This window comes from Scleropages formosus, chromosome 19 (genome assembly GCF_900964775.1).
Source record: "Scleropages formosus chromosome 19, fSclFor1.1, whole genome shotgun sequence".
Lineage (NCBI taxonomy): Eukaryota > Metazoa > Chordata > Actinopteri > Osteoglossiformes > Osteoglossidae > Scleropages > Scleropages formosus.
In genome coordinates this window covers 17,347,444-17,419,532 of record NC_041824.1, presented here as the reverse complement: position 1 = coordinate 17,419,532, position 72,089 = coordinate 17,347,444, and the positions used below count along the sequence as shown (strand labels likewise).

At 43.1% G+C, this 72,089-nt stretch overlaps 3 protein-coding genes across 8 annotated transcripts; all 3 read right to left on the bottom strand.

The window, feature by feature from the left end:
* Window positions 1-13,545: 13,545 nt before the first annotated feature.
* LOC108939430 (casein kinase II subunit alpha) lies at window positions 13,546-21,845 on the bottom strand. Of its 6 annotated transcripts, none has more exons than XM_018760775.1 (13): window positions 21,703-21,845; window positions 20,497-20,758; window positions 19,654-19,765; window positions 19,263-19,364; window positions 19,127-19,177; window positions 18,558-18,617; window positions 18,367-18,450; window positions 18,137-18,247; window positions 17,396-17,497; window positions 16,863-16,963; window positions 16,474-16,622; window positions 15,662-15,757; window positions 13,546-14,253 (listed from the first exon to the last, which is right to left on the bottom strand). In XM_018760775.1, exons 2-13 carry the CDS (start codon window positions 20,595-20,597, stop codon window positions 14,138-14,140), a joined length of 1,185 nt encoding a protein of 394 aa, XP_018616291.1. In that variant the 5' UTR covers window positions 20,598-20,758; window positions 21,703-21,845; the 3' UTR covers window positions 13,546-14,137. The 6 variants fall into 6 exon arrangements, with proteins under 6 accessions (XP_018616291.1, XP_018616289.1, XP_018616294.1 ...); XM_018760773.1 differs by having other exon boundaries at window positions 21,712-21,845; XM_018760778.1 differs by having other exon boundaries at window positions 15,671-15,757; window positions 21,712-21,845.
* A 17,786-nt stretch (window positions 21,846-39,631) lies between these two features.
* On the bottom strand, window positions 39,632-43,609 carry tcf15 (transcription factor 15). The gene is made up of 3 exons (XM_029246355.1): window positions 43,398-43,609; window positions 41,038-41,594; window positions 39,632-39,988 (listed from the first exon to the last, which is right to left on the bottom strand). The coding sequence occupies exons 2-3, from the start codon at window positions 41,563-41,565 to the stop codon at window positions 39,923-39,925; spliced, it is 594 nt and encodes a 197-aa protein (XP_029102188.1). The 5' UTR covers window positions 41,566-41,594; window positions 43,398-43,609; the 3' UTR covers window positions 39,632-39,922.
* Window positions 43,610-57,702: 14,093 nt separating this feature from the next.
* On the bottom strand, window positions 57,703-59,163 carry srxn1 (sulfiredoxin 1 homolog (S. cerevisiae)). Its single transcript, XM_018760374.2, has 2 exons — window positions 58,898-59,163; window positions 57,703-58,306 (listed from the first exon to the last, which is right to left on the bottom strand). Exons 1-2 carry the CDS (start codon window positions 59,108-59,110, stop codon window positions 58,097-58,099), a joined length of 423 nt encoding a protein of 140 aa, XP_018615890.2. The 5' UTR covers window positions 59,111-59,163; the 3' UTR covers window positions 57,703-58,096.
* Window positions 59,164-72,089: the final 12,926 nt, after the last annotated feature.

Below are 72,089 nucleotides of genomic sequence, written 5' to 3'. Positions count from 1 at the left end.
ACGAATTACTTGTTTTAAATTGGAGATGAAGACCTGTAAATATTATTAAGGTAAGAAATATGTCATAAACTGTGAATAAAAATCAAGGAAATACACAGACCGTGTTTCCTGCATGGCTCTTTTTCGTCTTTATTGGATGTTACCCGTTTCAAGCATTTTTGACCAACCTCTGCAACAATTATTTCTTCAACAAGTGGCAAATGTGCTCTTCACTAAAAGTCATAAATCGCTGCCACAGCGCCAGTACCTTGTACCAGACTGCGTATCGGTAGTCACTGGTATTTTCAGTCAGAGAACAGGGCAGAGTGATGGTGTCATTGCACCGGGCCTGGACCTTGTGGAGATCCGTTGAGAAAGCCCAGCCAAGTGTCATGGTGAGACACACAGTCCTACCTGAAAAGCACACACACGTCACAGTACGCCACCGAACCACTACGGCCTTCCCAGTCTTTATTAAACACGAACATAGCCATGTACACAGCTGCCATTGTCATGTATAACTCCCCCGTTCTGTACAATGACAAATATAATAACACACAACGTAATGCGTCACACACACTGCGTTATCACATGCTGTATTTATATCTGTTAACTAATAAACGATGATATACATGATCTTGCCTGAAATACCTACATCTCAGTAAACCATTGAGCCACTGTGGCTTTCAAAGTCAACCACAACAGTCACGTACCAGTTGCATCTTCTTTAAAATGACAGCTGTAATAGGAACTCGTTAGAATGTAGCTCTCAATGCCACAAACATTGCATAACCATAGATTTATATCTGTTTCTAATGAGGTAGATACATGAGACAAGGAGTATCTGAAAGTGCACTGATTCATCCTGGAGATCTCCAAACACTTTCATACACAGCAGCACTGAGGCTAGTGCTCTTGCTCTGCTGTGTGTCTGATGCAGGGACCTAACGGTGTTATTTATGCCTGTACTTTCATTAGAATCTATTTTGTGTCACTTCTCCACACATGAATTTCACAACCTCAGAAACCTGGCACTGGGCAACTGAACAGAAGTGAAAGTTACTGGCTGCTTCTAATGAAAATCACAGCTTTCAAAGGTATTACTAAGCATTGCATGAATTCCATATACTTTTTGTGTAACTGGTACCCACAAACTAGAGTAAAAGCAGTGACATTATTGTAGTATTTATCTCAACAAGGTTGTAAGTTCTTATAAAAATGCAAACTTCTATAAAAATTGGTTGGAACAAAAAAAGAGAAGCTGGGTGGACTTACCCAAAAAACACAGTGATCCGGGGGAGTTCATACCGACGTGTGTGTGTGTGTGTGTGTGTGTGTGTGAGGGAGAGACTCCTTAGAGACAAGAAGAAATTGTGTTCATATCTGCGCTCTGGGAGACACGTTTTCACACCACACCCCTTGCTTTCAACTCAGCCTGGGCTGGAAAGTTTTCTTGTTCTAACCAAGACACAGCTCGCAACACGATGATCTGTCCACAGAAAAACACGCCCAAGTCCATCACATGAAAGAAATTAACCGTTCATCGGAAACGACTGAACTCGCATAGAGCCGTTTCACGTACAATGAACTGTATCTGTATTTGTGCGACGCAGAATAAGTCTTATAACTAAGATGCTCGATGACGATGTGTGGTATGAATTATTATGGCACTCATCTCCAGTGAGAGAGCAGCCATCGCACATCGGACACATTTCTACCTTTTTAAGTTGAATAAAACGCAGATAGATAGATAGATAGATAGATAGATAGATAGATAGATAGATAGATAGATAGATAGAATAAAAAATTAGTTGCCTATTTCAAAATAAATATTAATGCACCCATCTGAGTTTCAGCTGGACTGCGAACACTTCATGCCATGATGATGGTATGTGTAGAATTAGAGTTTTGAAATGCCATGGTATGCTGCTTTTTTAATCTTTTGTCGTCTTTACTGACAAACGTAAAGCAGAGGAACCGTATGAAATACATGTAATTAAATACTGAACTGGGATTAATGGAATAATTGAAATAAAATGTACCATTTCTTTTGACTGATCAACGCACTTCAACGCTGTCAGAAGAGCGGCGGATGTTTTCTGCCATCGTGTGGATGTGTTTCCCCTACAATACAGTATGTGGCAAATCTTTCCTACCTGACTGGCAATAACTGAAATTATTTACCCACCACGAGGTCAGTTTAAAAGGGTTTTAATACATTAACAATTTAAAATACAAAACACTGTCAAATGAACATTTGAACAAACTTCAGCAAACACATGCAAGTTGCTCAAAAGCGACTTACATTTACTCTTATTCATTATACGAGACACTTTTTTTCTCCAAAGCGACGTACATGTCAGAGAACAGCGCGAGGAGCGCATTTCGCCAACACACGGGTGACGGAGACATTTAGATGCAGACACTGATTCATCAGTCCACTGCATCTGACCAAATTATAAAGCTGTACACGTTACACGAGAAGCTGTATACAGGCTTTTCCATTAATAAATTAAAACTCATTTTAATAATTTCACATTTATTTTACCTTATTTTGAAAATCCACGCAAAGCAGTTATATTACAGAGAATAATAGTAATACATTATTATTATTATTATTATTATTATTATTATTATTATTATTATTATCATCATCATCTAATAAGATAACATCACAGAGAATAATAATGCATATTCCACGTTTTGTGCTGGTTCATTATGTAGTTTATAAAAGCACTGCCAGAATACACACATACACGTGGGCAACCGCTTGTTCGGAGCGAGGTCGCGGTGAACCGGAGTCTAACCCAGCGACATAGGGCGTAAGGCTGGAGGGGGAGAGGACACACGCTGGACGGGACGCCAGTCCGCCGCAAGGCACCCCAAGCGGGACTCGAACCCCAGACCCGCAAGAGAGCGGGACTCGGCCAAACCCGCTGCGCCCCCGCGTCCCCGCGTCCCCCTGCCAAAAAACTTTACAGAATTATGAGCACAACCACCGGCCCGGGGGAATCAATTCTACATTGAACAATAATTCGTTTCACAGGTGACGCGTATCACGGCATGGAAAGTCCACGAAAACGTTTCACGGTATAAACACCGTATTCGCGAAACAATAAATGTGCTGCCTGTTATTGTGAACCGATTACAAGAAACGAACTTGTTGTGACGTCACTGCCACTGCGATCTGACAGGCTGTCTGTCCTGGGTTTCGCTTTCGTTTCTCCACTCCATAGATTCTACTTTCCAAGGCAGTGTTTCGGTAGAATATACTAGTCTGTTTTTAAATAATTCATTCCTAACAACTTTTTTATTATTATTATTATTATTACTACTTGTTGATGTTGTAATCAAAAAAAGCAACTGACAAAGATAAAAAACTAGTACTCCAGGACTGATAGGAGATGCCCTCATTTGCTTCTCCAGCTGTAGATGAAAGCTGAAAGCACTGCAAGGAGCACAATCAAACCCACAGCTGCTACCACAGCCCCATTTGGTACAGAGGCCTTCCGGCTGGAAGACTGCTGCTTGCTCTGCACGACATCTGACTTCTGTATTTTTACAGGCTGCGGGCATCCTGGACACAGATCATACATAGAACAAGGCTCAATATGTGAGATGAGCAAGTCAACGCACAAGTTATTAATATGTGCTTCACCGTGAGTCACAAACTCACCCCTGGGATAGAAGTCGTAGTCTCCTTCTTTAATCTGGTGCCCAACGGGAGGCCAAAGCGTGCAGCGATACCTGCCGCAGTCACTCAGCGATGAGTTGGACAAAATGAGGGAATAATCTTCCCCCACTTGATAGCTGTGCTGGGCTGATTTGTAAAGAAGCGTCTCGTTTGTTTGTAGGTTCTTCAGGACCAACCCAGTGAAACCATCAGCCCCCTTCCTCTACCTACAAAAAACGAATTAGTAGGGGGCAATTACTCCCTGTTGCTATTACTCTGTTTTACACTGGGCATAAGCAAAACGTGGGTGCCACCACACAACATTTGCTATTTATTCATTTAGCTGATGCTTTCCCCAAAAGCTTATAGTGCTAGGTTTGTAAACTAAGCTTCTTACCATTGACCCCTTTGTACAATTACTATTTAAAATAAAACATAAACTATGTATAATTTTTACTGGAACAATTTGGGTTAAGTACCTTGCTTAAGGGTACTACAGTGGAAACAGGATTAAAACCTGACCATTTTGAGAGGCATGGAGTAGCTCTAACCACTACACCACCTGCTGGGGTTTCGAACTGCTGACAATGCTGCTTTTAGTCCCAGTTACAGCCACCGCAGAGTACCCAGGTTCATGTGTGTCCTACTTTTCCTAGCCCCGAGTACCGTATCACCGTGCGCAGGAAACAGAAGAAACAAAACAGCTTGCAGATTTTACTCTGAACATACCTTATACCATCTTACTCTCCTGTACTGCACCCCGCGCTCCACGTCAACGTTACAGGGGAACGACGTTAAGCGGGACAGCTCTCCTTGGGCCACCATTATGAGGACAATACATGTTCCTGTGTGGACAGTAGCTATCAGACACCACTAAAGCTCAAGAACAAAGAGACACAGAAACCAGCTTTTTTTTCTACATGCATATATATATATATATATATATATATAATTTATTATATATATATTATATAAAATATATTTTATATATATATAAAAATACATGTCAAACATACAATTGCACTTAGACAGTCCTCTTTTTTCTAATTCTGAATATTATCAACTTTTGTTTTCATAACATTTACGGTGTCAGATACTCAACATTGGAGCTGTTTACATACACACACAGCAGGGTACTCTTACTGTAAACAAGGTAAGTGTGTGTCTGTCTGTCTGACTATAAGTTATAACAGCACGACCTGCTCTGTTGGCGATACTTTATATACCTTTACACTCTACAACACGAACATGTATGTTATTTGTAGAAGGCAACATTACACACTATGGAAACTTGTATAAAATGTCAAAAAAAAAAAACTCCGATCATTTTAAATAGCTAACGCCGGTCAAATCTTACCGTGCAGAAACCACCAAATACTAATGTATATACGTATATATGTATATATATTTAAAAGCACGTGCTGTCTTTGAGAATAATCATGTGCAACTACTCACTGGCAACGTAGTTAACTGATTTCAAAGAAAGCGAAAGTTGACAAGAGAGGTGCGTCGATACAGCGAGACGCTCACAGTGAATGAACACGAGCACTTCGCAACGATTTTATCGGTTTTGGGATGGTACTACGGTTGAAAATATCTCGCAGGTCGCTCGAGCTTCCACCACAGCGGACACGCGTACAGAAGCGACAAAAACGCAAACGGATTTTGTCACCTAGGCAACGCGTGGCTCCGCGGGGGGTCGGGGCGGCACTGGCATTGGCTGAATGATGACGCGCGCGCATCATCATTACTGAATTACTGAATAGCATTGCCTTAGATCTGCGACATTACTGTCCTGTCCCTGTGTGAATTATTATCATCATCTTGCCCAATGCTACCAGTAGGGACGGGTCACGAGCCAAAACAAATAAAAGACATGTTGGTACTGGAGTCACTCCTATATCAGGATTACAGAGAATCGATGCAGAACAGCATATGAGTGACACTTGTAATACTGGGGAAGGGGGCAGACAATGGAGCTCAGTAGAGGACAGGTCAAGAGCCAGGATGAACCCACCTACACTGCTCCAGGACAGAAACACACGTGCACGGCCCTGTGTCGGTCAGCCAAGAGTGAGACCTGAAACAACATCTTCTCATCTTTAGAACACAAAGCATTGAGATTACATTAATGCATGCAATAAACACTTTTTTCAGAAATTATTACAATTATTTACTCAGTTATACAGCTGGGCAATTTCACCAGAGCAATTGAGGATAAGTACCTCACTTAAGGGTACTACAGTCAGAAGTGTGAACCAAACTTGCCACCTTTGGGTCCAAAGGTAGTAGCACTAATCACTATGCTACCAGCTGTCACCTACAAAATACAACTTACCTGCAGCTGACTCTCAGATAGACCGCAAATTATTCATTGGCTTTTTTATCCTTTTCTTGGCTGGAAAATATGCAAAAACTATTTTGGTGTGTCAGTAATGGTTCTGAACACAGGACGTGCCAATGGAGTTAGTGATGTTAGTAAGTTAGTATTGGATGAAGTATCGTGAAGTTGTTACTTATTAATACTAAACTAATAATAACTAATAAACTAATATTACATATCCAGTCTGAACCTGCAACCTTTGGGCCCAAAAGCTGCAGCTCTACTACACTACCAGCTATAGTATCCACCGAATAGTGTTGGTGAGCACTCACAAAATTACAAACACAGTTTGGACTGATTAGACTACATCTTTTCAGTTTCAATATTACTACAACAAAAAGCTAATAAAGAGATCTAGCATAATATCTTGAATTTACTATAGTGATATCCAAAATTTTTACAAAACCTCACCAATAAATTGAGGGTCATCTGTATTACTAATCATTCTGCAATTGTGTAAGTGGGTAAAAATGACTTTGGATATACAAACAAAACGAGTTACAAGCAGGCTCTCGGTCCCAATCGTTTTTGTAAACTGTGGAGCCCTTCGTCCAGCAAAATGGGGGTAACACACAAAATCCATAATTGTTTCTATCTTAGCCTCTTTATTAATGATTGCACATTTGTACAGATGTACATTACTGTTGAGAAAAAATGACAATTAACAAATGTAAATTGTTTTACATTTACCTACATAAGACTTAACTAATATTGTTTTTCAGTATGAGCAGTCATGTAATAAGCAGTTATCGTGATAACGGAATTCTGTAGGACCTGTGAAGAAGAAACAGCAAAACATGCCAAATTATGGAATTATGCCAAACTACAGGACTACTGGAAAAATGTTTGTTGTGTGAGAGGATGGGCATCAGCCTATCCACTCTAGGAGGAAAACAGCAGAACTGAACATGAGGAGAGATGTAACCTAACTTTGAACATTTATGGTCATCAGGAGAGGAGCTAGAGGACACCACTTCCTATATCGATGAGCTCCCACAGAATACAGACCAGCAGCTCATGGTAAAAGACTTACTGGGGCTGACATGTTACTCCTGGTATGACAATGAACCAGAACTAGTAGGATCTCCGGGCCACAGTGCAGGAGAGTATCCACTACCACAACCCACTACACAGGCCATCTGCTTACTGCTCCTTCCTCTGAGTTCACATAAAAAGACAGTAATGTAAATGCTCATAAGGAATGGGCAGTCTCTTACGGTACAGTCTGTAGAGGGTCCTCACCACTAGCACTTGCAATCACAGTAATGGAAAGCACAGCGCAGTGCTAAATGAATGAAAATTTTATAATACCTTCTGCTGTGATGATGATTACCAGCCTTTTCTAAGTGCAATCCTGCCCTTGTTCTGCAAAACCAGAGATGGGAGTTTCTGGGCCTGACAACTGTTCCTGGTATAAAAAGAAGCCTGAAGTAGAGTGGGGTGCCATGTCTAGGTGCAGGAAGTATATCCACTACAATTGCCTACACCAGAGAAACTCTGCTCTAAGGTAAATACATCAGTGCACTGTTACATAAACCACTCGTCTTCAGCCTCAGCCCTGGAGGACCCTTGTGTAAGATGATTTTTGTCCACGTCACTTACTTTGCTATGATTCAACTATTGATTGAATGAACAGTATGATTCAATCCACAGTGTTAGCTGGGATACTAAATATACTTTGTTCACATTAAATCAAATTGATGTTAGCGTAAAAAAAACTGATAATTGTGTATTTGCACAACTTCTTGGGAGAAAAACACAAGGAAAAGGTGGATGAGTACAGAACAAGTTAGTGAAATAATCAGCACAGACATTTCAGCGAGCTTCCTTCTTCAGCACATGGTGTTTGCTATGTAAAAAGTAACTATATAACTTCAGATGTTATCATTCATGGGCCAGTAACACGCAAAGGTAGCACAAATAAAATAAAAACACTTTTTGAGGAAATGATAATAGTCAAAACAATAAAAAGATATGGTTGAAAAAGTGTCGATATTTTTTTAACCATGTGTTTTCCCCCTTGCCTTTTCGGTTCTGTATTATACCTATTTTTCTTTCTGTTTTATATTTTTGATGCCTCTTTCACTCACTGCTCCTTTCTAGTATTTGAATGATGTCATTACAGTCTGTTACATTACAAACACATAATTCTTCAAGTAACATGCACAGCATGCTGAAGACAGGTCCTTGAAATATTTAAGCTCTATAAATTATTCCTCTCACTAAGCTGTTCTGTTCTGTTCTAAACTCTCCTATCTTTTGTCTCTAGTTTACTGTATAGCTTTGGGATTCCAGCACCTAAAATTGTTATTAGCCTTCTGACACCGAGTGTAGTATGCCTTTTCATAATTGTAAAATTGGAAAAATAAACAACTGATCAAACACTTCAGTTCATTCATGGAACATGTCAATGAAGAACAGAGATCTGCTGGGAGATAAATTAGTGTAGGCAGGGTTTCACCAAGGGTTGAAAACCTTCATTACAAACAACTAAGCGCAAGCTGCTTGACCTGAAGAGGAGTCAGAACAACTGTGGGACCCATGAGTGGATGTGTGTCCACCACAAACATCCCTTTCACAAAATATCTGTGTTCCGATGCTGGATTTGCCATGATGCCACTGACACAAAAACTAAAATGTGGTAGTATAGAAGGGCAGCTTGTGAATACACTTCACGCTGACTGCAGAAAGAGAGAATAAATTCAATGAAAGCTATGTCTCTTCACAGGAAAGCTCACAAACATGCATACATACAAACCAGAGACAGCTACACTGCATATTCTGCCAAACTTTCCTGCTAAAAGTGGAACTGAGGGGTGAGAATATCTTCAGGTAGAATCTTTTAGTCAAGAATCAAACTGAATTATTATTTAATAATTAATGTTTCAATGTAACTGTACTTATTGCTGTACTACCTTCAAGCCTAGATTTTTGAGATATTGGGCAATTTAGATCAGTTTAACGATACTCATTTACAACAAAAATAAGAGAAAAAACATTTACACATTCATAATGTTGCAAAAAATATTATCCATAATGTAAGTTTTGAAATTGTTTTAAATTTTTCTGACTTTTTTTGTTTATACAGTATTATGGTATTACACAGTGATGTCATGTGGGCATTCATTGGTACTCAGATCCTCTTCCTGATAAAGTCTGTAAGTATGTATGATTTCTAAATCAATTTGTTACTGTATGTATTTTACCATACACATGTTCCACTTATTATTGTTTCTTTGACAACGTTCATGCTCTGCAATATAACTGTGAAAAAAGAACACAATCACAAGCAAGGAAGCTGTGGAATTATCACATAATATTTATAAGTGAACTGATTTATAAGGGACCTCTTGTTTCAGTTTTGAGTTGTTAATGGTCACAGCAAGTACTACAAGTACTATGATCAACAGACTTCCAGGAGTTACCAAACCCACAACCACTGACACTGTGGAGTCCTTCTGGTTGGAAGACTGCTGCTTGCTCTGCACGACATCTGACTTCTGCATTTTTACAGGCTGCGGGCATCCTGGACACAGATCATACATAGAACAAGGCTCAATATGTGAGAGGAGCAAGTCAACGCACAAGTTATTAATATGTGCTTCACCGTGAGTCACAAACTCACCCCTGGGATAGAAGTCGTAGTCTCCTTCTTTAATCTGGTGCCCAACGGGAGGCCAAAGCGTGCAGCGATACCTGCCGCAGTCACTCAGCGATGAGTTGGACAAAATGAGGGAATAATCTTCCCCCACTTGATAGCTGTGCTGGGCTGATTTGTAAAGAAGCGTCTCGTTTGTTTGTAGGTTCTTCAGGACCAACCCAGTGAAACCATCATCTTCATCTACCTACATACAACAAATACAGTGGAACACCGTATGTATATCAACACGATAGTTACATTTGGTTGTCGCCATTACTAAATTGTTCCAAAAATGTTGTGTGCCAACAATCTACATCCTTCTTCAGTGTACGATTAACAAAAAAGAAAGTAAAAGACACACACCTTGTACCAGCTTACTTTCCTGTACTGCAGTCCTAGTTCCACATGAACTTTGCAAGGTAAAGATGTGACACTATTCCCCTCATTAACCGGCACCATCAAGAGAAGCCATGCTGTAAGTGAGAAGAACATAAGAAGTGCATTAACACAGTTTGTTCCTCTTCTGTCAACTGAAAATGGGAAAATGAATGCAACGTTAACGCTAGTATGTGTATGTTTCCTAGGCTAAGGTGCCCAAAACTGAACTGTACAGTGTATTGCAAGGATATACTTCTTATTTGTCGCGTTAGAGAAACCATGCAAGAAGATTCCCAACAAAACTGATTCTCGAGCCTGGTCAGCTGAGGAAAAATTATTATCACGGATGTGACTGAACTTTGACGGAAAAAAAAGCACGAAATAAACGAGAGGACAGCAATGCTAGTACGTGCCTTAGGTCGGGAAATGAGCGCAAACAGCATTTTCACTTAGACCAGAAACGCTTATTTAAAAAAAAAGAGAAAAGAACGAGTTTGTGTACGAAAACCTGGGTTGTTCTTTGTCCCTCCCTCCCTGTGTCACTAACTTCCCGTGTTGTTTTTGCTCGCGCTCTTTCACTTCGTCGTAACACACAGCATTAATTATATGAAGGAAGCTGTGCGTCTGACGAAACGCACGCAAGCAGGCGACACATATTCAGTCGATGCGAACTTACTGTACTGCAGACACGTTTTTAGCATCGCGCCACAAACAGAGGTTTTTCAAAATTTTTGCAGTTTTCGCTGCACGACCGATGAGTCACTCAGTTTCGTTCCGCTCCAGCGAGCACCACGACACAGGAAGTTGTGACGTCATCGCAGGGCCGACGCTGACCGCTAGCATTTGCGCAAAGACGCGGTGGGGAAAAACGTTGTGCGAGGAGCGCCTCCGCAGTTGTTTTGTCGATTTTATTTTCGAACGGGCTCGTGTGGCTACATGTACGTGTCCTTGGCTTTTCAGGTTGCTCTCCCCTCAAGGTGGATATGCGCAAATTGGCAGCCAGCGATCGTTCGTGGAAGCGCGAGAGAGGCGCTGTGCCGCGCCGCACGTGACAGGTTTACAGCCGCCTGGCAGAGAGAGTGACATTCCTGGAGGAAGGAGAGAAGACAAGAGGACGTTATTTGCTTTGCAGAGTAAAAACAAAAATAGCATTCAACTTCAGAAAATGCACCGTAGGCTTAGTTCCACACTCATGATTGGATCCCCTACGGTGGACTGGCGTCGCGAACCCCCCCAGATGGCAGATTAGCGCCCACTCATTCTGGGATATTAGGCTACCGTCGCGACCCTGAGGCTGAGCTGGAGAGGAGTCGAGATTCGAACCTGCGACCCGTCCCGAGTCCCTGGTGTGGCAGTAGCTCTACCCATTACACTACCAGAAGTTAAACAGAAAAGTACCGAATGTGTGTAGCCGCGTTGGAAATATAAAAACGGGGAAAAGCCATCTAAAATCTACGAGTTGAGACTGAGCGTAAAACGAGCAACAAGAAGAGAACGAGTCATCATCTTCAAAAAGTAAACCGAAACGCTTATTCATATGAAACCTGCATAATTATCTGTCCGCTGTCACGTAACTGGGTGCTGATTCGCATGGGAAAAAAAAAAGAAAAAAAAAAGGGGCAGCCGTAAAGTGAAAAACAACCACGTTATGATCATGTCTAAATCACACCAAAAAGTTTTGCAAGAAAACGAGGAGACGGATCACACCTAATACACTGCAAACCTCAAATCACCACACTACTGTGGTGATTTAGTAATAAAATACCTGGACACGTGCTGTGCGATGCAGTAAGCTGGAGCAGTCCGGACACCGTCTTCCTCCGTAAAAAGTCCAGGGTAAATGACATTCTCTCTCTCTCTCTCCCCTCCCCACTCAACTAGCTGTTCTTCACCTTTCCTCCTCTCTCTCTCTCTCTCTAGCAGAATATCAGTATTTACAACAGCCTTCCTACAAATGAATTGGCAAAGCAGTCATTAAATCATAAAAAATATCTTCTGACCAGGGCATCTTTGGATGACCTGCTTGAGAAAGCTACAGCAAGGACTTGAGGTTTTACTGACCCTGCCCCACACTATAGACCAATGATGCCAAACTTTTTCCCCAAGGGAACCCTTTTTGACAAGTGATCAATTTCATATCATGGCCCCTCATCCACATAAGGGCAAAATTGATACAAACATGCATACAAGAATACACGTTGAAAACAAATGACCAAAGACTATGCATTTGAGAATTTAATAAAATCTGAGAGGGAATCCTGAGCTATAAACCATTGACCCATGTCTCATCTTTTAGTCTTGTTTCTACACTGTTACTTTCATTAAGAGTCCTGCAACATAGATTTCTGAATAAAAAAACTTGTGTCCACTCCCTACTGACTCGGACCTGTTCGCTCACTGAACTGGGTGCATTCACTCTGCTGATTGATTGATTGTGCCCAGGCTTTCCTTCATACACAGACTTCAAGACTCGTTTATTCTGTAACGTATTTTCATAATGTGCAGTGTTTTAACTCAAATTATTCCTGAGAAAAATCCAAGTGGATTTTGATAGACATGAGTCTGCACTGAAATAAAAAACCAGTACTCAAAGTTATACATTACATACGTATACCTATTGTTTCTCTTTTTCTGAGGTTTCTTTAAAGTCTCGTGTTAGTCATGTGGAGAAAACACTGAGTTTCATCTGAAGTGAACTGCTGTTTTAAAACCATGCAATTAATTTCAGATAACTTTGCCTAAAACAATTGCTCCGCCTACCAAACACCACACATCTACATGTAATCCATCGCCTTCTGCACAACACATGACCAAACTCAGCGTGAATATGAATGTTAATTATGGTCCCCCTCCTAAACACAACGTGACATTCAAAAACCACATCATAAAGGTTGCTTACCTAGACGCTTATTAAATAAAACAAGTTTATTTACACAAATGCTCTCAAATACTGGTCAACATGATAGGACAATATACATATATACAGAGACTGATGGCAAGGCCTCAAACATACTCTGTAAAATGCAGTTTATAAAGCATCTTGCCTTGTGTGGGACTAAAAAGAAATGTACAGATCCTGGGTTCATAAGATTCTGTGCATGGTACAAAAAGGCATGGAAAACCCAACCTTTCACACCCAACATATCATTCAAGTGACAAACATAGCAAAAGGGGGAAAAATGTCTAAAAACTCAGTACAAAATAACAAATGTTTTGCCCTAGAGTACATCTCAACTTGGAAATTCTAATTAAGGAAGAAAATGTCATAAGCAATTTATTCCAGGGATTAAGACAAAATTACTTTTTTCTAGTTTAAAATACAAACAAAACTTATGCACAATGTGTCAAGTTACCCTCATTTTTTATGCCATCACTATATAATAATATCTCAGTAAATTAAGTATTATATATATAATATATATATAATCCATTTACAACAGGAAAATAAGTTTGGCCAGGATAGTTTGCAAATATAACAATTTATTAACTTTGGTTATGCTACTAAAGTGAATTTAAGGATTAAATTATTAAAAAACCAACATGCAGACTGTTTAAAGTAGCAAAACACTAAAAAAAAAATACAAGCCATCTTGGAACTAGTTGTCTTTGAGCACAGCAAAGAAATCTGCTTCTGCTGTGACACAAACGCAAAACAAGGTACTCAAGTTGCCGCATTTTCACATTCTCCTTAGAGGAAGTTTTACAGGGCTGAAAGCAGAATCCAGACGGATTAATTTCTTGTCCACTTTCTCAAGAGTGTCTTTTGCTCATCAACTGAAATTTGATTTTATTTCATTTTTGGACAACTGGAGAACAGTTTAACTGTTAAGTGAAGAAAAAGATACAGTACTTATTTGTGTGTCATGTATTAAACTTATGAAATAACTTCTGACATAAGGGTAGGGAGGAAAAATAAACAAGTTCAGTTAACTTCAAAAACCCACAAAGCAAGGCAGCTCAGTGTCTGAATTTCCTCGAACCTTTGGACAGCAGACCAGGCCAGCCAGAATAAGTGGCTGCGTGAGGCTGGTCGATTGTTCCTGGTGCTGCAGTTGCTTAGACAACAGCACATGTTGAAAGGACATTATTGGGATGCTCCAGCAGTGGCAGCCACTGGTGTCCCCAAAGTGCCAGTGGAGGAGATGGCAGGTGAGCCGGCCAGGGGGCCGAGGGGAGAGGAAGCTGGCATGGTGGAGATCCCTGCAAAAACGCCATGACTGTATGGTCAGGACATTCAGCCTTTCCACTATTCCACCACTTACATAAATACCACAAAGACACTTTGGTTACAAAAAATATTAAGCTATTGTTTTTTCATCAGTGATTAAAAATAAAAAAAAAAATAAACCAAGAAAACTGAGGATGGTCTGGTAAAGACCACAGCAGAGTTAATTTCTTAACCCTGCTGTGGTTAAGAAATATCTAATGCCATTATTAGTAGTTCTGCTAGTCAAGGGACAAATTGTCTACTATATTGCTCAAACCTACTCTTTACACACAAAAACAAATACAGATGCTCCTCTACTTAACATGGTTTGCCATACGATTTTTCGAAGTTACGAAGGTACGATAGTGATACACCTTCAGTAGAATCCGTACTTTAAATTTTGATCTGTTCCCATGCTTGAGATATGCGGTACAATACTCTCTCCTGATGCTGGGCGATGGCTGCGAGCCATAGCATCACACTGACAGTCTCAGTAGCGATCACGCGAACGAGTGTAAACAACCGATACTGTGCTAAAAGCATTTATTTTGTGTTGTCGCATCCCATTATGTCTACTAAACGCCCATAAATATCTCCTGCTTAAATTTGCCCAGCTTTAAACTATGGTAAGTGTTCTAAGCATGTTTAAGGTAGGCTAGGCTATGATGTTCAGTAGGTGTGGTACTGTATTCTTTTTCATGGGTTTATAGGAACATAACTTCATCGTTAGTCAAGGAGCATCTGTACTTCTTCAATAAGCACACCATAGGTCCTGTGCAATAAGCATGTAAACGGTATCACACTACACAACAGTTGCAGGTCATGCATTTCCCTTAAAGGTGGTATGGTCTCACTCTACAGAGTCAAACAGCAGCAAAGACCCACATCTGAGCAGCAGTTATGCCATGGTGTCTTAAGGTTTTCTGACTGCCATACAAACAAAACTGAAAACTCGTTCATTACATCTTTTAAAGAAAAGGGGGCAGCTGATACCTTGCGATTACAACTTTTGACTTCCGATTTGAAAGTTGCAGGTTCAAATCTCACCTACTGCTGTAGTAGTAGTATCCTGGAACAAGGTACTTACCCTGAATTTCCCCAGTAAAAATTACCCAGTGGGTAAATCATTGTAGGTACCCTAACTATGTCCCTTTGAAGAAAAGTTTATTAGGCAAATTAATAAATGTAAATATATTAAAAAAATTTCTTCTTATTCACTAAGGAGATGCCTTAAAATGACTGCATCTTGTGTACGGTTTCAATATACTTATCCGATTTCTTATGCAAAAATATCATGTTATTTGACCTGTATTAATACACAACATGCTGTTCATGATTAGACAAGTTGAGTAACACTGAACAGATCTTTGTAAACATTTACAGTTTAGCAGATAAGGGTACCTGGCCCACCTGACATACTGGATGAGCTCACAGGTGTGTTGCTGCCAGTCACGCTGGCCGTTCCGCCTGCTCTCGGCTGGTCCTTCACCACAGGATCTGAAGGAAAGAAGAGGTCCACACATGAAATCAGGACATGTTCTTTGGATAAGCAGAAACAGCGGGGCACTTTCACACTGGATACCACAGTCCTTGATATTTCCTTCTCGCTGTATTATATATTTTGGTAACCAATTAACTAGATGATGTAGTTTTAACACACATTTCAACTACTACCCCCCACAGACTACAGTAGAAAAAGAGTAAATGCATCCCTATTACATAGAGTGGTTTAGTGTTTGTCAGTGTATACTGGTGTTTTTGTATAGTTATTCAGCAAAAGTATGCATTTTGTCCAAGTTATAAAGGATGAAATTACTGCATAAACTAATAAGGTATAATCAGTTCATCTAGACCAGTGTGATTTCAAATAGTAGGAGAATTATTTTGCAATGAGGATGTACGAATGTGTGTATATACAGTGTGTGTGTATATAATAATATATTAAAAAGCCTGCTGTTTATCAAAGGCAAAAGTATGTTTGCAGAGGCCCAAGGAGGGAGACAAAGATCTATAAAATACAAGCAACACTAAGTGGAGCAGACCTGGTCCAAGAGGGCTTGAAAGGGTTATTTTTCAGCCAAACAATGCTTTTTTTCTTAAGAATAACAAACATTTCAAATAAGACTTAATTGTACTTTACCAATATCAGCACTGAGGGAATTAGTTTTTGACACAGCTGGAAAAACCATACATACACAATGCAGACCACTCACGGAAATAGGGGTGCTCCATGGCCTCTCGGGCTGTCAGCCGCGACTGGTGATCGTAGCGCAGCAGCTTGTCCAGGAAGTCCAGTGCCTCACTGCTGACCAGGTGCTGATTCTCGCTATGTACAAAGCGCTCCCATCTTTTGCGAGAATGCCTGTTAAGAAACCACCGCCAGAACAGTAAGAACATAGTTCTATATGAAATGGTCTATCTCCCTGTATGTACAGCAGGGGCTCGGACACTTTGAGAGACCGATAAAGGACAAGTTACCCGTTTACGTGCCCTTTCTAAATATGAAGTAATGGATGCTGGGATAAGAAATACTTAAGAAAGTACTACCTTGATTCCTAGACCCCTTAACCCATGTGTCAGGGGGTTGTAACCAAACATTCACCTTCCCAAAATGTCGTTGAACCGAGGTTCCAGTTCAATGTTGTACTTGTCAATGTAATCGTAAAGGTCATCAGTGCCCAGGACCTTCGCTATCCTCACCAGCTGGGGAGCAAAAGCAGAAAAACATTTGATAAATAACATTAATACTGCTGATTGAGATCAAATCGTTGTGAAAGTTTCAGAAAAAATCCCTTTTAACATCTACCATTAACATGAATTGTGATGAGTATGCTCCAGTATACCAGACACATGGAGAGTAATTACCAATACAAAGCAGGGTTGCCCACACTCAGTCGTGGAGGCCGTAAATCAGGCCTCTTAATACACGACCCAAAATCATGCTTTTTCTTGCTGAAAATTCATTTAGCAATACCTAAGACATTAATCTTTCATAAGTGCCTAAGTTTACTGATATCTGAAGTATCAACTTGAAAAAGAAAAAAGAAAAAAAAAAAATGGAGAGGTATAAAAATAGCTTCCTGATGTCTGGTTTCATCAAGAGTGATCTGAAAAAAGAACGTTTAAACTGCCCACCTGATCATAGTTATCATGGCCATGGAAGAAAGGCTCCTTCCTGAAAATCATGCTGGCCAACATGCATCCAAGACTCCACATATCCAAACTGTAGTCATACATCTTCAAAGAAAAACAAAAAACACTATTAATAAAACCATTTATTGAGCACTACTCATAAAAGCACCAAATGTAAGGCAGCATCAAATCTTTAAAAAACAGGAAATCCTAGACCGTTACTTTCAGAGAAATGTCAAAACAAGCAATGCCACTGAATTGATGTCTAGTTCATTCACACAGGTCAACAGGCTTTTGCTTGAGCTTTGAAAAGGGGGAGGGGGGAGAGACCCAGTGAGTAACCACTGAGATGGTATCAGCACAGAACTGGGCATGTAGTAGGAATACCATTTTAGTGATGTGTAAATACATTGATGAGCTTAAACATGTGCAACAGCCACTACCAGTAAAGTTATTCACCTTCCAATTTAACATTTAAAACTATACTGAGAATAGGAAAAATCTGTAGACACACCCACACTAACACTCTGGTTTTTTCTGCTATTAATCAATCACCCTGATGTAACATTAAAAAAATAAAAAGTTCATAAGAAGTTTTATTACTACAGTAGGACAAACAAGTGTCCTTACAGTGAGTCTCCCTCAGAAATGTTCTACTCCCAGTGTCTTGTACCCATGCTGAGATCAACCTTGTCAATGTAGTCTACCAACTTCTTGCGGCTATTAACGTTGAATACAACCTACCTGGTAGTCCACCAGCAGCTCTGGGCCTTTGAAATAGCGTGAAGCCACCCTGACGTTGTACTCCTGTCCTGGGTGGTAGAACTCAGCCAGACCCCAGTCGATAAGTCGCAGCTGCAAATGTGAAGGAGGCATTACTTGTGTCACAGAACAGCAGTGTAGACCCTCAACATGCAATCAGGAACAGCAGTGCAGGAACAGTAGAGAAGGTGCAGTTGTGAGAGAAAAATGACCTTTCTGTGTTCATGATCGATCATCACATTATGTGGTTTGACATCTCTGTGCATGATCCCCATGCTGTGGCAGTAATCCAAAGCCTACAGAAAGTACACGAAGGGCAAGGGGTAACATACAATAAGGCAAGGGAACAAAGAACAGAAAAGACCCTTGGGAGCAGATATGCAAAATTCAAATTGGCTCCTACCTTAAGGATCTCATACATGTAGAACCTTATATCAAAGTCTGTGAGGGTCTGGTAGAGTTGCTGTAAATTACATAAAAATTCAAATACATTTCATGTACTGATTTGGTGTCATTTAAAACCTTTCTAGTTTTCCACAACAAAATAATTTAATTTTCACTACTGTTACCCTGCATGGATGAACACAAAGCAACCTTATCTCAGAACAGGTATGACAGTTGGTTTATCCCAGTGGTGGTATATTTGAATTGGGACTTGAGACAGTTGCTCAAAAAAAGACAAAAACACAACTTGAGCTAAAAAGCACCAAATGGTTTAGGGAACTGATATGAAACCAAGCTTTCAGGGCAGGCAAGAATGTCATCTCATAAATTTCCACTAAAAACAAAATGTCTTGCATGATATCTTTATACTCCCATTCAATTTTAGACACTATAAAGAACACATGCAGTATCAAAGATTTGAGAGGATTGTAAAGGACATGAAATTGGGGGCACAAGCTGTACATAATTTCATAGGGGCTGCAGTAAATTTTGCGGCTAAGGCAGATCGAGTCCAGAGAAGTTTGTTACCTTGAAATCTGTGTTGTTGACATGCTCAAAAACCAAGGCCGGGGTCCGAGACTATAAAGAGAGGAAAGGAGAAATATAAAACTCGTCTATGTACACACTTTCAAATGAATACCTCTGCTTCTGTAAGGAAACTTACCACAGGGTCTTTAACAATGTCTATAAGTGTGATTAAATTGGGACCCCCACGAAGGTTCTCTAGGATCTTAATCTCACGCTTGATTTTCTTCTTCTTAACAGGCTGTGAAGTAAAATTAAACAAGTGCTGAACTGTTACAAGTTTGCCACAAAACATCTATGCCCACTTCAACATATTCCTCAATGTAAAGCATGCTGATCAATTTTGCCATTTGAGTAAAAATTTGCCACCTTAGAATTGCAGCCCTTAGAATTCCTTATAGCATTTTCCTCAAATGCATTAAACAGGAAAAATTTATCTTACAACTTTTGCTCAAAAAGTAAGTAACACAATAGCTGGAGCCATGTTACAGCAATTTAGTTTGAGTACAAACATTTCCACAAAACCTTACCTTAAGTATTTTTACCACTACTTTCTCATTATTGGTGATGTTTATTGCTTCAAAAACTTCACTGTATTTGCCACGTCCTAACTTCCGCACCAGTTGGTAGTCGTCTTGATTTCTGGAAAGGAAAACACTTAAGTGTTAATATAGCTGCATAAGTCATACATCACATATAACAAGTTAAACGGAGGAAAAATGCTGCTATTCTTGAACTGACATCCTTAAATACTCCCCTAAAAATCTAATCAAGACCTGATACAGTATGAAAAAGTTAACTTTGTAAAACACACACTGAGGAAATAGTGACAATGTACAACACAGTCATCCTCAAAATCGGAATGCCACAGTGGCTTGTGTCCAACCTGTTAACTGATGCGACCTCTATTTATTCACTTTCTTCACAGTAAAAGTGAAGAGGACTATAAGCTGAAATCAAAAGCTCTATGAAAAGTAATAAACTTTCTCCACAACTCTGCTGTCAGTTTCAACAAGACTTGCAGGTGAGTAGAAAAGGGGTAGGAGTTAAGCCCATGAAGGTTCACTTCATAAACAAAATGTCTCAGATGCTTACAGCAGGGAAACGACTGCCATAAAGAGCTACAAAATGCTCAGCAGTGAGGGATCAGCTTGCCACGTAAGAATTCTTATTTGCAAAGTGAGGTCAAGCTTTGAAAGATATTTTTCAAAGACAACTTTCATCGAGTTTATTTCTTCCTTCTTGTCGAAGAGGGTTGGGACAGGTCACGGGCCCAGTTTGCTGACCTAAAAACCGCACCACACTCAATAAGAGCATCGTTTTCTCCCGCTAAAAAGATCATAGTGGACCACAACGCAGCCCACAGCACTTACCCCCATTCGACCACATGGGACTCGTAGTCCCAGTACTCCCGGGGCCGATGCGTATTTACATCTGTGTAGACCCTGGCCCGACTCGGTACGGGTCCTGACATGTCCGAACAGCCTGGACGGGTGGTTGGGGCTCGGAACGGCGAAGTCTTCTCTTGTCAGGAAAGGGAGCAGAGCTCTAACACCGTCCGTCAGGCGAGGGAAGGCACGAGGAAGGGAGCTGCTCTGGGGACCAGGGGGGTGCAAGCGTGTGCCTCGTGTACAACTGCAAAGAAAGAACAAGTGGCAGCAAATGCAATAACAGGTGCAAAATATAGTTACCACACTAGTCCATCTAACTCAAGCGGACCGTATTGCCCCAAAAGAAAATTACATAATTACTCCTACGCATTTTATGAGTCAAGATATGCAGCATTTCTTAATCGACCACGTTGTGGTTCTTTCCTCAATAAGTTCTGTGAAGTCTCCTTAGGTCACAGGTCCGCCAGGCAGGGACGCGACCCGTCAATCGCTCCATCAGTAACTTTGCAGCCGGAAAGAAACGGAAGTCGCGTAATGCCGGTGACGTGTTGCGATCTGCGTCGTTTCATTAGCTAAAACGTCAGCGTGAGGGATCGAACATGCGCGCGGTGACGTTCCTGTACACTCGCGCGCCGAAACTGCACGACGTCCAGCGTGTTTTTACACATTCAGTACACATGATTATAGCGGCAGTACAGCTTTCAGAGACCTGCTGCTGTCCACATGTCCGTTTAAACAAGTCGCAAACATGTCACTCACTGCCTCACTAATTTAAATGCCACTGGCTCTCTAACGGAATACATTTAAACAGTTGCTCCTTTTAAATTTCACTCAAAATTAACCAAATTCCCTGCAGTGTCCGAAACACATTAACTGTTGTATTCAGAACTGTTTGGTTATTATCTACCTACGACGTCAAGTTGATTACTCGTCATCCCCAGCCAACTTTTAAATATATTTAAAAATAAATAAATACGCCGAAGGCGTCTGAAAAGGCGAAAAGACTAATGATACAGTTACTACTCACTATCATTTTGTGAGCGAGGCGGTTGACATGGACGCTGTGTGTCTGTACGCCGCCGGAGTCACTGCTCATCACATCATAATAAAAATCATTCATTACACAACTGCTTTTTATAAATATTTATAGTAAATTAAACCAATCGTAAACCTCTAGCAAAGACCCACCAGCCATACCTCCTGAATATAAGTTCTCCTCTCTTCCAGTTCACTATTTAGCACGGCCACTAGGTACTTCACTCCCTTTCGCCGGTATAAGCAACACCTCCTCTGTTACAGGCAATATGGCCGCGAAGGAGACCGACCACCACCGGAAGAAGAACACTAACCGGAAGCGGAAATTCTTGCATTTAAAAAAACGCTGTAAGTTTTTTTTTTATGCAGGAATACTTCGTTTTGTTTCTCTGTATGGCGAAGTCAACAACGATTGGTTCAAACACGGACTTATGACTTCCTCTAGCGAATTCAGACGTATCGTGTATAAATGAAATTTACAGGAAATACACAACCTGAAATCGCTGTCCGATACTGGGTCGCCGGAGCCTAACCTAGCAACACAGGGTGAAAGGACACACCCAGCACGGGATGCTAGTCTATCGCAAGGCACCCCAAGCGGGACTCGAACCCTAAACCCACCGGAGAATAAGACCCGGTCTAACCCACTGCGCCACCGCTCCCTAGAGGAACCCCTTTTACAATTTAAAAAAGAACTATAATTGTAAGCGCAAATGTCTACTCTAATTATTGTCTATTACAGATATACGTCACATGTGCTTTAAACACGTTCTAAATATTTTTTTCCAATTTAAAATAATTAGAATTCGTTGCTATATGATGGAAGGTGTAAGTGATAATCAACCTGTGTGTGGAAGGCGACACTAGATGGCGCTGCGCGATTACGTGTTGTTTGCATTAGCTGGCGTGAACTCAGAGAAAGCGAGAGGAGCAAGAAGTGTCACTCCTTATTAAAGTGAAAACTGAGTTCAGTCTAAAGAGTTTGACTATTTCCTAACATGTGGTTTTCTGGAGTTTCTGTTGTGATAACTGATTGCTCACGACAACATGAAGACGTAGTCAGTATACTGACCAACCACACACAATCACAATGTCTACAACCCCATGTCCCGAGCACGGCTCTGTGGCAAACTGGAGCCTAGCCTGGCAACACAGAGCATGGGGCTGGGGGGGGCACATCTTGGACAGAATGCCAGTCTGCTCAAACCCCAGACCCACCGCAGAGCATGCCGCAGCCAAACCCACTGCATCCCTGCTCCCCCTTTTCACTAACCAGCCAACTTCAATAGCCGCTTGTCCCAAGGCATGCTGGAGCCTATCCCGGAGACGAAGATGTAGTGAGGTCACACCCTGGACGGGACACCGGTCCATCACAGAGCCACAACTAGCTACCCAGACACACAGCCAGGCGAAGGTACTGGAGCAATTGCAGTGCAAACACCTTGCTCAAGGGCACTACAGCCAGAGGCAGAGATTGAAACGGCAACCTCCGGAGCCAAAGGCAGCCGCTCCAGCCACAACGCCACCAGCCGCCCTTGTCAGTGTACTAGGAAATGAAAATCTATACAAGTACATGATGTAACTCATTTACCTGACGCTTTTCTCCAAATCAACTTAAAATGTTGAATTATCTACATTTATTTACCCATTTCTACACTTGTGCAATTTAGGGCAAGAACCTTACATTAAGATAGTACAACTGCAGGTGGGATTCAAACCTGTGGCCTTTGGGGCCAAAGGCAGCAGCACTAATCCACTACACTGACATTCTCCTGAAATACCAACTCTTACAGTAGTTAACAAGGGCGGTCATACAGACCCATTGAAGAAGATCCCTAAATCTGTTTTCAGTGTATTCCTCCTCATGTGCTCTAACTGTGTTGCATAGTGTATAAGTACAGGCTTTTCCCTTACTGCAAGATGATTTAACTGCTGTGAAACACCAGTCCTGTAGACATTTCAATACCCACCCTTGCGCCTTCCACCACCCATCAGTCCATTCTAGCAGCCTGCCCCTTCTTAGTCTACCATCATCTCCTTGTCATGCCTTAATGAAGAAGCACTTTCACACATCCTCGAGTACAGCCTCCCTACATGCCATGAGTGTTCAAACCTGATACCCTCTGAGCTGTGAAGTCCTCATCGCCACCATTCACTACAGGTTGCTTCTCTTGTGACTTTGTGTGCTGATTTATTCTTTTAAGGACTTGTCAGTGTACAATGTAGAAAGCTTTTTCTGTATGACTCCAGTTCAAGCCCTGCTTCTTCCCTGGCTGCTTAGTAGAAAGAGCTGTGTCATCTTGTGTTAGTAACAGTAACTATTATATTATTATTATTATTATTATTATTATTATTATTATTATTATTATTATTATTATCATCTCTTTGGAATTGATTTGACAGAGCATCTTTAAATTAATTAAGTTCATCACCTAATTCACTTCATCTTTATCTTGAGGCTCCTATCTCGAATATACATGATGTTTATACATTTCAGTAAAGACTCAGGTGATGAAACTGATTAAAGACCATCTGCAAAATCAATTATGTGGAAGAACCTTCATAGAAACAGTGGTTTCTGCAAAATGAAGGTGTGCGAAGATCAAATATGTGTTGTCAGGGATTTGTCAAGCATTTTAAATCACTGAAAGTTTCTTTATTTTAACCAGTTAATCAAGCCAGTAAGTTGAATTAATGTTCTATATATAAATTCTTAAAATAAAATCCTCTTGACAGATCACATAAATTGCACATGAGGAGCTACACCCAGACTTGACTACCTGAGAAGACGGCACTTCCTGTTGTTTTTCATGCAGCAGCACCTCTTCATTGTCTCCTCCAAGTGTCACAGTGTGCATCGGTCAGCCTAGAAAACAAAAGGATTTGCTATACGGTTATTTATAGGGGGCTGAACACATTCAGAGGGGAAGAGTGAGGTGCTGGACCAGGCCAGCTGGGACTCACAATGCCTGCATCAGGGGAACCGAGGACTTTGCAGAGAATGAAGATAGAGCACAAGACGCGACCTCGACATCCTGGAGGTCCCTGAACCGGGACGTGAGATGCTTCTGAAAACACGGCAACAATGTAACCAACTGGATTCAATTTTCCAAACTGCACAGGAAGGGAAATATATTTACGGACTTATTTATGACACTGCTTTTTCTAAGTGCTGCGTAACCTCCTTAAAATGTACCGTTCCAATCACAACGGCAGTGCCACTAAGAGGCGGCTGATAATTTTCACAAAACTAATGATGTGTTTGTTTTTTTCCTTTTTACAGCAGGCTCACTGTAAGACCCTGAAAAGCTGTGGTTAATTCCAAAGTGCACCCAAACTCTGCAGGCACCCTGGAAAAGAAAATCATCACACTTTTGATTCATGCCCTGTTCAGCACACTCGTCTGCTTGTGTTCAATAGCCTCGCTTGGGACGGCATTTTCTACACAAAGCCAGAATTCATTTGCGCTGTTTTTCAAACGTGTAAGAGTTTGGTCACGGTGGCGTCCAGGTGTTTCTGGCATCTGGAGGTCAGACAAGCTTATTATGAGTAACACAGCATATGAAGTTAAGATGGTGCGCGACTCATGTGCCGCACATGGATGCGACGCCCCTGTTCTCTGATGAGCATAAGAAACAGACCGTGTCTCGGGGACAACATCATTTGTGGGTAAAAAAGAGAGGAGTCGATTCCTCCTTCAGGAGAAGCTGCTGCATGAGGTCTGTGAGAAGGCCTCGGCATAGAATGGCCGCCTAGCTGTGACCCCGCGGGGCGCCGTTCCGCACTGGAGGGCTGTTCCGAGCCGTGGCGGGTCCCTGAGGTTGTTAGCGTGCCCCGGCTCAGCGCTCGCTCCGTGTTTCTTTCAGCGAGGTTGTTCACCACGCACTGCACAGCCCTGATTGAGGATATCCTCTCCTCAATTGCTCCGGGTGCCGAAAGGCGAGAGGCCAGAGCACCTCCCCCCAGCAGGGCTTGGGACCTGCGCAGCTGGACGAGCGTCTCCCCGGAGGGGCGGGACGCAGCTGCGCTCAAAGTATGTTCGCTGCCTCCGTCTGGGTCCGATCCTTCCGAAACTGTCAAGCCGACTCGTTTCCATCAAAAATCATAACCCATATTTTGCCTGTTAGACCATCAGCATGATCCTCTTCCGTGTGCTGTCAGTGCTGCCAGACCAGAGAGCAAACAGTTAGCGTGTCGGTTTAGTTTAACGTGATTGCTTCCATGAGCGTCGCAGCTTCCGCAGTTTGATACGAGCGTGAAGACCGTGCACCCCGTAGGCTGACAAAATTTCCCACACATGTAGTGCTTCTCTCTCTCTCTTACTTACATAAAGTTTGCCTGTTTCATTGATGTAAGTTGCACTTTTTGGCTTTCTGGTTTTCTGACAATGATCAGTTGTGAACAGGGTAATCCAGGGACACTGTATTACACACACACACACAGAGAGACGCATAAAGTCTAAGACACTTTGAATGAAAGCCCAAAAGAAGCAGATCACCCTACCCCCTCGCCCCCCACCCCTTTAAAACTACACATTTTAAGTTCACGTAAGAGCAATGCTTCGGGGAACAGTCTGAGCTCACCGGTGTAAGTGGAAAAAACATCTCTGTCAGTGGATGTAATGTTGAAGGGAGAGGCCAGATGAGACCTTGTTAGTAATTCGCCCGTTCTCAGTCGGTGCAAACGAGCCGGTCCTGGAGCCTCCTGGAGTTTAATAAGTGGCCTTATTAGAAAGGGGGGGGGGTTCTGGTCTCCCCCACCCCTGCGCTGCGTGTGCACACCAGACCTGTATGTTATTGTTTTATTGTTTTTTCAGGGAAACATCACCTCCAAATTGCTGTAACCGGCTGTTCACCCTGGGCGCCGGTCCCCCACCCGGTTCCTGAGGCCCGGGGGCGGGAGAAGGGCCGGAGTTGGAGCGGGAGCCAGAGGGCTGTGCGGCAGTCGGCCTCGGCGAAGGATGGCTTGCATTGTCTGCGATTCCTTCTCGGGGAATTCCTTCGCTTCCCCTCTCTGCGGTGCACAAAAACAATGGTTCCTGTGTGCCTGGGAGTATGCAGGCCGTCGCTCTCGGACGCCCCTTGTCTGCTGGCCGGAGGGGAAGGATGGGGGTGGTGTTGTTTGGGGGGATTAGCCCCTCCCTTAAAAAAAGGCCATAAAAAGTCGGAAGCGGCGTATCCGAGCCCCTTTGGATCGAGGGGCTGGGATGCGTGTCTGACGCCCATTAATATTCTTGACATGCAGGTTGAACAAGGGCCATCTCCCGTGTCAGTGGCTGTCTGAAATATTGCACAACGGGGTTTATTTCCAGCAGAGGGCCATGGAGAGGATGTTATTAAAATACTACCCCTGCGCCCAGTTGTTCCAAGATCTCTTTAGCAAGCCATGCGGTGTTGCGAACGTCTGGAAGTCAGCAGACTGTGGGGAATTGAGGATACTCTCCTCAGCACTGAAAAAATATTCTGCACTTCCTATTCTGTTTTTCTGTCCCACCTTGTTTTTTTTTTGTGCTTCTCCTGTGGCAGAGCCAGCGACAGGAGGAAAAGTGTCTCATGTTCTAATACTGCCAAGTTGGTAGAAGGGTCTTTCTTGCTCTTAGTCACTGCAAACTCAGGATGGCGAGGCTGTTATGCACCAGAACAGAAACTAACCTGTGCACTATAACATTATTCAAGTTGATATTTATTTATCTCACAGATATTTATTTATCTCTAAAGCAACATACAGTGATTTACCTACGTATACAGCTGGTGTTTTTAAATGCACCAATTCAGGGTGAGTAACTTACTCATAGTTATGACAGTAGGAGGTGAGATTTGAGCCTTGATCCTTGTGACGGCAACTCTAACAACTAGGCTGGCTACTTTCTGGCCCAAGAACAATACAATTTATACAGTATGTCCTCCGATTCTTTAAGGTATTCAGATATTGTGTAGTTAATATCTGCATTTCAAAAATATAAATGAAAATTCTAGACTGCACTGTTCTTGGGTCAATTGACACCAGTTCGTGAGAGGTGATAACCTTGGTTGTCTGTTGATTAAATAGTTAAACATTGATCCCCTCATTGCTGGGAGAGTACAATCTGTACAGGATGTCAGTCCAGGTAGCTACAGACGCATACACAGTTACTCACCTATTCATACACTACAGTTTAGAGCCACCAATCCACCTGAACTTTCTTTGGATTGTGGAAGGAAACCAGAGCACCGGGAGGAAACCCACACAGACTGAGCTGGATCCAATTTGTGAGAGATGATCACCTTGGTTGCCTGTTGATTAAATAGTATTGGTGTTTAAATCATTTCCACGTGAAAAGCATCTGGTTCACGGAATGCACACGCTTTACAGACCCATCAAATGCCTCCTCAGGAATGCTGATTTGTATGGTCCAATTCCACAGTTTGAGCAGACCATACATGTGTCTAGAGCAGCTAGCGTGGGAAACTCCTGAGCTAAAAGAAGTGTCAAGCCTTGGCTGTGGCCAGCTCAGGAGAAAAGTGTGTTTTTCCATTTTAATTGAGACCAGAACACACTGCAACATCTTTTCAGGTACAGCAAAGGAGAAAAATGAGTTGCAGAAGAAAAAGCGCCCCTCTAGGAAGGAGAATAACAACTTGAAAGGTATAGGGGGCTCAAAAAGTATTTGCAAAAGTACTCAGAAGAGTCATCAGTAAATATTTGATGGGACAAACTGAGCTTGCTTAGACACCTGGGTTACACACTCCTCATTGTTATGCCTGTATTTTTAGTTTGCTTTCAAATATATGTATCTCTATAAAGTAGAAAATCATCCAAGTCTCTAAGCACTCCACTTCTCATTGCCCTACTTCATTCAAAACATTTTGATAAAAAATTAAAGACTCAGTAGTCTCAGAACACACTTTGACACATCAGCCTCATGTCACTTGACAGCAATGCTTCAACTGTCTATATCGCTCTATTTTCATTCACCACTTGTCCTGATCAGGGTCGCAGAGGTGTGGAACCTATCCCGGAATTACTGGGCTCAAGGCTGGGAGAGTATAAGCTGTGCTGGATGCCAGTCCATTGCAAGATAGCTACATGCACATGTGCAGTTACCTACCTATTCACACACTATGGACAATTCAGCATTCCACCTGAACTAACTTTGGAGCGTGGGAGGAAACCAGAGCATCGGGATAAAACCCACATAGACTGAGCTGGATTCAAACCTACACCCAAACAGCTCAGGAGCTGTGAGGCAGTAGTACTATTCACTGCGCTACGTTGCCACCCTCGGTATACTGTATCCTATGTCGTCCAACATGCACTCTGTGACAATACCTGAGATGTATGGACGTCTGACACGTTGAGTCCAAAGGGTGTGAACTGTTGATGAAGGAACCTTTATTGGCACAATGTTTGTGTCCGAAATGTACAACAAAGATGTCACCTGACATTCTCCTATGCTGAATGTCAAATGAGCAACAAACAGTTGATTCTCTGCATCATTTAATCATAATTTTGAAACCCACAGTCATGTCTACCCTCAGCAAAAGAAAGGCACTTATGAGAAAGTTTGTGAATCCTTTGGAGCTTCTGGGAAATTTCTCTTGATCTAGCCATATTGCACATCAACAGAATTCTGTTGTGAACAGCAGGTAACCAAAATTGTGTTTTTTTTTTTAAACAGCAAAGCACACCGAATGCAACATCTGAATTAACTAGAACACCTAACTTCCATTACCCTCATTTCAAGTAGTGTTGGCATGGTCAGTTTGTGTCCAGCCCCCATAATTGTAGCACAAGGGTTTTAACATCTTACCCTGTGTTTTATTGTATAATGGAGGTTTGCATATTTTTTCCATTAATGACCTTCATTGGATAAATGACACACACACATTTTCTGAACCGCTTGTCCCATACAGGGTCACGGGGAACCGGAGCCTACCCGGCAACACAGGGCGGAAGGGGAGGGGACACACCCAGGACAGGACACCAGTCTGTCACAAGGCACCCCAAGCGGGACTCAAACCCCAGACCCACTGGAAAGCAGGACCTGGTCCAACCCACTGCACCACCGCACCCCCTTGGATAAACCATTTGTTCAATAAAGATATGGCAAAGTAACATGTTGTTTGTTATATGTTAAATAAGACAGTATTTATTTATTTATTACTGTGACTTAGAGGATCAGATCACATTTTAGGAGCCCTTCTCGCCGAAATCCAGAAAATTCCAAAGGGTTCGCACATTGTTTTTTTATCACAATAGTAGAAGAATTGGGACAAAGTGAAAACTGTAATTCTTAAAGCATTTGTTGCAATAATTCTTGGATTAAGTCTTTAAGGCAACCAAATCCTTCCTTGTGCATCTGAGACCTTGGGGGGAGTGGGGGATCACCGCAAAAGATTTCGAGAACACTGGAAAGTGTGAAAACACACTTATAAAACACAACTTAGTTGAATTAAAAGTGACACCCAGATTTTAAGGGCTGCAGAAATTACAGCATATTAAATCAGTTCCTGTGGAACACAGTTAAAACGACTGCCAGATTTCTGAGGTTAAAGGAGGGAAAAGGGCAAAAGGTGAGAGGTAACAGCATTTTCTCAAAAAAAAAAAAAAAAAAAAAACCCTGACAAACACGGAGGCAAGGCAATGGCTGTTATAAATTGATCTCATTCGTATGTTGGACACCCCGTCCGAGTGCCTGTGAGAGCTGTGCGCTGGAGCTGCGCCTTTTGGGCCATCCTTAGTCCTCGAAAAACAAGGGAGCCCACATGCAGGCCATTTTTCACCTGAGGTGTCAAAGCGAGGGAAGGTGGAAACGCGGTCCAGCTCCACTGCACCCCTGCTGCAAGGCTTCCTGCAGGAAATCTCTTATGGAAGACGGGTGCTGCTGGCTTCCGAGGGAGAAAAAAAATGAAAAACAAAATAAAAGCCAGTGAAGTGATCCCTCAAGCAGGTACATCCTTGGCTGTCAGACAAATCACACCCACCTACAGCACTTTTAAGGGCTGCTTGTTCTACAGGCTTTGCTCATTTTTTTTTTTTTTTTTTTTTTTTTGCTGTCCCAGAGGGGGTGCCTGCGGCTTTTTCCCGTCTGCGTGCCTGGTGGACAGGGCTCCTCGGTTTGTTGTTAATCTTGACCCGTTTGGGTTTGCATTCTTTGCTCGCCGGAGACCCACACCGGGGGAGCCGTACATCTGGGTCCCAGTGCCGGATGATGTCAGGACTGGCGCTGACCCAAAACACAGGCCGCACAGAGAGTACCTCCGCGGGGTCGGCTGCGTGTGTTTTTCCTTCCTGTGCCTCTGTGACATCTTCCTGCCTGGGGGAGCCTCTGGGAGCCATTTGCGGGAGGCCTGGGTCCAGAGCTGGAGGGCTGATGGCAGCAAATTCTCCTTATGCAGGTCCTGATGGAGCAGATGGAAGGCAGGAGGAGACATGCTCAGACTCCCAGCCTGCACTTGGCTGATAATGCGCTTTCCATATATCCCAAGCGCCATGGTGCCTTCACCAACATTTTGAGCTCCATCACTTCTGAGACATCATCGCTGGCAGACTCACTGTGAATATACCCACTTCTGAGGCCAGACTGTGGGCTGAAGCTGGGGAGTAAGTGGCAAGGGCAAAGAGGCCAGTCCTGATGACAGCAAACAGCAGGAGATGTGCATTTTACTCAGTTAATGCACGCACATTATACACATAGAAGGGTGAGAAGAAGGACCGTGGCTGGACCCACTGGCTGGAAGGAGATGAACTCCACCTGGAGCTTTACCTTGGAGTTGAAGTTTGCAAACAAGTCTACAGCAGTCTACAAGTCTCCTCATATGTACACTTATCTCCCATTTTCTGTTCATAGAGGGGGGTACGGTGGCGCAGCGGGTTTGGCCGGGTCCTGCCCTCTGGTGTGTCTGGGGTTTGAGTCCTGCTTGGGGTGCCTTGAGACGGACTGGCATCCCGTCCCGGGTGTGCCCCCTCCCTCTCCAGCCCTGCGCCCTGTGTCACCGGGTTCAGCTCCGGCTCTCTGTGACCCCACTTGGGACAAGCAGTTTCAGCCAATGTGTGTGTGTGTGTGTGTGTGTATCTGCTCATAATTAATTCCTGAACACGTCTTTGTACCCAAAGGTTGAAGGTTTCAATCCCACTTCAAGCTGTGACCCTTGAGCAAGGTACTCACCCTAAATTGCTTCAGTAAAATTACCCAACTGTATAAATGGGTGAATAACTCTAAGTAGCTTAACATTGTAAGTCACTTTGGAGAAAAGTGTCAGCTAAATGAGTAAAGGAAATAACTTTTTTCTAATGGGGGAAAATCCGATTAATTCAAAACCCCTCCCAAATTCACCCGAAACAATGTCTAATATCATAAGGAAAAGATTGGATAACACGTTGAATAGAATGAATAATGGTTAATAATAACGTTATAGAATAATACACATGGAAAGATGTTCAAACCCTTGTGCTGATAGATATAAAACAAGATTGTATATATAAAAGGCTGTCTAGGAGAGGGTGTGAGGTGAATGGTTTTTTCAAATGCTGTCTCACTTTATTGCATCAAATAAAAATAAATAAATAAAATCTGCACCGATTAACAAAGATGTTTTCATAATCACAGACCATGTTAGGAAAAAGTGAGGATGTTGGGAGACCAAGCAACAGGGGATGAATCGACCTACTATGAATAAATGAGTTAATGGAAAATTAAATTACTGTGATATTACAGAGAGGCCTGGTGTATTATAATGAAATCACTGTTGTTATTTTTCATGTTCAAAAACAATAAATGCAAAGAGTTTTTTGTGTTTTACCACTCTTCTACCCCTTTTGTGTGCTCTGTAATAATTCACTGATTTAGTAAAGTAATTTTGTTCTCACTGTAACTTGGTCTGTATGAAGGTCAAGACGCTGGTCAGAGCATAAATGATGGTCACTGCATCTGCCCTCAATACTTACAGGACCTGATCTCTCCCTTCATCCCAGCAAGAGCGCCGCACTTCTCCACCTCTGACTACCTGGTATTTTGATTCAAAAGCTCCCTCTCTCCCTCACAGCTGCTGAATCCTTTTCAATGTTCAAGAAGGGTCTCGAAACACATCTCTTTCAGATCCACTTCTCTCTTGTTCTTCCAACACTTCCATAAATTTACATCACACCATCACTCACAGTCAGTTCTGTGTTTCCCATCATACTTAGTTCTACAGGCAGCTGCTTCTGTAATGTGCAATAGCAAAAACTGTGGTTCTGGCCACGCTAACTGTGCTTTGACAGTCACATGTCTGCATCCAAAACTCTCCATACATTGACGAAATGCACTACTGTTTACCTTGAGCTGTATTTCGCTTTGCATTAAAACATCTGCTAAATGAATGAACGTAAATACAAATGTTTTTGAGGATACAAACTGGTGCTTTAATTGTTTTCAAAGAAAACTATTTGCAGGGGGGCGCAGTGGCACAGTGGATTTGACCGGGTCCTGCTCTCTGGGGGGTCTGGGGTTTGAGTCTCGCTTGGGGTGCCTTGCGATGGACTGGCGTCCTGTCCTGGGTGTGTCCCCTCCCCTCTCCAGCCCTATACCTTATGTTGCCGGGTTAGGCTCTGACTCCCTGTGACCCCGTATGGGACAAGCAGTTTCAGAAAATGTGTGTGTGTGTGTGTGTGTGTGTGTGTGTGTGTGTGTGTGTGTGTGAAAATTACTTGCTAATAGGTGAGAGAAGGTAAGAGTGTTTACTCTTATCTTCGGAAAAGAGAAAGTATGGAAGTCATAACACTCTTCTACCCTTTGACTTTTGTTTTAGGCTCTATGGAACTGAGGGACAATGTGGGTCAAAGGGCTAAACATTCTATCATGTCAACAGTATTACCACACACAGTGAAAGGTTATTGATCAATGAAAGAAATCAAAATAAATAATAAAACAATACATAAGATATTCAGCAAAATTAAGAACCTTACAAATACACACACACACACACACACAGTCTGAAACCACTGGTCCTATGTGGGGTTGCAGGGAGTCAGAGCCCAACCTGCCAACACAGGGCGTAAGGCTGAAGGGGGAGGGGACACACCCAGGACAGGACACCAGTCCATCACAAGGCACCCCAAGTGGGACTTGAACCCCAGGCCCACTGGAGAGCAGGACCCAGTCAAACCCACTCTGCCCCCACACCCCCTTGCTTACAAATGCTATTCATAAAAAACAATTGAATCTAACAAACTTTTAATGCCAGTCATCAGAATTTAAAAACCCTAACAAATGCAAACTTAGTCATGTCTTAAATTAATTTGTAATTAACAATTTGTGATAAAATTTTGTTATATAAGTGATCTCTAATTGAATATCAGCGGTCTGATCCAAATTCCTCACATGTCCATGTAGATATATTCTTTAAGCAAAATATTTACGTTAATTGTTTAAACTAAGAAAAAAGGTGAGTTTTTTACTGTAAAAAATTAATTTCAATTATCAGTACCTAATTTTATACTGCTGTAGGTGCATGAAATGTATCTGCCTATGTTACAGTAATCCTGTTTATTAAAATATTTAGTGTTTAACCAGCAGTTTGTTCCTCCTTCCGGAAACCGGTAAAAATAAATTATAATTAGAGCTCAGAGATGAAAGAAACAAAAGGAAATTCTCACTGATTCATCAAGGGTGCCTCCAGTGATTCATTTTTGCACGCTCAGGAATCAGATGGAACCTGTCTTTGTTTTCAGCCGTCCTGAACACTCATGAAGAGGGTGGCACCAACTGCTGCGTCCAAGCCAGAGTTGTTCAGCTGACACCTTTGTACTGTGAGGCTTGTTCACTAGACCACCTACACTTAATTTTTCCATCCATCCATCATCAACAACCATTCAGCCCAAGCAGGGTCACGGTAAACCGGAACCCATCTGTCGCAAGGCACCCCAAGTAGGGCTCAAACCCCAGATCCACCACACCGCAGGCACCAGCTGAACCCACTGCGCCACCTAATTTTTACTGTATCCATTTGGGGTAAGTACCTTGATTAAGGGTAGTACAGCAGAAGTGGGGGTTCAAACCTGGGCTCTTGAGATTACACAGTGATGACTGCCAGCACTATATTACCTACTTTAAAACACTATAGTCATTTTTCCACAAGATTCCACTCTGAGTCATGGTTCATTGCAAGTAAATCACACAGGAGAGGCTGTCAATTTGACACCTGGCCTCTGAAAAGATCCTGTGGCTCATGTTTTCTTCTCCTTATTGACCGTGCTCAAGAATCACGTGTCTTTACCCAAATCTCTCCTTCTCTTGATGAAACACACTTTTTGTACTGTCCTCTGAGATGTACGTCGCTTCGAAAAAGTGTCTGCAAAATGAATAAATGTACATGATTACATGTAAATGTAATGCTGTACTGTTCACGGTCCATGTGTGGCATCCATGGACGGGCGTCTATGTACACTGCCTGCATACAGTAGGACAGTCGGTTCAGCCGACGTGTCCCTCTCACGCTCTTTCCCTCCGATGGGGACAAGCGCAGTGATTTATCCCTCTGACATCCAAACAGCTGTGTCGGGGTCAAGGTGCGGATTGCAGGGTAACATTTGCCGTGACTAATCGATACCAGACTTCAATAGAGCAGCCCTGAAACCTGCAGAAAGGCACCCGTCAGTGACACCGGGGGCCACGACCCCTTCGCCGTGGTTTCTCGGACTTCACAAACAATTTCTTGGCAAAGTTGTAGGAAACAATGAAAGGGGGTGGGGAGAAGGAATGGGAGGGCACGGAGCACCAGCAGCTAAATGATCCAAAGTAAACACGCGGCTTTTCTGCCTTTAAGAATCCCACAGAAGATAAAAGTTAAGCTTTCTTGGCATTTAGTTTTCTGTAAGCTTCTAAACAGGGCGTTTAACATTATGTATTATATATCATAGTAATACTAGTACACTGTATATGTATAGTTTTCTACCCTGGGATGACTGGGATCCCGTCCGGGGTGTACTCCTCAGCTTTGTGCCCCGTTCTTCTGGGAAAGGCTCTGGATCACCACAACCCTGATCAGTACATGTTTTTATTGAAAATAGTTTGGAGGATGGACGTACACTTTTCTCTAAGGTGAAAAAGTAAACAAAAACATCCAACAACTGCAGTACACAGTACAAATATAAAAAGAATTGATCTTAACGCAATTTGTCTCAACGGACTCAGATGTGGTGATAGAGAGGCCCATGCATTAATATAAAATGGGGTAACTTCATTATACTGTTGCTGTCCTTATACCACCTTGGAACAAAAACATATGATTTAAAATGCACACTGCTGGGATTTATTGGAACAATTGAAGCGATGTGCCTGTTCCAATATACCACTGTAGGGCTGTTCTCAGAGCCTGGTCTGGCAGCCTTATTGTTGCAATTCCATTTACCCAAAAAATGCAGTATTTACTACGCAAAAAATGAGTGGAATAAGCAAGCAGACAATAAGCAGCACGGAAGAAATCCACATACTATGGTTCAAAGAACAGTGAGTTTTGTATTAAAAGCATAGCAGATCCCCAAAGGTTTATTTTTCTCCCATTTTTGGACCTGAGAACTTTTGTTTTCCTCTCCTCAGTTACCACATTGTTTCCTTCCATGTAATTCATGAGCAACTACCTTAGTTTTTTCCCAGCACTAACCCTAGCCCTAATGTCACTCTGTATTGACTAATATTTGAAATATCCATGGAATTGTAAAATGTTTATTTTGTGTTAGGGTGAACGTGTTGGGGAGGTAAGGGGTTCGATTCCTGCTTGGGGTGCCTTGCGATAGACTGGAATCCCGTCTGGGCTGCGTCCCCTCCCCCTCCAGCCTTGCGTCCTGCGTTGCCGGGTTGGGCTCCGGGTCGCCGCGACCCCACTTGGGACAAGCGGTTTCAGACAGTGCGTGTGTATTTGTTAAGAGGGTGGGGAGGTGTGGAGGTGCGAAGGTGCGGAGGTGCGGGAATGCAATGGGCTTGGCCTGATCCTGCTCTCTGGTGGGTCTGGGGTTCAAGTCCAGCTTGGGGTGCCTTGCAATGGACTGGCGTCCTGTCCTGGGTGTGTCCCCTCCCTGTCCGGCCCTGTGCCCTATGTTGCTGGGCTAGGCTCCAGCTTGCTGCCACACCGCTAAGGAAAAGTGGTTTCAGACATTGTGTGTGTGTGTGTGTGTTGGCCTTCTGAGTCATAGGTTTTCATAAGATATGAAAGATTTCTGCAGGGCAGCAACTAATGATTTTCATCGTATGAAGTTTGGACCATTTTTCTAGGTTCCTGCAATTGAAAGTTATAGTGACGTGGTTTTCTCATTTTTGCTCTTGGAACCTATGAGGGGAGGACTAATGCTCATGGGTCATGCTTTTGTTTCTTTTGTTATGAACATATTGATAAGAAACATGTGCAAAATGTGTGAAATTTGAATTTGTAAAATAAATGTAAAAAAAAATCCAGTTGGAGTTTGTTTTCCAAAATGACTGAAAAGTACATTAGGGGGCAGACAGAATCAGCCCCTATAGAGTTCATTGCTGTCTGTAGTTTCTGATAGATGAGTTGTCCATTGCCCAACATACTTTCCCATGTGATAACCTGGTGGAAATATCATAGCTCAGAGCTCAAAACTGCCCTCTGGATACTTTACAAGCATTAGTGTCCACAGAGGGCTCTCCCCCTGGGATTAGACCACTGTCTCAGCCATTCCCTGTGTACTTGTCATGGGTTAACTTGTGTCATTCCTGACCCATAACAGGCTTACTATTATTTTTGGCAGATGACCAACTGGGCAAAGACAGCATGCCACCCAGCTAGCTATCAATGACTACAAACAGTAAATGGAGAGAGGAACACAGAGTGGGAGGGATGAGGAGGTGAAGAAGAGAGAGCACAGTTTGTCCAGTATCTTCTCATCACTTGGCTCGTGCTTCATTCACTGGGTGCTGCTCCCTGGAGGATCATTTCCAACCCTTCCCATGGATGCCTTCCCATTCCACACTGCCAAAGCATTAGAATAGATGTGTAACCTTTTAGAATGTAAAAAAACCCCACATTTTTCAAAGTAAAATTGGTCTTAGAAATTGGGGTTTGCACAACAGGATAAAGCAGAACACATTTTTTTGGTCTCTCTAAAGAGTAAAACAATTTTAAGTTCTAGGAGACAAACACAAAAAGTCTCAAACTTCATCAAAGACAGACAAACTGTAATATATTCTAACCAGGCAAATGTAATTGTAATTCAAGTTGACATCAACCTGCCCTTCCCTTTGTAGGGCGGCAAAGGGCTTGGAAACTCAAAGGATGGAATTTCTGTCTCGTAAAGTCCGAATTTAAAGAAGAAGAAGAAGAAGAAGTATGGATAAGAAGGGTATGCCAAATATACTTAAGCAGAACATGACTTGAAACATCTCTTTGTACATTTCTCAAAGATGAATTTCTGGAGCTTTTGCTGATTCTTTCCCACAGTTATATTGTAACAATGATGCTGGTTATCATGTTACTTCATTCTTATTTAACACATACAAGTCTTACACACACAATCCCAGCATATCACAGTGGTCCTTGAATATTGCATAGCTGAAATCTTTATCTATCTAAAAATCCCAATTAAGTGTATTAAGCCAAAACATGCTTAAAAAGAAGACACCCCAGCTTGTTGCTTGCACATTTATCAGCCTAAAACAATAGTTTACCATTTTTCAAGACATAGTAAGTACTTTATTGTACAGCACGCTAGTCAAGATCGATGGTGTCACATATTTGATTCCTATTTGTTCATCAGGCAGAGCACCTGAGCTGAACAAATTTTGAAATTTCACATTCAGACCTCCTAAACAGAGGCTTTGAAGTCGGCTTTTGTTCTTGTGATTTCATATTGTTTTATTTTATGCGCTAGCTGTAGTGAGTTATCCAACCGCTTCCAAATAACTGGCACAGGTTCCGAGTTTTTCAGAACTCTTTGATGAAGTGAAACATCCTACTGCTGAACAGCCCTCCTTCGAACACGTGTACCCGGTTGTTGTGTCTTTCCTGTTATTCACCGCTGTGCCTGATGACCTTTAATGGAGAACAGGAGCAAGGGTGAGGATCTAGCAGGCTCTGTGCCCTACTACACCATTGGCACGGCACCACCTTATACCCTGCTGTCGTCAACCCATGGCTGTTCCCGCGCACCGTGTTGGCATCTATTGTTAGTGATACCGGGTGAACACCTCCCCAAATATCCCCGTGGAAGACTTTGATGTCTTCTCCTTAGGCCCACATTGAACTGACATGAGCCTTGATCACAAGCAGAAAAAGAAAAGAACAGCAAATTCACATGTGGTCTAGGTAATTACACATTGCACTGTTAACTAGAGTTGCTAATGAGATCTATAGAGCCATTTGTCAAAGTGAAACATGAAAAATTTTCTTTGAAATAAACACTAGTGAAATATTTATTTTTCCCTGCAGCTACTGATGAGAAATTCATGGTAAATGTGTCAACTAACCCTAACCCATATAATGTGACACTTACATGCTATACAAACTGTATAAGTTTCTTCTGAAAACATGTTTAAAAATCACTAAAAAATTATACATATTAATCTCATTAAATGAGGTTATTTACACTGCACGTTACTCTACCAATGTCTCATTTCAGCATGTGACTGAGCACACCGGACAGTACCGATTCCAGTGTCGATTAATTCCGACCTTCACATACAGTACATATAGGCAGTGTAACCTGTCACCAATTGTGTAAATGAACCTCACCACACTGCTTGATGGATACTTGATCCTCCAGTTAACTCAAAACGTTTCATAAAAATAAGCATTTTTTCTTCGGAAATATTAAGTATACAGTACAGTAGGTCTACCTAACCAGTCAACCAGCCTTGTGGTTTACTGGTTAGTGACTCCATGGGTTTGAGAAAACCTTATACTGGCTCCTTCTGGTTAAATGGTCTTATATTACTGTACATCATATAGTTAAGATTGTATAAACATGCTTCTAGTTTATGGAACTGTATCAAAACAGTATATTTCAATGGGATTTAAAAAAATTTGCTTTAAAGGCATACAAATATAAATAACTGCATCTATGGAAAAAATAAACTTTATTTTAAAGTGGAATACAAATATTGGCTTCACACAAATAACAAATCAATAAAGTCTCTAATAGTGACATTAACTTCATGCTCTGCATTAAAGTTTGAACACTCCTGAAATCAGCAACTGTCACTTTATTTGGCTGAAGCAGTTCTTGTCACGATGATTTCCACCAAGTGAAAAAGGTCCACTCTGCTGTTCCACGACCACCTCCGTGGTCCGGCTCCGGCCCCCCAATTCCCTTGCCTGTCCGTCAATGGTTGCGCAAGGACGTTCCGGTGCTCCCTGAGTTATGGGTTTGGACTCCACCTCTGGAGGAGTTTGCCGGCATTCTATCTGCGACTCATTCGTAGTGAACTGACACTACGCATCCTGAGACAGTCCCTGCCATCCTTCACCTAAAAAAAGAGAAGTCAGGCCGTTAAAGAACTACACGGGACGGAGACCACGGATGGCACGGCGCACCGACAACGTCGCTCGACTAATTGTAACAGTCCTGCTAACAAACAAGTTACTAACCGTGAAACCAGGAAAGACCTGGTCAGAGCTCAAGTGCCATTAATGCACATCAGCCAAGTTTCACTGAAAAAAAGTAATGACCTTGTAACATTTTGCTGGTTTCTAATAAAATGCGCATTTTAAAGGCCTTATCATATATTTTGTTAAAAAGTTAACTATGACATACTGAATTACAACTACACAAGATCCACAGCCAAACTGACAAATTCTGCCATTTCATATTTCTTAACCCACTAAAACAGTTTGGACAAAATGAATAGTTACCTTTTTCCCCCCTGCCAGCTCATGATGAACCAGCTATTCTAATCACCCCAGATTATGCCAAATTATACATAATTAATGTTGTGAACTTGCTTTTTGCAATTTAAATACTGCTTCTTGTAACCTGTTAGAAGTTCTGTGAAGCAAAAAAATGAATTTGGCTTTAAACATTATTATTGTAATAGCTACCGACTAGTAACCAACACAATATGATGAAAAGCATTAGTAAATATTAATGACATGTTGTATAATTCTATAATTATATTAAGTTAATAACTTTCTCTGTTTTGCCGCTACTGGCACTTGAGTTTTAAAAATTACTGGTTTTAATAGGGCGAAACACCTCCATCCCAGAAAGAAGTGTAATAAAGACAAGTTTGTGACGGAGGCCGATGATACCCGTTTGCTGTGAATGTTTAAAAAAAAAAAAAAAAAATTAATTCCACCTTTAAGTGCCGCACATATTTTATTACAACAGTTCAGAGGCTTGATCTAGCTGACGTTTTTCTCGATTACAGTGGTTTACAAAGTTTGATTCGCCCACTCTTACTGACAGAGAGGGATCTCGGCTGCTAGAGCAGGAGTGGGATTCGAACCCACAACCCCAAGACTGCAAGCAAGGCAACGGCTCCGCCGAGGACGCGGGCCACCGGCCCCAGCTGCTCACCCCTTTCCTCTGGTTGCTCAGGCAGAAGGTGCAGATGGTCCTGGGCTGCTTGCCCTCCCTGTGCGCGTCCCCCTGCGCGCTGTACACGGAGCTCACGCACGGCTGCCCCTGCTCGCCCCCGTCGCCCAGCAGCAGCACGTTGGCCAGGTGCGAGATGTAGCTGGAGGCCAGGCGCAGGGTCTCGATCTTGGACAGCTTCCTGTCCACGGGCTCGGTGGGGATGAGAGTCCGCAGCGCCGTGAAGGCCGTGTTCACGCTCTGCGTGCGGTCGCGCTCGCGGGCGTTGGCCGCGTTGCGCTGCTTCACCATGACGACGCTGGGGCCCGCGCCGCTCGCGCCGCCCGCGCCGCCCGCCGCCGACTTGCGGGACGTCCTGCGGCGCTTGTCGGCGCTCGCGCAGCAGCCGTAGCTCTGGTCCGAGCTGCCGTCGCTCTCGCTGCGGTTCTCCTCCTCGTCCTCGGACATGGCGCTGAGGTCCGGGTACACGAGCTGAGATGCCAGAGGCCTCAGCATGGCGAAGGTCGTCATGGAGACGCTCGAGATGTGCACACAGCGACCTGCAACACACCGGGCGTATGTAAACGCACCGCCTACATGTGCATCTTTCCTCCAGGACGCAAAGTGAAACGATCACTCCTCCTGTTTGTGCTATTATTATTATTATTACTATTATTATTTTTACTATTTGCGCAAGTGTGTGTGTTTGCCTTATAGCTAACTGCAGGACAAGGACAAATCCCCGTTTTCCAGGCAGGAACGGTACTGCACAGTGAAGCGCGCGAGGCCGTTATATCTTGAAGGGTGGAGGGGGGGGGGTCCTGTGACCACGCCCCCCGGTCCCGATCTTCCAATGAAGCGGAGACGGTCCCACCTACACACCTCCAACCCGGGCTCACTTACTGTCCGCCAGCAGCCGACAATTTAGCGTCGTGATGAAAACCTGTCGAAGTCAAAGAGCGCTAAAGGTCGCTAAAGATAAGAAACGCGACGCACCCGAATCCATTATCACTATTGCTGTTGACACTGGTACTAGGCTGCTCACTGCAGTAAGATAGTCGCGTGCCAGGGTATTACGTACTAGCTTTGATGATGATAATGCCATGCCCATGGTAGTAGTAGTAATAGTAGTAATAAGAAAATAACTAGGCAGCTGATCCGAAAGTCGCAGGTTTGAATCCCACCCCCTGCTGTAGTACCCTCGAGCAAGGCACTTACTCTAAATTGCGCTACTAAAATTAGAGGCAAATAACTGTAAGTGGCTTTAAAGAAGAGCGTCAGCTAAGTGAACAAATGCAATAATTATTTCTGACAGTGATTATTACAGTTATTATTGGGCTTCTGCTATTACCACTATAATAATACAGATATTATAATACTTTTTAATTTTACGTAATCTCGCAGAGTTTTAATTCCACACATATATAGACAACGATTTAAAAGATGGGGGGATGTTATAAAACACACACACACACACACACACACACACACACTTTCAGAACCGCTTGTCCCATACGGGGTCGCGGGGAACCGGAGCCTACCCGGCAACACAGGGCGTAAGGCTGGGGGAACACCCAGGACGGGACACTAGTCCGCCGCAAGGCACCCCAAGCGGGACTCGAACCCCAGACCCACCGGAGAGCAGGACCCGGTGCAACCCACTGCGCCATCACCCCCTCTCGTTATAAAATAATGGAGTATATATTATACACATGTACTGGTTTAACGCATTTAGGTAAACACACAAATGATGAGTTAAAGCTTTTTGTAAAAAAAAAAAAAAAAAAAAATTTCCTCGATCCTCTGCTGCCTGGGGACATCCAGTTAGTGACATCCACGAACAGCTGCTGGGGTCCAACCCTGCAGCGAAAGCACAAGCACAAGGGGACGTGCTGTTGCGTGACTGTCGCCGTTCCCTCCTCTCCCCATCTAAATAAACCGAAAAACACTCTTCTGCTGCATCTTCTCGCTGTTTACGGACAAGCAGACAACAAGGACTTACGCAGCAAATTAAGAAATAATGTTAAGTAGGTTTAAAACGCAGTTTAACTCAAACGAGCAGTTTCTGCGCACAGAGGATTTCTGGGGACCTCCGCGACAGTATTACAATACACCCCAACATAAACGGAATATATGGTCTTTTACCAAAATGATTCAGCTGTAGAAATACGTTTCAACAAATTTCAGCAGACTAGGCTAGGGCTAAGTAGCCTGAAATACTTTTAAGTTAAAGCATAACAAACAAAAATGTACAAGAGTCGCTAAAGGATGCAGACGCGCAGAAATAAAAGACTGTCTCCCAAACAAAAGAATATAAAAATAGAAGCACATCCGATTGCATTGGATACATCCGATCTTCGAACCTTCATCAGATCTTTAGGTTAGCCACGTGTTTCCATGTTCAGGTAAAGTCCAAAGCCACATCGGTCCTCTGGGATTCGGATTAAAGGCCGAAAGGAGCTGTCAGAAGCGTCCGGCTTCTAGCATTTCCAGAACATACAGTGCGGATCGTCCGCATTCGCCAACTTGAATATGTCTTTTCCTCTCTCTCCGCTGCCTGCACTGTCTCCTCAGTCACCGGGGACGTTTCTGTACAAGTCATTACGGCACAAATGTACGTAACGTCTGAGCGAACGGCTTCTCTTCCATTAATAACTGTGACAAAGCACAGCGATCGCTAAATATAGCTCAAATGTTAGGATAAATATTTTTTTCTTAAATCACTCTTTTCGAATAAATAAGTGCTATATACATATATATTAAGTATATACAGTATATAAGTATATATACATATATATATATAAAGTGCTATATGTACTTATAGCATTTTATATAAATATTTGTAAAGTGCTATAGCACTTTATATATATTTATATAAAGTGCTATACATACACACACACACACACAATGTCTACAACCGCTTGTCCCATATGTATGTAAAAGCGTTAACTGGGAATGAAGGTATAATTAATGTATAAGCAGGAAATTGCTTCCATTGCTTAGGAGGCCCAAATCATGTTCAGTTTCATTAAAAGTTCCTAACGACACTTTTAATACATTAATTAATACGGTAATGTATAATGCTCCTTGTTAAAGTACAAGGTATTTAACAGAAAATAAACAATATAAATTGAATCCAAGTCCAAACTTAGCGGAACACGTGCATCAGATTTTCTAATATTATTTGTACAGCAGTTTAATTGTTGTTGCCGCCGTCTAAGTAACGGCGTGTTGCGCTAAACGGGAACATGAAACGTCACACTGGTCACGTTCCGCGTTCAAATTTTGCGACGCCTTCCTGTTGCTGTGGAAACGGATGTAGTCGAAAGCCTCTCTGTGATCTTTCGGCACGCATTTCTCCCGCCTATAATCCGCTCGTGCGCAGCGTGTCAAAAGATCCGCCGGATGACTTAAGTACGTGGAAGGCAATTTCACACACGTGCGTTTCCACGGGCCCTCTGCATTAGCACGCATGTGTCAGTGGCGAGAAAGGCAGCAAAACGGGCAAATTTCATAATCCTGAGGCACAGAGGGGAATCAGTGAGGGCAGAGCCCTTGCTATTGGGGGGGGGGGGCGGTGTAGATGGTGAGGATTCCAGGGGCCCACACCTGGAGAGGTCACTAGACATCCCCGGTCCAAAAAAACACTAATCGAATTATATAAGCATTTAGGCAGGATTTCTTTCTTTTCACCGAAAATAATTGTGTAAAGCTTCGCAAATGATTTCTCCTTCTAAAAGGAGGAGCAGAGCAATATTCTTTAAAGGGGCCCTGAATTCCTAACCGTGACCCTGAGTGAATGAACACAAATATGTAAAAACTGAATAAGAAATCAAAAATATTGCCTGTAAATGGCAAATTATTAGAGGTCAACGTTGTCAGCATTTTGCTCTGGACTGTGTAGGGCCACACAGTCCTAATAGTGTGTTCATAGCATCACTAAACTGTTTTGAATCAAAATGTGGATGTTGATCATTAAGCATTGTACTCCAGCAGTTCAGAAAATCAAAAGTGCTTAGTGCGTTTAACTGGCTACCCGTGAGACACCTCCAACTGCCGCTGCTCCCGCCGTGTGCACTGATGGTCAGTCCTGTGGTTCTGTCCTGAGGAGTGAAGAGTGAGGGTCATGTGGACTGACAAGGAATGAGAGTGAGAGTGAAGAGTAAAGAGCAACTAAGGACTGAGAGGGAGAGTGCGATGGACAACTGTGTCGCAGGACTCCACACCATCATCCTCGTGATGGGTTTATGATGCCCCCCCCGGCACAGTCATGTTTTCCTACTGGGGTGTAAAACTCAGCCCCTTCGGGGGGATGTCCACATAGTCATTGCTGGGGGGTCCTCCTCCCATGTTTGTGTAAGACAGAAGACCTCTCTGCCCCTGTTCCCAACCCCCCCATCTGCCCCTCCCTCTATATCCCCCCTAAAATAGGCTTCAGTCACAAAAATGCCCCCAGCAATGATCTGAATGGTGCATTTCTACATGCAATTAATATTGCATTCATTACCAAACAGACTGCTTCAGATGCTTGTATCTAAAAGGCCGTTTTGATTTCCAGTGTCTTAACTACATTAAATAAAGCGCAGTAATTATTTATTAGCATTCAAAGGTGTTTAAATAACCAGTTGCTATAGAGTCAATGTGATCATTTTTCAGCCATTAGCAAAAAATAATGCTAATCAGAGGTAGGGTACAAAAGCACAATAAAAAATAGCATATAACAACATTCTTCTTCTTCTTCTTATAGAAGCAACATTAAACAATAATGGTATTATTCATACTGAATACACAGGGGACTGTTTTCAACCAGTAACTTCATGTTGTTTCGTTGCTTTTTGCTGCTGGAATTAAAAAATATTTTATGACACATTCTTGAGCCCACAGGAAGATGCCCCACTATATATAACATGAAAAGAATGTATGCTTTCATTTTGGATTTTTGACCTTTTCCCTGCCTTTACCCTGACCTTTGACCTTGCGCCCAGGAACTGGGAGATCCTCATGGCAAACGGCCATGTGCTTTCAGGGATGGCAGCATTACATGGCAAATCAGATACCCTCCTTGGTATTGTTGCAAATCATAACCATAAACTCAAATATTTCTCATACAATGACTTCATCGGAATCATTTTCAGCAAAAAAAAACTAAATAAGATCAGATACACACACTTTATTTCTGAAATTCTTTACATTATAAGCATTATTACACATTTGTTCATCAGCACAGAATAAAGCAGGAAGGATTAATATCAAGAACAGATGCATCATAATCGCACAAATTAATTTTTTTTTTGACCAGATCTGGACATCGCAGGACTTGAATAGAGGCAGAGGGAGCAGCAACTTATTGGTGATCACTGTGTGCTGGTGCTGTGAGAACGCTGCCCATGTGTAGAGTTACACCTGCCATCAGTCACTTTCCCTGCAGTCTCATAACCCCCATTTGTCCTGAACAGGGAGGACACCTGTCCTACAAACGGCAAAGCCACTCAGAGGGGAAGGTGCAAAGGCAGTGGAGGAGAGAGGGTGGACACCTTTACTCTGAGACTCCCACCAGTGGTCACCATTCTGCCCAAGGGCTAGGAGGCACTACTGTAGCCAAAGAGGAAATCTGTTACCAGTGTAAGTAATGGTAACGCAGGTAATAGTGGTTACAGCTATCATCTCTCACTCCAATGACCCAGGTTTGAATTTCACCTTCTTCTGTATGCCTTTACCAAGGTACTTACCAGTACTTTACAGTAAAAAATTATCCAGCTGTAGAAATAGCCAAATCACTGTAAGTTTCTTCAAAAAAAAAGATCAGCTGTATATGCAAGTCAGATTTTTTTTTTAAATTGGTTTTATAATGTTATAGGGTCACAACCATATACACAGTGACAGTCCGCCAAGAAAATACAAATATGTCCACAAATGTAAGTCAGACTTAAACCATGTTGTCGTAATGTTGTTCTTTTTACCTTCCTCTTTCCCGAGGATCAAAAGCTACGCAGAATTTCAACAGGTTGGACCCACGAGTTTCTTTTACAAGCTGTAAAAAGAATCCAAGAAAAATTTTCTCCTTGCAACACATATTGTGCAGGGTGGACTCCTTTTTGTTCACAAGCAGTAAAGTGTGCGCCAGGTTTTTTATGTGTATGTAAAAGCGCAGCCTTTTGACTACAAATGGGCCCTGCGGCAGGAGGGCTGAGTCCCATCAACCCTTTAATAGTTCTGCAGTCAATTAAGCCCTGGTGAATTGTAATCCTCCATGTGATGGACACTGGACCTGTTTTACTGGCCCCTCTTGACACAGCTCACATTTGCTGTGGGCCTTGAGGAGGAGGAGAGCACCCTGGACATGCCCTGAGCCAGTAAATCACAGCACCCTGCTGGCTCATGCGCTCTCTCTTTTCTTTCCGCTTAGATGATGCCACGGTGCACTCATCATGCTCTCTATCCGCCCCTTGCTGCCCCGAAAGAGGAGGCGGATCTGATTGACACCGGCAGCTGGCTGTCGGACAGAGACGAGGGCCTCCTTCCCGTTCCTCGGTCACTCATCAAGGAAGGTCCCTGACTCATCGCAGGGCCCCACCGCAATGGCATTCTGGGGTGATTACGAATCAGGCCCACAACAGCGAGTCATCGCACTTACAGTTTTCAGAGTTCTTCCTGGGAACTACCTCCAGGTGACCTGGGATTAACACGATTTTAGTCTTATATCATGGCCGTGCAATGCTTTACCAGCGTGCCTCTCCGGGGGGGCCATGTAGAGGAGCAGGTACAGAGCTCACGTATCCGGGTGCAGCCTGCCGCGGACGGCGTTGCTCAGTGCTGCACATTTTCCAAGCTCTGTGAAGCTGGCCTCCCTAGAAAAAAAAATCCCTCATGTTTCATTAGCGCTGCGTTTTAGCCGTTTTATGCTGTGAAAATTAGAAATTTGATCTGTTCTAGTTTTTTACATGATAGCATTTTTTTTCCAGGCTGTGATGTGATCCCAGTCCCCCTACAGCAGTGCAGGGAGCTGAAATCAGGCTTATTCTTTAGTGCTGTGTTTATGTCCAGTTGTACCAAGTGAAGTATATATCTTTTTACTTCTCAGCATTTGAAAGATTTTTTTCAAAATGGGCTTATCCTTTAGTGCCGCGTTTGTGGCAATTTGTGCTATTTAAAGTATCATTCTAGGCACAGCGAATAGCGGTGTTGTCTCATAGCGCCTGGGTGGTGCGAGCGGACTTGGGTTCGATCCCTGCTCAGTCTGCGTGGAGTTTGCATGTTCTCCCTGTGTCTGTGTGGGTTTCCTCCGGGTGCTCTGGTTTCCTCCCACAGTCCAAAGACATGCTGTTCAGGTTCCCCGATAGTGTGTGAGTGACAGAGAGAGTGTGTTCCACTGATGTATGGATGAGTGACCCAGTGTAAGTAGTGTATCTAGCAGTGTAAGTCACCTTGGTGAATAAAGTGTGTGGGCTGATAACACTACATAGAGTTCACTGGAAGTTGCTTTGGAGAAAAGTGTCTACTAAATGAAGTAACGTAAACGTAAACAGATGAGGACACTGTAACACAGCAGGTAAAGCCTTCCTGTCTAGACAACCATGCAACTGATCTCCAAGAGTTACACACGACCGGCTGGTATTTCCACACTGTGGGAGATACACTGGGGGAACACGTCCCCTCCTTGGACTGTGGTAAAAGGCACGACTTCATATGCTGGAATTTACAGCGGCTAAAAATTAGCCCCTATTACACCGGGTAACAGATAGCCTACCCCTGCTCAAATAGGGACTTTCAACGAGATGGAAACATACACCTATTCCAAAATTGTTGTCCATTGCATGACTTAGGTAAAATCTACCCCACAAAATCAAAGATTCCCAAAAAAAAAAAAAAAAATAAAAATCTATAGAAAACGTGTCAAAACATTTTTTTAAAGTAAAACCTCCAGCTACAGGTAAACATGAAAGTATGCAAGCAGCAATAAAACGCTTTTAAGAAGTTTTCCCTCTGCATACTTTTATTTGGGAAATGTAATGTGTTTCAAAGATCAAGGGCCAAAAGTTAGTAAACAAACAGTGAGAAAGCAGTCTGGTAAAACAAATGACCTTAACAGTGTCCGTTTAATTTAGAACGTTTAACCAGTGTCACTTCCAGATCATTCTATTGAAAAAGGCCCTGAAACCGAATGGGTAAAAATAGAAGAACCATTACTTTCCTCTTTGTAATGGAAAAGTGTTCCCCTGGAGCCAACGCTGGGGTCTCGCAAAGCGTCCCCAGTAGCCCGGAGGGATCGGAATCATGCTGCGTCGGTTTGTTTGTGTGGCGAGAGAAAGCTAAGTGTTGAGTAAATAAACGCTGAGCAGATGTCTGGGGGTGATCCTCGGGGTCCTGTTCCCCCAGGCAGAGTTTGGGAAAACAACCCGAGGGGGCAAATGGTTTCCAGATACGGGGACTTTAAACGATGGTGTCGCCGGAGGGCATATTGCACAAACACTGCGCGACACATCAAACCTGCTCTGTGGTTCAGCTGCACCAACAACAGCGACCCAGTGAGCGCTCCTACCAGCCTGTAAACCTGACCTCAGAGAGCACGTACAGATGGACCCGTAAACCTGAACTGAGCCGAAAGAGACCATACGGAGCGACTTGGAAACCTGAACAGACTGAGACCAATGTGGACCAGCCTGGAAACGTGAACTGACCAGATCTAAGACCGGTTCAGACCGACTTTTAAAAATGAGCAGAACGAGACCAGTATAGACAAGGAATAGAGTGAGACCAATAGAGATCCACCCGTAAACCTGAACGGAACAAGACCAATGCAGACCAACTTGTAAACGTGAACAGAACAGAAAGGGCACGTAGAGAAAGGCCTGTGAAAATGAGCATGCAAAGAGCAAAAGATCTGCCTGTAAACTGGAACACGGAGACCAGCCTGAACCCAACCACACACGCCACACTTGTGACCATAACCCTTTATGCACAGTGCTATCCAGTCTGGTTCATAAGCCTGAACACGTGTCAAAACCATCCCACTCATTGGCCTGAACTGAAATGCAAAAGAGAGACTCGTTTAACATAAAATACACCTTTGGATACTGCATGTGAACACTAAACACAGATCTATATGGCGTGGCGTGTTCATATTCTCTAAGCGCTGAAACGAGTCAAAACACCTGTAGCTATACAGCTATAAATCAATTTAACGAAACGTCATTTTTTGCACCCTAGAGCGTTATACGTATGAATGTTCCACAAACTACGTCGAATCTTACTGCTATTCTGTATCCAGGATGGGCGCTGGACCGCTGTGACCATGACAAGGACAAGTGGTTAGCCCAAATTATTGATTGAGTGTATGAGTGAATATTCTATATCAATATTAACCAGATATGGTCAGAGAGAGCTCTGTAAGAATAGTACCGCACCTTTTCAATATGTATTCCTACTTGGTTACCCTACCAATGTGACGTTATCCTGTTGTGTTAAAAGTGTCTCAAGGAACATCTGTTGAGTCAAATTCCTGATGTGTGCAAATGCTACTGGCTGTCAAAGCGGTCTGATCTTGTTAAATGTCATGTGGAATGTGCACTTCTACAAAGCCAGAGAGGGCACAGAAATGACACAACTTTCCAAGCGAGGGAGTAACTGCTCCCACAGGAGACGAGACACAGAATCCATGGACGCAGACAAATGGTACGTAAACAAATGTACGCATGAAAATGTGTTATCTTTATTTAAAAAAAAAAAAAAAACTATATGTCGCTGTGGGGGGTGCAATGGTGCAGCGGGTTTGGCTGGGTCCTACTTTCTGGTGGGTCTGGGGTTCGAATCCTGCTTGGGGTGTCTTGCGATGGACTGGAGTCCCATCCTGGGTGTGTCCCTTCCGTCTCCGGCCTTGCGCCCCGCGTTGCCAGGTTAGGCTCCGGTTCCCCGCTACCCCACTTGGGACGAGCGGTTTCAGCCTCTGTGTGTGTGTATGTAGCTACTCATGTGATGTATATTGGTTCATATCGCGGTATGAGACAAAGAAACTATACTCTAGAATCACATTTGCATCCACATCTCTCCTTCTGTTGATGTAATGCACTTTTATATTGTTCTCTGAGATGTACCTCGCTATGGAGAAAAACCTCTGCTTAACGAATAGATGTAATATTAATGTAAATAGCCGTCAGTCCCTAGAGGCCATTCTTCATCCCTCCAAAATGGTATGTTAGCCAACGGGGGCACAGAAATAGGTCCACGGCACCTAGGTGATGGAACAGGGACAGTATTTTGATAGCACTGACAGCGGACGGAGGAAAGCAGGGTGCGGCGACGGGACGCCGGGGGCCGCAGTACAACTCTACGCTACACATGTGGCCGAATTTGCGAGTCTCGCATTACGACTCTGCTCTCCGTGGGACCCGGACCACCAGTTGGCAGCTGTTTAACTGTCTAGAGGGTGAGACACGCATCGTTGTCTAAGCGCATTCTCAGCTCTGCTGGAGTTTGTCGGGTTTACGTGCAGCGCCACCTTCCAAGAAAGCTCTTCGTTATTTTGCTGAAATTCAAACCATTATAAGAGTCAACACTGTACGCTACCGCCAACACAAGAACTGAGAATGTACTGGCATAAAGTCAGACTTCATATTAATTTATGTGGTGAGTGAGTAATTTCATTTGAAGAATTACTAAGAACCTTTAAAAATCATTCCAAAAATATTTTAGCTCAAACATTTTTGCAGAAAGCATAAACTTGAACCATATTTCCCTAAAACCGCTCAGTCAGCCTATCCCATATATATGAAATGTTCTGACTTGTGCAAAAAAGGGAAACATTGGAAAAATGACATAATTGACTGATGCAGGTTAATATCAGGCTATTGATTAGCCTAAGTAAATCTGAAAATAAGTCTTGCGAATCTAATGCATCAGTTTAAAAAAGCTACACAGAAAACTGATGTGAAAAGCTCTCGTGTAAATGAAGAGAAAATGTGACTCAGGTGGAAGAAAGTAAAACTCTTACTGATGAGAAAAGACCAGAAGAATTTCAGTTTGGGCTGTCCAACCTTCAACTATCACTGCACTTGTTAAAATAAACATTTTATGCAGACAAATAACCCTGTGATCGACTGGCAACCCCCCCCCACACACACACAGACAGGTCCAGGGATTCCGGGATAGACTCCGGATCAGGAGAAGCGGTAATGAATGAATGAACATATATATAAATATATATTATGTATATAGTTTAAAAAGCCCTGCTATATCACCTGGAAGCTGGAATCCAGTGAATTGGTTGGCGTGAGGGAAGGGCACAGGGATGCCCTTGTGAAGAAACCTCAGACTCATTCCAAGGTGGAGGACACAAGAGAGCAGGTGGACACGTCCACACCAGACATCAGTGCTGATGGAACCCCAGCCCCTCACTCCCCTCTGCTTTCACACACTGCTCCCATAACACCCTCCACCCCCCCAGCTTCATCTCATCTGGGACCACTGGTCTTATACTGTAGATGGTGATGGACTAGTGTCCTGTCTAGAGCAAACCCTAACTAGTCCTGCACCCAGGGATTTAGGATAGGCTCCAGACCACCGAGACCCTGACCAGAACAAGCGGTTAATGAAAGAAAGCAAAACTCTTCGGTTTTGTAAAGCAACGGTGGGGAGCCAACTCTCCTCCAAAGCACTTAACAATGAAGCCAACACCTGTTCTCTTTTAGAAGGTTCAGAAAGCCAGTGTGGGGTACGGCAGAGACACCCAGCTTTTGTCAGGAGATAGTATGTCGCTCAGCACTGTCGGTGAAGCTGTGGCTAGAATAACCGGTCCTAACAGCACCGTCAGAGAGCATTTTATATGGGGGCACAGTGGCACGGCAGGTTTGGCCAGGTGCTGCTCTCTGGTTGGTCTGGGGTTCGAGTCCTGCTTGGGGTGCCTTGCGGCAGACCGGTGTCCTGTCTTGGGTGTGTCCCCTCCCCCTCCAGCCTTGCGCCCACTGTTGTCAGGTTAGGCTCCGGTTTGCCACGACCCCACTTGGGATATATTTAGGACTACACACAGGCTGAAACCGTATATATGGGAGTACAATTTTAAATGGACACATATATACGACTCAATTATCCATAATCAGGTACATTTCATACATAGGAGTGTAAAACTGGAGAGACGCAAGGGTGGGCTTGCATACATGCAACGGGTAGCATAATGGTTCGTGCTGCTGACCTTGCTGTCTTACCCTTGATCAAGGAACTTACACTAGTAAAAAAAAATTATCCAGCTGTATAAATGGGTAAATCATTGTAATAATAACACAAACACAGTACAGCTATAAAATGAAATGAATACTGTGGTGAATGCTAATAACTGGATAATGAATACTCACGCTTTTCTCCTGCTGGCCGTTTTAAATAAAAAGTAACCTGAAGGCAATCACAAACGAAACGTTTAATAACCAAAATGTAATCACTGCTAAACACTCAAACACCGAGACCCAAACTATAAGAAATACAGGCGTACGTTATTGTACAGTAGATGGAGCCATCGCCATTAGATGTTACCGCCAAATAATATAAGAGCAACAGGGCAACCGTCGTAAGGACCATATGCGTGAACTGGCGAACCACCTTTCCATGTAAATGTGTTCTTTGAGACCAGTGGCAGGTCCCATGTTCCGAGAGTGACCGCACTCCATAAAGTGGAGCCCAGCGAGTCGGCGCGGTGGCAGAGGCCCGGTCTGGTACACATTACACGCCTGCGGGGGCACGCGGTCTACTGGAATTCCGGACAGGAGGGGGCAGATCAAAGGGGCGGCCCGACACCGACACGGCGTCCAGCGGCAGGCCCCACAGTAATCCCTCCCAGAGTGGAACGAATGTGTTTGCGGCTTCACCGCAGGTCACCTTTCAGGCTTCCACTGCGGCTGGTGCGGCAGGAGGGCAGCAGCGCTGGGGGAGGGGGGGTGTCCTGGGAACGGCAGCCTGCGTTATAGTGGACAGGTTGGGTCAGATCACGGGGAATACAACCAAATTTTGCCCGCCAGGGCGGCAGCGAAGAAGGATGTGTGTCGAGCAACAACATGGCAACCATTCCGTATTCAGAACGACGACGGTGTGTTTCCAGCGTATGACCGTTACACCCCAGAACCTGGCAAAGTGACCCCCGAGAGCTGCTGGTGTCAAGGAGCGTTTCACGACTCTTCAGATACTGTACTGTACATCCCACAGCATAATGCCAGTTACGCAACATCACGTGCTGCTGAAGTTATGAGAACTTTGTTGTATTCTATATCCTGCAATGCTGGCATTTAACACGATTTGATCGGGACCCGGCTTCTCGGTTTCCGCCCCGATGTCATAGAACGAGCTCCCACGGTCCCTCCGAACTGCTGAATCCCTCCCGGCACACAAGGAGGATTTCAGAGCTCATAGTCATTTGGACCGAGTTCTCCCCCATCCCCAAGACTTCTTTGCGAATCAGTCAGTTACTTTTTCTTTTTTTCATGAACAAGCTGTATTTGATAACCGTGTGCTTGTATCTAAAACTCTTCATCGGTTGTTTACTCTGAGCCGCATGTACCTTTGGAGAAAAGTGTCTGTCCAGCGCATTAAGGTACATTTAAACATAACGGTGGCTCTGATATGCTGTTATACACGGAAAGCTCGGCTGTTGTCTACCTTTGCAGAAAGGAAATTAAATTGAAGGGCTGAGGTGACCCCCCTCCCCCCCAGGCGTCGGACTCATTCCCGCATCACGTCAGGAATCACACATGAGACACACACGAGCTTCCACTTCTCCTCTCGACTGGATCCTGCTAAAAATAGGTAGCAGCATCTGGCTCAGGGGGTGCGGAATAAGTCCTTTGCGGAGTTAACAAAGGCTTGCTGGCAGCTGGGCGGCGCTCCCACTATGACAGGTGCTCCAGGCCCACTGTCACTCTGGGGTTTCCGCTTCATGTGCGAGATGTGAGCAGACACCTCGAAACCCCTGTTCATTACCTGGAACAGCTCCCCCAGTGCAAGGGGTGGGGGATCGGGCCGCTTGAGAAAAGATGAAGAAAAACGGCCCCCTCGCGGAGGCGGCTTCCGAAGGGCGGCAGGTGCAGCCGCGGCTCTACCCAGCCCACAGTCTCACGTGTCAAGGGACCTTTGAGGATATGGTTACTTCCAGACGGCCCGAGAGCAACAGGAAACGTTCTCACACGCGACGATTCTTCGGGGGGACTTTTACGGTCCTTCAGGGCCGCCCCTCCAGGCGGCGATTCCTCTGCCCCGGTTTCCCCCCGCTTCCTCCACAGGGGCCGAGGGGGCCATCGGGTCGAACCCGGACCCGCAAGACCGACTCTCCGGGAGGGACCGGGAGGGGTAACTCACCTTCCCATTGGCTGATTCTGTTGTTCATCTGCGACCGCTTGTTTTCCATGAACGAAACAAACTAAGAAGCAGAGTGCGATAATCAGCAGTACAATGAAAACACACCTATGCAGCAGCCTGTATATAAAGTACAGGTGTATACAATGAGTTCACATTTATCACTTTGGCAGATGCAACATGCAATGATTAATAACTAGCATTTATCTGACGCCTTTGTCCAAGGTGACTTACAGTGTTGGATACACTGCACTGAATTCCTCAGTCACTCACACACCTATACAGCAGAGCAGCGTAAGACACACACACCGCAAACCATTTAGAGTCATCAAACCAAGCAAGCGTACTCAAACTTTTGAGCGGTACTGTAAATGCTTACTTGGTGGGTCTTCTAACACTGGGCACCATGGTGGCTCAGCAGGTAGCACTGATGCCTCACAGCTCATGGGTTGCGTTCAGACACGGGTGCGAATCGAGATCAGTCTGTGCGGAGTTTGCGTGTTCTCCCCATGTTTGTGCGGGTTTCCTCCAACACTCCGAAGACGTGTATGTTTCAGGGTAACTGGTGACTCTAAATTGTGTGTGTGTGTGTGTGTGTGAGATTCACATCTATACAGCAGAGAAGTGTGTGACTGTATTTAACACTGTAAGTCACCTTGGAAAAAGATGCCAGATAAGCGTTAATAATGACCATCTGCTTAAAGAATAAATGTAACTTTTAACCACATTTCTGTGGGCCAGCTAACCTGAGGTTGTGTCTGCCCAGAAAAAAAAAAAAAAAAAAAAAGACTAGTTAGAGAGAACAATTTCTTCACTACATATGCAGGCTGAGCCGAGTCCCCGCTAGGTGTGCGACGCACTCGGGACGCGGTCAGGGGATTAACAAGAGCCATTCTCTGCAACGACTGTGGTGGGGAGCAGTGTGTGTTTTGCTGGAGAGGGAGGTGCGTCCCCAATCCGGTCTTAAAATAGTGCCCCTGGTGTGGTGCGGGTTCGCTTTTTACACACACCCACAAGAGGCGGGGGAAGGACGGGGTCTGGTACAGTCTGGAGCGCAGCAGCGCCTAGTTCTCATGACACCTGACCTTGTGTACATCCTGTCTCTGGCCTCACAAGTGCGCACACACACATACACACACACTGTATGGCTAGTGGAGCTGGGAGAGGGGTAGGGGTTAACAACACACACCCTACCGGTACTTTGACTTTGCAGGGCACCAAGCACACGCACGCACGAGCGCGCACACACACACACACACAAAGCCAGAGAACAGTGTGCATGCAACTAAAGACCTGTGCAATGTGCAGAAAACACAAGAACAAAAGATTTAATGTATAATTTACTTGAGAAGCTGACAATGTGTACTGAATATTACAGTATTATACAAAATATGACTGATCACAAAAGCATATTATTATATACATATCACAGCAATTTATCACTTTGCACTTGTAAAAAATTCCAAAGTGTATAGGTGTCTTTTATATGACTGTACAATGTTAATTTGGTTAGAAAAAACAAGTGCAACATGGAATAGAAGCACAGACCGAGAGTGCCCCCTATGGGCTACATCGTGAAGCGCACACACTAAAAATAGTGGGACCCTGCTTTTACCTTATATGTGGATGACTCCTCACTGTGGTAACTACCTTATTAACAACACTCTAGTGTAAAGTATCTTAACCTACAACACGGTAGCAGACCCTCTAATTTTAATTTAAAAAAAAAAAAAAAACCTTCTACCACAGGCATGTCCCGCCTTTTTTGACCAAGGGCCACACATTACTGTGAACTGGTCCGAGGGCCACGTGTGATGAGAATCCTTATCGTGGTAGCCTACAGCGGTGGCAGCCGAGATGACTGAGCTAAAACTTCGCTGACAGCATCTTTGGCCATTTAATGTCTCTAGAAACGATGCATCATTTTATTTCAACTTCCTTACGACTGCCAACAAGAGTCTGTTCGGTAACGAGAACCCAAGGTGTTATAGGGGTCAATGAGAAAACTGGGAGATGTTTGAGGAAAAAAGCAAAGATCAGCTCATCTCGTCTCCATCTTTAATAACGTAACTGTTGATGAGGCATCGTGGGAGAATCGAACTCTTCAATCCTTGTCCGTAACTAAGACAATGAGGAACACGTGTCCAGACACTATCATTTCACTTAAAATATTTTTACTGTTTATAGGGGATGGGGGGGGGCAGTGGTGCAGTGGGTTAGACCAGGTCCTGCTCTCCTGTGGGTCTGGGGTTCGAGTCCCGCTTGGGGTGCCTTGCGACGGACTGGCTTCCCGTCCTGGGTGTGTCCTCTCCCCCTCCGGCCTTACGCCCTGTGTTGCCGGGTTGGGCTCCGGCTCCCCGCGACCCCGTATGGGACAAGCGGTTCAGACAATGTGTGTGTTTATAGTGGATTGAGGTTCTGAACAATATTTGTGCATCATTTCATACGTGCTGTAAAAAAGTTACTTAAAAAAAGATATTTCATTGTTGGTAATTTCATTCCAGGAATTATATTTTCAAGTGAAGAAAGTGATCATATATATTTTTCAATTAATATCCATCTGTACAACAGGAAGGGTCACAATAGAAATACTTTGTTTTTAAAAATAGTGCTGAACACCAGTTGCTTGCTTAAGGCCGAGTAAGCGAAAGGACCACGGGCCTCCTTTACGATGGTTCGCGACACCAACTGGTTCCGAAACAGAGTCTTCCTTGCGTATCGTTTCACTGGACACTCACTCAAGGTCAGGGGTCGAAGCCCCCAGGTAGATGCGCAGGTCTGCCGCGTTGGACTTTATGACCTTTGCCGGGATGGTTACCATGTTGAGCCTCCGGTAGGCTGCGAACCTGTGGCACCCTCCAAAGGAGTAGTAGTAGTTACCGCCCCTCCTGCCCTGGATCCACAGCACGTCGATGGGGGGGACGCGACCGACCTCCGCGGGGTCCTGTGGAAACACGCCTTCGGTGGTGTCAAGGCCTCGACTACAACTCCCCACGACAGTTACACTGGGGTGGCCAGGAGGGCCGGGCAGCCGCCGGTACTTGGACCTCCGAAGCTTTATTTTTGCTGTTGTTTTCCTTTCCTCAGTTGCCAGCTGACTTACATAGTAGCTTTTTATATTTTATTATACCTTCACTGATCTCTGCGCTATACTTTCTGGAACTTTCTTCAGCGCCCTGTGTCACTCCAGCGAGAAAAGCGCTGCGGAAAAATGGACCGAACTGAAGACGTACTTGAGCAACAGGTGGCGCGGCGCTCAGGGCGCTTCTCTGATAACCCGAAGGCTGTTGGTTCACATCTCTCTTTGGCATTTAGGAACTTAGGCTGAACCGATACGCTAAAGGACACACTGCTGTGTACACATGCATGGCATCATGGGTAAATCAGTGTGAAGAAGGTGATTCTCCAACAGTGCAAGTCACTTCAGTGTAAGTGATGATCAGGACACCAGCATGTGTTTAATAAAAGAGAGCAACAGCGTTATATAGCGTCACAAGGCAAGCCTCCTGTTTTGCCCTGTTTCACCCTGTTTTACCTGGATCGTGTCCATCAAGCTCTGCACCTTGTTCTCGTCCAGCACCGGGGGGATGGGCCGAATGATGACCTCCATGGGCACGCTGTGCACTTCGCCGATGGCGGCCGAATGAATGGAGCCGCTGCGCTCGCCCTCCATAGCCGCGCTTCTCTCCCGGGGGAACTGCGCACGGGACACGGCGACGCGAGCGCGCGCACCGGCGGCCACGATCATCGCCGACGGCAGCGAAGAACGCGGAAGTTCCGCTCCCTCTGTCGCCGGCTTCGTGCGCATGCGCACAACGGCCCCGGTGGCGAGAGGCGTTCGGGATCCGCCTATTCACATTCGCTGTGTGTGTGTGTGTGTGTGTGTGTGTGTGTGTGTGTGTGTGTGTGTGTGTGTGTGTGTGTGTGTGTGTGTGTAAGACTGCAGAATCCACCCGACAATAAATATACACGTAGAAATTTTGTTCTTTAAATACTTGACCTTGGATTTTAAACTGGATAGATATTAATAATAGAATTATTCATCATTATGAATAATTAAACAATATTGGTTCTACCGCGTTATCATTGTTGTTGTTGTTGTTGTTGTTGCTGCTTCTGCTGCCAAAGGCATTTTACGGTATGGGGTTGTTGTATAAAAAAGAGGTGTTTACAAGGTTACAAATTAATGAGATGTTTACAATCCAGGATGAAATATTGCGTTGTCACACACAAGAAGTCAGCCAAGGACTGGACTGGACACAGTTGTCAAGATGAACCAAAAACAGTGTTACAGAGGCCTGCTTCAGAAAGATGAGCATTAGACCGTAATATTTCACTACCCCACCAATGTAACAAAGCCTGTCACTGTGATACTAAAGCATACTGTCGTTAGATTATAAGGGAAATCAATTTTGAGAAAAGACATGTACTGTATCTCTTGTAAAGATAAAACCACTCATAAACACAGTGAAAACAGTTATTTTTTTAACGCTTTTCATGTCTTCATGTACATTGTGTTGAGAAATGCATTTTCCATCATTCTCCTTGTATCTGATGGAAGCTTGTGATGGTCAAAACGCATGGTGTCTCATATCGTTTTTTAAATATTTTCCTTTATTACACTGCTTTTCCGTTCCCATTTTTACAAGTTTTAATTATTTCAGACAGCCCCCCAGGCCAACATAAATAGACCACAATCAGTTTTTTGCAGTGATGGGGGGACATACAGTTTACTTAAATATGTATTTCAGTACCCACACAGAATTTGTCCTGTATTCCATGTTTCATTTCTACATGTTCCTTCATCAATTTCATGTACAAAAAATAGTTTAAAATGTTTGTATTGTTTTACAGATCAAAAAAAAAGTAAAAAATAGCGGATTAAGGTTCGGGGTTTGATAACACTTCTTTTCTTGTCAGTTTTATTTCGATGGATGATCAAAAGATGTGGCCCAGTCTGCATCGGAGCAACGATGCGGCCACTCCCAATTAACGTACCTTGTCTGATGTGCAAGAACACAAGAAGAAAAGCAGGGGGAAACCGAGGGTATTCATTTGTGTCTCTGCTATCCACAGTTTGTTTCCTCATTTTATCTTATTTTGAATATCCGAACACAAGACATACTACGTGAAACTGAGTCGAGCCTTTGGCATAGTACCTGACACCCTTTGCTACTAAAACAGGGAGTAACAGATGAAAATATGCCATTAGCATATCACCGAACGTGGTAAAACTCGTTAAAATTCGTTGCTGCAATTAGTTTTGCAGTTGGAAAAGAAGAAAAAGTGCCACGGACCAGCGGGTGACAATCTTCTCGGATGAACACGCTGCAGTAGCCATCCGTGGAGCAGTACATTATTATGTTTTCCCTTCAAAGGAATTTCATAAAAGTGCGTCCTAACCAGCAACTTTTTCAAGAAGTACAAAGACTTTGCTACCATGGCAACAGAAGTGTGTCTTGTCACCACAGAAATGTCTATCTTCAAATCTGAAACAAAAGGATAAAGTTGGTGCATAAAGTATAAATGTTTGCTTTACTATTTAAAAAAATCTGAATCAAATTTCAACAAAATCAAGTTGAGCCCAAATGAACTCGGGCAAAATAAATATGCACCGAATACTCGTTTCACGCAATTTTGTTCGTGAAGGCAATACTGAAATGCATCTGAATTGGATCCTCCTGATCCATGTGTATTTGCATTTACATACATGCTTACATTTACGTTTTACATTCTATTTTTACTGACACAGTAAGACTGATCCCCACTCAGCTTCAGCAGAACTGCACTGCTCTGATTGAGCGCAAAACTGCTCATCACCTGAAGAAACATTTATGAGGTTGCATATGGCAGCAGCGAAACTCCCGAAGATACCGACAGCAAACTTCTATTATTCCAAATAAGAACGTCAGCACTGAGGGAGAAGAGAAAAACAGCTTCCGTAATCTCAGTGAAATATTTAACTATTCTCTCTCTATCCATCCCCCCTGCTCTCTGTCTCTCTCTTTCTCCCACACACAAAATAACAGCACACATTATTCCCCGAACTTTGGAAAATTCACCCCAAGAATCATTTAAAAGACCACAAAAGAGAACCATACTTGTATAATGTTTAGAGTGGTTACGGGGGGCGGGGGTTGGCTCCTTTTTATTATGAAGTGTTATTAATTCAATTTGTATTCTGTTGTGCACCTATTCTCTGTACTCAATAAGCAATAATGTTATTTGTTTCTGAATGAAGTGAAGAACCTCGTGACATATGATAAATGGGCCACCTCTTTCCACACCCATTATAATGGAAAGCAGCAGCCGAACTCCTCTATACGTTTGTCTGGTCTCTTGAGACTGAAAGGAGAGGAGCTCGCGTTGGCAAGGCCGGAGCTCAGCGTGGAAGGTGTCAGACTGTCAGCGCTCGCACCCACTTGGCTCTTAAGGAAAGCCCTCAATTAGGACGAAGCCCTTAAAGACATGTTGCTTTGGGCACGTCCCTGAAAGAACGCTCGCTGGTATCTTATCCCTAATTTGACTGGTCGTCCAGATCCGGGTTTCGGCACTTCTGCTCTGGGAAGCCGGTGCACATGCTGCCTCTCGGGCTCTGTCGGCACAAGCAACAGCCTCAGCACTCAGAGAGGGGGAGGCTAATGTAAGAATTAATTAGTTCAATCAAATGCTTAAGTGCTCAGCTGGAACAAAACCATGCGTATACCACACCCCGCGGGACCCGTGCCGGAGACCCCCTGGTCCAGGCACGTTTGCGCCGGGACGATGAATCAGAGGATGCAGAAAACACTCCCAGTGGCTTGAAAGCTTCACGGCGTTTAACGTGTAATCATCTGTATTCGGTCCTGCTGCTGAATCAAACGGCTTTAATTATGCAATGCTAAACGAAATCTGAAAGGAATATGTGACGTTTTTGTGAAAATACCCAGAACAACACATTTGTCAATAATTTTCAGCCTTGCATTTTCACTGGAGGCAGTCTTCAGATTCCCTGTCAGCTGTCTGCTGAGAAAGAACTATTTTTATTTATGCCTCTCCCTTAAACCGACGACGTGCTTTTAAAGTGATAATTATTTCGACTGAGATTCTCACTCTTTAAACCTACTGCGGGGTGAGATGAAGGCATTCATAATTCCGACAGGCTTTATTAATGACACCGGGACAAGCTGTTAGGCCTCATTATACAGCTGAATCTATTTCTGAAATTTTTCGTTCTGGGGGTAATTTATCACTGTTGGCCTCTTCTGACCACACAGTGGCAATTATTTTTAATAACGTGGATGCACATCTCAACCCCCCAAAGACAGGATACTTCTTCAGAAAAAAAAAAAAAAAAAAAACATAACCTCATTGACACATACCCACATATTTCTGTGGGTTTAATAAATAATCCGTGGTTTGTAAAATATTGGATGTTAGACACTTGCCTTGAAAATGCCGTATTACTATTGTTGATGCCTTTATCCAAAGAAACTTCCATCTTTTAGAACGATTTACGAAGCTTGGTAATTTAAGGTCCCAATTAAAGGTAAATATCTCACTCAGAAGTAACACAGCAGCGGTAGTGCAAGCCATCAGTGTAGTTTTAGTGTGTGAAGGACGTTCGGCAGAGTACTGACCCTGCGATGCCGTATCACACTGTGGGAGTCCTAGTGTCCCGCAAGGAGGGCACTGGTTAATGCTGCTGCCTTGGAGGCCGTAGGTCCAAATCCCATGTCCCGCTATAGTACCCCTGTGCACGGTATTTACTTTAAAGTGCTGCATAAATGGATGAATAACTGTAGATAGCTTAATGCTGTAAGCTGTCTTTAGAGAAAAGTAGATGAGTAAAAGGAGTACCCTGATCAAGATTCTTACTCAATGTACGTATTTCCCAGCTGTATAAATCTTTGAGAGCAGTTTAATGCATAAACCTAAGTGTTTCTGGTGAAAATGTTTTTAAGCACAGCATGTGGTGTAGTGCTTAGAGTTGCTGCCTTGCATTTAAACGGCCCAGTTTTAAATGCCATGTCCTGCCGTAGGACCATTGATCAAGGAACTGTTATCCGGTTGTATACAGTAACTGGGTTAATAACTGTAAGCAGCTATACTTTATAGGTGCTTTCAAGAAACACATCAGCTCAATGAACAAATATGCATCTGTATTTCTGTATATAGTTTATCAGTAAGTTCAATATGAAAACTCAACCTGAAGCCTGGAAAAGATGGAGCTGTAACCTGTTTCCCTGAAGAAACGTTGCTTAGCATCAGCACTGGTTGATTCAGCTCTTGTGTTTTTCCTGGCGCCAAGTTCCAAGAAATACAGCTTCTTTCTTTTTCTTTTGTCTTTCCGAAGAAAGATAATCTTGGACACTAGGATTACAGAAGCCAAAACTTGACTGCTGCTAGCACAGTGGTTAGAACTGCTGCCTTTGGATCCAAAGGTTGCATGTTTGGGTCTCACTTCTAGCTGTACCCTTAAGCAATGTACTTACCCTAAAGTGCTCCAGTAAAATTACCCAGTTGTGTAAAGGGGTAAGTAATTTAATGTTGCTTTAGAGGAAAGTGTCAGCTGAATGAACAAATGTAAATTGACTAAAACCAACATAAGGTGCAGATTTCAGCAGTAGAAACAGCACTTCTGTGGGGGGGACTTTTTAGGTCCCTCTGCAATGAAGCAGTGGATATACAGTATCTTGTGGTTAAAGCCCTCCTATTCCACTCAAAAGACCTGGGCTAAACTCATGCATTACTGTAGTATAAAATACCCAGCTGTATGAATGGATAAATGACTGTGAGTAGTTTAACACCGTAAGCTGCTTTGGGGAAAAGTGTCAGCAAAATGAATTGTATTAAATCTGCTCTCAGTGGTGGTATTACATTTACCGTAATCAGTGTTTGTGATTAGTCAAGATTTTTACTTTGATAGGAAGTAAAAAAAAAAAAAAAGTGTAACTTAGAATACGAACCTGGCATTGTACACTATCTTGGAGAAAGGCATCAACCAAATAATAGTTAGCAAAAATATCTTTGTGTTTGTCTGTGCTGAGACAGCTTGCGACTCTCAGTGTCGCTCAAACCCCCAAGGCCCTAATCTCTGAAGTTCCAGCTATATAGGAGCCCAAGACTGTTTTTTTCTTTTTTTTTAAATCACAGAGAGAGAAATTGTGGTTCTCTGTGATTCACTGGCGCACAAAAAAAGTCCATCATCCCCTCACTGGAAGAGCACCTTCACAGTAGTGCTGACTAAACAAACAAACAAACAAATAGTTTAGAAGTGTAGAAGTTTGGGTGGCTCTGTTTTAGAGCTGATTCCTGAGGCTAATTAGCAGTGGTATGAAAGCATGACAGCAATTACTGCTAGGAATCCAGCAAGCGCTACAGTTTAATCACGGATACGCACATCATTAAGCCTTTGGAATAAAAAAGACGGTGAGGGGGGTCGCAGAAGCGTGGAGACGGGAGGACACTTAATCGCTTCTCGCCGGTCTCCTTGCCTGCTACGTTTTTTTGTTCGTTTTTTTGTTTGTTTGCTCTTTTCAGATTTAATTGTCTGGCGGAGCGCGGCACTTGGGTGCAGCTCAAGCAGCCGACCGCTGTCCTCTTTGACTTTGCTTTACCGAGAAGCAGGCCGGAAAAGCGAAGCTGGGATTTCGGATGCCCGAGTATCCGCTTTTGACAGCACATCAAAAGGAGAAGCATAAGGGAGAGGTAGACCTTCTGCTAGCGGAGTGCGTCGCAAACAGATGGGTTTTGTATAAACAACACAAAACATCAAGAACGGAGAGCTAAAGAGCTTGGCAGTCACACTTGATTAAACCGGCAAGAATTGAAGGCCTTTAATGAGCTTTTTTTAGATGAAGTGCTATAAGTTCTGCACATGAACGCGAAGACAAGTTGTCAGCTTTTAAAGGATACTTACCAATTATATTCCTGCAGCTTTGGGAATCAGCAGGAATCCGTCTCCGCTTTTAATTATTAGATAAATATTAACAGTAAGGTGTAAAAAAAAATATTAGGTGAGATTTATAAAATGTTTATGGTGATGATTTCAGGCATTTAAAGCTTTGTAGTGCTCAAGAAACCAAAAATGGCTGCGCTGTGATTTACTTTCCTCAGGCTGCCGTGAATTATAATACACGTCTAAATGTTTCAAGACTCATTTCGTTCACAAGGTCGTGTAAAGGTGCACTGGTTCATGTCATCGTGCCCCCTGACTCATATGTGCTTATGTTGGCTGATTGCCTTCTCACTGGTTTTCATGATTATTAATTTGTATTTAGCCGACACCTTTCTGCAAGGCACACCTGTATATGTTAACTTGATGTGTGACTCATTCTGCTGTCAGATGGAACATTTCCACGGTTGCTCATTTTTTATGTTTGTTAATGGGACTCTTGAGGTATAGGAGCAGAGCTGAAGCCCACCAGTGAGCCAGCTATATAGAACACGGGTCTCTTTGTTCTAACGTTTATGCACATAAACAGCTCAAAGCCACGTATACTGATAATACTGAAATTATATTTTTGCTAAAATTCTTCCACAAGACACAATCAGCTACGATTCAGGATTGTCCTAGTAACTCAGCAGCATCATGCATCTTACTGCTAAAACACTGACTCTTCAACAGGGACTGGAGGTCTGTTCATAACTCAATTTGTTCATAAATCCAACTTGTATGTGACAATCAGCAAAAGCGCCATAATGAAGTAGCACCTTGATTTATTTGCTGGGAAGATTTAAAAAAAGTCTCAGGTGTAGCTATAAAAATGAAAAATACACTATGAGACTCATTAAAAGCAAATTAAAATGACTGAAAAAAATTTATGTTGTCTCCACAAATTCCTATTGTTACCCATTTTTGACTGATTAATCCCATAAAAGTCTAGCATTTGACATGTTGTTGCTGATCAGCAACACTCACAAATAGCAGACATGATCTGTAGACGCTGTGGAAGGGAGCTGAATCAATGCGGTCCCACGCTCTGTTTGGAGCCTCTTTACTGCTGGCTAACGACTGATCACGGCTGATGTTTGGTCCGCAGTCAAAATTTATGAAAACAGTGAAGTGAGGAAAATTTGATTCAAAATGAATAAGTAAATAATCAGAAAAATTTGTGTACTTTGTAACTTGAACATCGTAACACCTGCGGTATGGCCATTATGGTTTGGTTAAAAAATCCATGGTTATTGATACAGATACTGGCACGGCTGCCGGCAGCTTATGAAAATATGTCAGTAAACCCCTGCAGCACGGCTAACAACCTGCTCTTACGATGAAGAAGCAGAAGGAGGGGGATTTTCCGTCAGTGCAGAGATGGTGTCCTTATGAAGAACATATGAGCTGTGTGGCCAACAGGGGGCACTCTAGTCAAAGTCACCCTGCCTCCTGCACACTGAACACAGCTGACATAGAAGTGCACCATGCTGTAACCCCAGAGAGCGGTGGTGACAAACAAAAAGTGCCTTTGAAACCGCAGTATTGAAGCACTTTATATAGCATATAATGAGAGTTCTGATATTCGACTCCTCTGCAGGCTTTTCTCATTGAAGATGCCACTGTTTATTGAATCAAGCGCACAGGAATAAGACAAATGTATTCATGTGTGCCAAGAAGAACAGCATCTGCAGGAATTTCTCCCTCTGTCATTTGAAGGAAATGTTTTTCATTTGATTTTCTTTGCTGCCGTACAGTTGGAACGGCGCAAAGAAACAGGCCTCCAGTGCAATGACAGCGACAACAGAGATCTCGAGGTGAACACGTGCTTTTCAGGGAGTCGGGAGGTTTGAGATATGTCAAGTCGTGTGCCGTGACACCGTGCTGAAGGCAAGTTGTGATTGCCTGGTCTGTGACCACATTTCAAGCACGGATGTATTCTGCGTGGACAGAGTGTGTGTGCGCTCTGTGGAAACAATCCCTTGGCAGGATGGTTAGGGTTAGGGTTACAGTTTGACTTTGAGTTAGGGATTTGGGTTGGGGTTAGGGTTATGATTAGGGTTAAATTTACAGTTAGACTATGGGTTAGGGTTAAGGTTAGACTTTGGATTAGTGGTAGGGTTAGGGGTTAGGGTTAAAGTTAGGTTCGGGTTAGGTTTAGGGTCACAGTTAAATTTTGGATTAGGGTTAGATTTTGGTATAGGGTTAGGTGGCGATGCTGGAGCTCATCCTGAGGAAGGCTCTGATGTAGACTCCCGGTTGTCTACAGCCCAGCATGTGCTCCAGTTGAGATCAAGAGTCAGACAGTTGTGACACTGAGTCTCAGAGACACTCAGGAAGACAAGCACCGTGGATCCATAGCAGCAACCCTTGAGAAGTTGAAGAAGGCCACTTTCGGGACAATGCAACAAAGCACATCAAGCCAGCAAAGACTGGCTAGCAGATTTTAAGAGTAGCATAGTGTTTTTTTTTTATCGGAAAATCATTTTTGGCATAGCTTTTTCTGCCATGATAGTCAAATCAGTGTAAGGACTATAATATGTCAATGAGAAATCATTGAAAGGGCATCTAGGTGATGTAAACAGAATGACTGACGCAATAATCAATGAATTTGCTTTTAAGGCACAATATTGCAGTATCATCAAAGACCCAGAGCATAACGAAATAGTGTAGAAGTCTAGATTTGAGAAAAAACTGAAACAGCTTTGAAACCACTTCCGGTCTGGTTCCATCCTTCGTCCACTTCCTTTACAAAGTGTTGTTCCACTAGTCACATTTCGGGCTAATAATTTCTGTCCGTTCTCCTGTGTTTTAATGAATCCAAGAGAAATGTATTGAATGCTGTGTTGTGCTGCCATTTGTGAGTCTCTGCGCTTTTAAATGGACTTGATTTTGAGGAAAACAGCACAAAAATTCAGACCCCACATTGTGGGAATTAGAGTTGAGTAAGCTTGACTTCTAGCAATTAATATTTTTCCCACTTGACTTCCATTCTGGGGAAACCTGTGTTGAGCTGGTTATGGCAGTAACTGAAGCTGCAGCTCATTCCAGCTCTCTATAATAATAATAATAATAATAATAATAATAATAATAATAATAAATGCAGGTTTTGACATGGTTTATTGCAATGCTGACACTGAATGGAGAGAAATAATATTTTAAGACTTTATTTTAAGGTTTAAAAGGGAAACAAACATACGCAAACTAAGACAACACTCTCCTTTTTTTTAAAAAAGAACTTGTATTCTTCATCTTTCCTCTTCTGCAGAAAATAGCAGAAATGAAAACACCCTCCTTGCAGTCATGGCTTAAGTTTTGTTACCCTTGGTGCGCTCTGTTTAACCAGTCACAGCAATCTGTAAATCTGAAACGGAAAAATCTATATCACAACCTAAATAATAGATTATAAAATTCTATCATTTTAGAAACAAATTATAAACACATTAATATGAATTGAATTGTCAAAACAACCTGAAACATGAAATGCTCTTGCAATAATAATAATAACAATAATATTCAGTATTTTGCATATTTTTGGTCGTTTTGTAGCACACAAATGCATTTTCCATGTGCCGTCCCCCTCGTTAGACATGAATTCTTTGTGCGAACACCCAGTCTTGACAGAGGCCCCCTCCCCCAGCCCTTTCAGGAGCGCACTGTGCAGACTTATTTTTGCTCTAGGACACTGAAGGACACTGCCGATTGAATTCAAGTCTTGTATATTCCCTGGAAACTAATCAAGATGAGCCGAGAATAATGATCCCCATCTATTTCCATGATTCATTTTTATTTTTTCCATATTTTTTCTCTCTTTTGAGTCATGGCAAAAGACTTTAAGATGGGTTCTAGCATAAAATCAATGTTCCATTAAAACTTAATGATCAAGAATGGCTTAATAGCGTTTGAACAGATGCCTTGACTTCAGTAGCGCTTTATGTTTCACTAACTCTTACGCAAGAATACTGTATGATGCCGTGGCCATTTCATGTTTTTTTTTTTTTTTTAGCATGCTGGTGATATAACTTATATACCTCCCACTGAACATCGCTTTGAAATTATGACCTGTCCTCACCCAGTCACACAGAACAGCTCACACATGGTACAATACCAGTCTTTTACCTAAAAGTGAGTTTATTGTGGTGTGAACTTAGTGCCTGTGTGAAATTGAGCTCTCAGCAATACTCCCATACTTTTTTTTTGTACTTATTTGCATCTGCAGTCCATTTTTGCAGTATTACATTTATTCTGGTGTTATTCCATTTTTATCAACCTGTATGTATGGTGCTGTAACCTTCTGCAATATCTTTCAGAACAAAAAAGTCTCTATCTATCTATCCATCTATCTATCTATCTATCTATCTATCTATCTATCTACTTCTTTTAAAATCAAATGAGTTTAATTTTTCAATTATTAACTATTATCTCTTATTTATTTATTGTAATTATGTCGGACCATGCAAGTGATTTTTGTGCACACGCACACTCACACACACACACACACACACACACAGACAGACTGATGTGTAAGAGCAGCAGACACAGACTAAGGAAGCCACAGTGGGTCAGCAGTGTGATTGGACTCCCAAGGTGGCGAGGTCTGTTTCCCAGGGTCTTTCCATCTTAAACCACACTAATCCCATATGGAACACCAAGATGTTGCCTTGGCAAACACGAGTAAAGTCAGTGCTGAACAGACTGAATCTTGCAAAAGGAAATATTAATTTCCATCTTTTTAAAATTATGTATCAGTCACAGGCAGAATAAGGAGGACCCCTGGTTTGCTTGTGCTATTGTATTTTATTATCATTGTTATTAATATCGTCATCATCATCATCATCATCATCGTCATCATCATAATCATTAAAAGTAGCAGAAAATAACAGAAATAAAAACACCCTCCTTGCAATCATGGCTTAAGTTTTGTTACCCTTGGCGGAAATTGAGGGAAAGACAGAGAGGACAGGACGAAAGGAGAACCGTGAATCTATAGTTTTGGGAAGCATATGGAAGGACTCAAGCAGCCCGCCATATGTTGAAGGCTTTTGTTATGGAAATTGTACTTTTTTGGCACTTTTCATCATTGCGCAGCCAAGCTGGGCACGTACACAAAAGAAAAGCAAAAAAGAAAAAAAAAAAGAAAAAGCACAGAAAACAAAAGCAGAGCTCCCAGAATAGAGAGTCACACGAGGGGTGCGACCTGTCGTGGTAACACTGGCCTACGGACGCCTTTTAAGTTTGTCCCTGATTTGCATTGTCACCCAGACTGCAACTGGTACCTGTATTTATCTGAATCGCAAAAAAAAAAAAGGAATAAAAAAGGCAAACAACAACAAAAGAATTACATGCATTGTCTTATTATTGCTGTGGTGTATATACATATATTTACAAGGCAGACTTAAAGAGGAACAATGGTTTTCTTTGCAAACGTTCTCCACTGCAGCCCATCTCAGCACAACTTGTTAGTGCAACGGAAGCTCAGGGTTTCTTTTAACTATTGATATTCCATCCTCCATTCCTGCTGTTCACATTCGTTTACCAGTCTTTCAAAGGGTCTGTCTGATAAACCTCAGAATCCTTTTAGCAGAGCTTCTTTGCGTGTATGCAGTATTGCTTTTCGGTTAGAAAAGAAGTGTGTTACTCTTTATTCAGCTGACGCGTGTGTCCAAAGCATGTGGTGGATAATCAACCCGGCAACGATTTTTCCGTGTATCCATGTACACAGCAGGGTGTTCCGACTGTATCAGTTCAAGGTAAGTACCTTGATCAAGGTTCTTTAGCAAGAGTAGGATTTTTTTAAATGCTCAGCTTGCAAGGTGACAACATAAACGTCACACAGTGCCCCCAGCTGAATAAAGAATAATAATAAGAAATTACTTGCTTCAGGTTTTTCCCTCTTCAGAAATTATGAAGACGGTTTAAAGTCGAATGCAGTGCAGAAATTATGGAACATTGAGTGTAGTGGTTTGCATATCTTTTTTTTCCTTCTTGACCGTGTCTTACAGGCTTGGAAAGCGTTGAGAATTTAAAATGAAAGGTCGTGTTTCTTAACGACGGACTTGCTTGAGACTCGGACTTTTAAAAGGCCATAAGAGTCTTTGGTGCACCAGGACGCTGAGATGTTTCTCACTTCTCAGCCAGCAGACATGGATGGAGAACACGGCGCCTACGGGGTCCCGACAGTGAAAGTCGGAGGAGTTAAACAGGGGTGGGCGGTGATGGAAAGGAGGCAAGGCAGACTCATAAGCATTCCCCGTGGGTTCGAGGAGAGCCGCTCGGAAGCCATTAGCGGGATTGTGTCATCTATTAGAATATGCAGAAAGCTGACGGTGCATTTGGCCGCCGGCGTTCGACCTTCTCCTCCTGGAGGTCGCTGGACGGACTCCATTACAGTCCGTCCGCCCAGTGTCCGCTTCTCCTAGCGACTGCCCTCGGCTTCTTACTCACATCTATAAAATCACGTCCCTTTTGACATGGATATGCAAATGTGCCTTTGGAATACAACAAACTGAGCTTCTCTACCTTCATCTCTCCACACATCTACAGGGCTTTATGTAAAATGCTCGCGGAAGGACTACCAGCAAAAAAGGGAGAATTTATTTTAAATCAAGAAGCATTTTACAGCGGAAAAAGCACACGAGCAACTTTGACCCGACCTATTAGTGCTCTTTCCATATTTTGTAATTCGAGGGCTTTGCCGCACACTGCTAGCGTTTAAACTGTATTACATTTTTATTTTTCAGTTTCTCATCACTATTATATTCTCCACATCGGTGCCTCTTACGTTTGATTTATAACCTTGCTGAATAAATGA

Coding starts and splice junctions, on each gene's coding strand:
- tcf15 (XM_029246355.1), bottom strand. CDS start 41,565: ATGACGACCTTCGCCATGCTGAGGCCTCTGGCATCTCAGCTCGTGTAC. Junction 39,989..41,037: donor TGAGCAACCAGAGGAAAGGG/GTGAGCAGCTGG, acceptor CTCTTTTTTTAG/GTGAAGGATGGCAGGGACTG.
- srxn1 (XM_018760374.2), bottom strand. CDS start 59,110: ATGATCGTGGCCGCCGGTGCGCGCGCTCGCGTCGCCGTGTCCCGTGCG. Junction 58,307..58,897: donor GCTTGATGGACACGATCCAG/GTAAAACAGGGT, acceptor GTGTTTCCACAG/GACCCCGCGGAGGTCGGTCG.
- LOC108939430 (XM_018760775.1), bottom strand. CDS start 20,597: ATGTCAGGACCCGTACCGAGTCGGGCCAGGGTCTACACAGATGTAAAT. Junction 18,248..18,366: donor TCGATCATGAACACAGAAAG/GTCATTTTTCTC, acceptor TCACATTTGCAG/CTGCGACTTATCGACTGGGG. Junction 15,758..16,473: donor CATGGAGCACCCCTATTTCC/GTGAGTGGTCTG, acceptor TCTTTCCTTCAG/ATCCTGTGGTGAAGGACCAG.